Source organism: Alligator mississippiensis, chromosome 2 (genome assembly GCF_030867095.1).
Source record: "Alligator mississippiensis isolate rAllMis1 chromosome 2, rAllMis1, whole genome shotgun sequence".
In the NCBI taxonomy this organism is placed as follows: domain Eukaryota; kingdom Metazoa; phylum Chordata; order Crocodylia; family Alligatoridae; genus Alligator; species Alligator mississippiensis.
This window is the reverse complement of record NC_081825.1, coordinates 59,559,629-59,631,717: the sequence shown is the minus strand read 5'-3', so window position 1 is coordinate 59,631,717 and position 72,089 is coordinate 59,559,629. Positions and strand designations below refer to the sequence as shown.

At 43.1% G+C, this 72,089-nt stretch overlaps 1 protein-coding gene across 1 annotated transcript; it reads left to right on the top strand.

The window, feature by feature from the left end:
• The first annotated feature begins 25,668 nt into the window (after positions 1-25,668).
• Positions 25,669-66,370, top strand: CHIC2 (cysteine rich hydrophobic domain 2). The gene is made up of 6 exons (XM_006276209.4): positions 25,669-25,907; positions 35,575-35,629; positions 35,833-35,988; positions 55,206-55,262; positions 55,429-55,488; positions 58,551-66,370. Exons 1-6 carry the CDS (start codon positions 25,789-25,791, stop codon positions 58,599-58,601), a joined length of 498 nt encoding a protein of 165 aa, XP_006276271.1. The 5' UTR covers positions 25,669-25,788; the 3' UTR covers positions 58,602-66,370.
• The last annotated feature ends 5,719 nt before the right edge of the window (positions 66,371-72,089 follow it).

Here is a 72,089-nt window from a genome sequence, read left to right as displayed (position 1 = left end):
CAAGGACCGAGCCCTGCGGGACTCCACTGCCCACACCCTTCCAGGTCGAGACCGACCCATCCACCACGACTCTTTGGGTGCGACCCTCTAGCCAATTCGCCACCCACCGGACTGTGTAGTCATCCACGTCACAGCCTCTTAACTTGTTCACCAGTATGGGGTGGGATACCGTATCCAAGGCCTTCCTGAAGTCTAAGTATATGACATCCACCCCTCCTCCTGTGTCCAGGCGTTTCGTAACCTGGTCATAGAAAGAGACTAGATTGGTCAGGCACGATCTGCCCGCCACAAACCCGCGCTGGTTTCCCCTCAGCATAATTTGCCCTGCTGGGCTCTCACAAATGTGAGCCTTGATAATTTTTTCAAAGACTTTACCAAGGATGGAGGTGAGACTGACTGGCCTATAGTTGCCCGGGTCCTCCTTCCTCCCCTTTTTGAAAATGGGTACCACGTTAGCCCTTTTCCAGTCCTCCGGGACTTGGCCCGTGAGCCACGAGCGTTCGAATATTCCCACCAGTGGCTCTGCAATGATGTCGGCCAGTGCCTTCAGCACCCTCGGATGGTGCTCATCCGGGCCTGCCGACTTAAAGGCATCCAGTTCTTCCAAGTGACTCTGCACCATCTCAGGATCTACGCATGGAAGTCTGGCGCCTTGCTGCTGCCTCTCTACAACCCCAGTGAGAGACTTGTCTTGCCCCTCGCTTAGGAACACTGAGGCAAAGAACTCGTTGAGGAGTTCAGCCTTGTCCCCCCTGTCTGTCACCAATTATTTCTGCCCATTTAGCAGGGGTCCTATTCCTCCCTGGGCCTTCCTTTTACTCCCTATATATCTAAAAAACAATTTCTTATTGTCTTTTACTTGGGTTGCCATCCTCATCTCCATGGTAGCTTTGGCCCGTCTAACTGCCTCCCTACAAGCACGAGCAGAGGAGGTATATTCATCTTTAGTGATCTCACCTTGTTTCCACTTTTTATGTGCCCCCCTTTTGGCCCTTAGGCTGCCCTGGATTTCTCTGGTCAGCCATGGAAGCCTCCTGGCTCCTTTCCCTCTTTTGCCTCGCTTGGGGATCATCTTGCTTTGTGCCCGAAGGATTGTTTCCTTAAGGCACAGCCACCCTTCTTGGGCTCCCATCCCTTCAAAACTCCTACTCTGCAGTGCGTCTTTGACTAATCGCCTGAGTTCATTGAGATCAGCTTTCCTAAAGTCTAGCACTTTCACCCTACTAGTTACCTTACCCACTCGCCGTCTTATGTTGAATTCTATTATTAGGTGATCACCGTCCCCCAAATGGCTACCGATCTGGAGGTCCCCTACCATGTCATCCCCTGTTGCCAATACCAGATCCAGTATGGCATTCCCCCTAGTGGGACCATGTACCTCCTGTGTCAGGTGGAGGTCCTGTACACAGGTTAGAAACCTGCGTGAGCGGTGAGACTTTGCTGTCTGCGTCTCCCAGCAGATGTCCGGGTAGTTTAGGTCCCCCATGACTACCGTCTGTTTAGCTTTTATGGTCTCCGAGAGTTGCCTCAGGAGCCCCGCATCTATTTCTTCCCCTTGATGCTGGGGTCTGTAGCAGACCCCTACCACTAAATCCCTTTCTCCTTTCCCCTCATGTAGCCTAACCCACAATCCTTCTACTTCTTCAAACTTGGATTCTGTCTTGATGAGGGTTGATGTATATTGCTCACTGACAAAGTGCAACCCCCCCCCCCCTTTCTTCCCCACCCTGTCCTTTCTGTACAATCTATAGCCCTCAATATGTACCGCCCAGTCGTGGGATGAATTCTACCAGGTTTCTGTTAGGCCCACTAAGTCATAGGTGTTTAGTGCAAGCAGGAGCGCTAGTTCATCCTGCTTGTTCCCCATGCTCCTAGCATTAGTATATAGGCACTTGAGCCCTGCGACTGGTGCCTTTGCCGCCCCCCCGCTCCGAGTCCCAAGGGGCCCATTGTTTCTTACCTTCTTGTTTCTTACCTGTGCTGTAGTGCTGGTCTCCCCATGGCTTTCAGGTTCCCAATGCTCCCTTTCTTCAGGCTGGGCTGTCCTTGTGGGTGCCACATGGTTTGGTGGTCCACAGTTTCCCCTGCCCTCGTACTCCCCTCCCCCCGACGAGCCTAGTTTAAAGCCCACCGGAGGAGATCTGCCAACCTAGAAGAAAACACGCGCTTACCTTTGGGGGACAGGTGAAGCCCATCCCAGCTGAGCATGTCCCTCGTAGTGATGTGCGGGTCATTGTCCAGGAAGCCGAAGCCTGCCTCGAGACACCACTGCCGAAGCCGCCAGTTGGTTTCTCGGATGCAGTTCTCATGCTGTCTTCCTCGTCTGCTCACTGGTAGGATGGAAGAGAATACCACCTGTGCACCGAACTCCTTCAGCACGCCGCCCAAAGCACTGTAGTCCGCCATCAGGTGATCGGGGGTTCTCCTGGCTGCATCATTAGTACCCACATGGACTAGGACCATGGGGTAGTAATCGGTGGGCTTGATCCTGGCCTGGATTACCTCTGTCACATCCCAAATCTTTGCTCCAGGGAGGCAGTATACCTCTCGTGCTGAGGGGTCCTGGTGACAGATGGGCCCTTCCGTACCTCTCAGGATGGAGTCGCCTATGATGAGCACTCGTCGCCGCCTCCTCTGGGTCCTCGTGGATCTCTTGACCTGTTCGGAGTGTGAAGAATGTGGTGTTTCTTCTTGCCCAAGGGTTTCCTCCTCCCCTTCCATCTCCTGCAGGGTCGCCAGGGCCTTGTACCTGTTCACCAGTCAGACTGGAGAAGCTGGTACCGGTTCGCTGCGAGCTGCTCCGGTCCTGGCTGTGACCGTCTGCCACTCTGTTGTGGAGGGCACTCCCCGGGCTGCTTCTTCCTTCGGTGCCTGGGCCTGCAGGGAAAGGAAATCTCTGTCAATTTCGTCCTCCGCCTCCCTGATCCCCCTCAGCCTGCTAACCTCCTCCCGGAGCTCCCTCACCTGCGCCTCCAGAGCCTTAAGACGGGCTCCTGCTGGACAGGTGTGGGGACCCCCAATCTCTGCCCCCCCCGGCCCTGCTGGGGATCCCCCGCAGGCCAGGAGGTAGGGGGACATCAGCTCCCCCATGGGCTCGGTCTGGGTGGAGGCCTCAGACCAGCCCCGGATAGCCTTGTCCTCCTGGGCAGAGGCCCTAGCAGCACTCCTCGTAGACACCATTCCAAGCTGCTGTTTGTAGATCTGTGTGGTGTCTACGCCCTACCCCTACAGGAGTCTCTCTCCTGGCCCTTCCTGCCCGCCCGCCAGCACGAACGCCTGCGCAAATGCCGGCGTGCTCTCACAGAGAGCGCCTGTTTGCGCGCTCTGTTCGCGCCGCGCGGCTCGGGAGCGCAGCTTCCTACCGGCTCAGCTATATGGGACCCAGGGGGCTTCCCCTCCAGATCCGGCTCAGCTGCGCCGGGTCCCTCCACCCCGCTTACCTTCGGGGGATCAGCTGCTGCTGCCCCCGCTGCCGATTCCTCTGCTGCTGCCGCCGCCACTGCCGCCTCCAGTCAGTCAGTTGGTAAAGGGGCACACGTGCGTGCGGGACACACATGTGTCTGACTCCTCTCCTTCCCGCTGCTGGTTCCCGAGTGCTTGTCTACATCTTTTCTGTAGTAGGGGGTCCAAAACTAGACACAGTACTCCAGATGTGGCCTCACCAGAGCAGAATAGGGGGGAATAATTACTTCCCTTGATCTGCTGGCAACGCTTCAACTAATGCAGCCTAGTATGCTTTTAGCCTTCTTGGCAAGTCCTGGATTGGTGCCACCCCACCTGCATGCTTCTGGCCCAGCTGCACCACTGAGCAGTGGCTGGAAGTGGGGGGTGCGCTGCTCCTCCTGCTTGGGGTGGGGATTGGCCAGGGTGAGGAGGGGTAAGGGGGCAGGTGCCCGGGGCTGGGGCATCCATGTGGAGCGAGTCAGGATGCCCCCCTGCCCCCACTGCTGGTAGCCTTCTGCTCTGCTGCTGTGGATGCTGCTGAAGCCTGGGCAGTGTGTGGGAGCCCCAGGCAGTTGCTGGTGACAAGGGAGACGGCATCGCATAGAGGATGCTCCCAGCTGGGTCCAGGTTTTTCACACAAGGGATGGAGCCTGGCCACAGATCTCTGTGCTATTCTATCCCACTCCGTTCTGCCGTAAGGGCTGTTGAGAGCCGCAGGGTCAGGGCTGGACAAATTCAGTGTTTTCATGTGCAAATATGTTGGATGGGGCCCTCACTGCCATCCTCTGCAAGTGTGTGCACATATGTGCATCTGTGTGGGGAAGGGGATGCAGAGGCACAGGGGTATGTGCACGTGTGTGTATGAATGTGTGTGTGTGTACATGTGTAGTCGCCCCTGTCCTAGATTTCCTTACTCCCCATCCCAAACTTCCATAAAAATAGTATGGTTGCCCTAATGATGCTAGACAAGTTGCTTGAACCAAACTCTTTGCACTAACGATGGTGACTAAGGGCATTTTTATATGTACTCTGTAGGTGGGGGGAGGTGGCACTTTAATTAGAGTGGCTCCAAGAGCCACTCTAGTTAAAGTGTCGCAGTGTCTCATGTATCAGCATCCCCAAGCTTCAAAATGGCAGTGGGGGCCATTATTATTATTAAGGATTCTGGCTAAATGCCATGCTCCCAAAGATGATATAACACACATACAACCGTAACATAAATACATTTAAGCAAAGTAACTAAGCTACAAATATTATACTAAAACTAGTGCCCACCAACATAAAACATTATTCATATAAACATAATAGTAAATCAAGACCTGAATCTATAATATTGTTGTACATAGATCCAAAATCAAGATGAAATCAAATCTAATGTTAAAATGTATCATGCATATCAGTAATAAAAGATATTTAACTCTAATCGCCTCAGCCTTGAAAGCAAAAATTGTGAGATGCTTTACTACATTTGGATCTATTTGCTGTAGAAGCCAGATTAATTTCTCTCTATTTGAGAAATGTATCAATTTCTGCAAGTATGGTAATAAATAGGTTCTCCTTATGTCATTACATAAAGAACATTCTAATACATAGTCGATAGTATCTTCCAAAACTCCTAGACAGACTGGGCAACATCTTTTAGCCCTTGGAATGGAAAAATCTACAGCTGTGGGCATCTGTTCGATTCTGAGTCTAGTCAAAGAGGATCGCCATTTATTATTGATCCAACTGTAAATTCCTTTCTTCTCGCCCAATCAAATTTCCAAAGAGTATATAAAGGGGCAATGCGACTAGCCCTAGCCACTGTAAAATCATTCTGCCTGGCAATATCTCATATCCTCTAGAAAACCCAAGCCTTTTCTATGAAGGAGAAATATCTTTATCTTTGAGATAGTATCCCATCCCAGAAAATGCAAAAGTGAGGGAAAGAAAAGCTAACCAGGATGATTGGAGAGGAGGGGGATTATTAATATCTTCTATGTAGCATAATTTAAGCAGGCGAGATGGTAAAAGGGGCAGGATTTTAAACCAAAATCCCGCTGTTCTAATATTAATATTAGTTAAAATAGAATCCATTCCCATCTCTAATCTCAGAAAAGATGTAGGAGTTGAGGGAGGAAGAGTCAGAAGAGCCCCAAGAAATTTGTTTGGAGGTATGTCTACATCATTACTAACAGTATAACCCCATACTTCAGTGCCATATAAGTTCTGAGAGGTAACTTTGGCTCTGTATGCTGATATAGGAGCTTGGACAGATCGTCCTGCTGTGGTTTCATAAAGTTTCTTTATAGTCACAGCTGATTGGGCTGCCTTAGTTTTAACTGAGTAAATATGATGGATGCACTGTGATGGAGAAGCTGTGAATAAGACACCTAAATATCTATAGGTTTTGACAACTTCAAGTTTGGTTCTCCCCATATTCCATGGATATTTTATCAAACGACTTCCCCAATACATTATTTTGGATTTAACACAATTTTCTTTGAGTTATTTTATCTGCAAAGATGCTCAAAAGTTGTGATTGCCCTCTGTAATCCAATAGGAGTTCTTGACAGTAAGTGTCATTTGCATACATTAAAATAGAAATTGGGGTTGCTAATAGTTTTGGGCGATGAAAATGTGCATCCTGCATATTTCCAATAATGTCATTCATGTAAAGATTAAATAACAAAAGGGCCAAAATACAACTTTGTCTAACCCCTTTTTATGTGATTTTTTTTTTTTTTGAGTAAGTTCACCCTTCAAGCCCCACCTAACTTGGGCCCACGTATCTTTTTAATATTTTATCAACAAATGCAAAAGGGAAGGGTCCATCCCATCATTTATCATTTTCTCCTAAAGTTTGCTTCTATCTATACTGTCAAAAAATACGTGCTAGAATAGACTCACAGCTGCAAATAAAGTCAATGAGAGCTGTGCTTTTAATACATAAAGCGCATGTGCTACCAACCATTCAAAAAATCAAATTTCAGACATTTCAAATTGAGTGCTTAAAATTACCAGATGCTTAACCTTAACTTGTTCCTCAGCTCCCCATCTTTATAATTATGTTGTGTCTACCCCTTACCAACAGGGAAGTTGTAAAGGTTATTGTCATGAAAAAAATCAGATACTGTATTGATGTGCATCAGAGGAGTTCCTGAGGAAATGGGAAGGTTTTTCTTCAGAGCAGCGTTTGAAGAGTACAATAAAGAATGGGACCATGCAGTAAAAAAAATGGAGAAAACAAAAACCTGAAGAAATGCTTGAGTGAGCAACATCCACCCTGTGCATTGAATGAGGCAAGGGTCTTGCTATATTCCTCCCCCCACCACACACAGGAGGACAAACGATAACCATCCTCCTACTTTTGTAATCGCACCCCCTGCCAGTCAGTCCTTCCCACCACACAGCTCTGATTCCTGAACAGCTTTGCATGTAACCTGAATTTTGGGTGGTAGTTCCTGTTATTCTGGATGTCCTCTCATTAAAGTAGCTTAATTATTTTTTATACTTATCCTGAATGAAGGACAACTGTAATATGAACTAGAATCAATTTTTTTACCAAGCCTCCAGCTTAACAACATGATCAAGTATCAAAACAGAACTTGCATCATACCAAGTTTATCCTTTGGGTAGCAGTCATCTATAAACATTCATGTCAGTGAATGTTATAAATGCATGTTGAAATAGCAGGGGAAATTCATTTCTACAGGTGGCAGCCAACTCTCTCAAATAGGCCCTCCAAGGGCTGCTGCCTATTATACAAAAACTAGAAAACATCATAATTAGTTTACTGATATACGAGTGAGTAAGAACTCTTTTCTTTTGTAATTGCTCAACTTTGATCATTTTAATCTCTGAACTCTGATATCATAATTCCAGTAGCTCTCTGGTTGTCCATAGCATCAAGACCTGCATTTCTAATGGAAAAGACACACACAACTTTTTCATACTTCCTCCAGAAATTAGCTGCTTTCTGTGTGGGTCACCATTAAGATGAGCTATTATAGAAGAGCTTTAGTACAGTTGTCCTAGATACTTAGCACACAGTTTTGCATTTAGCTATGAACTGAGCTGTATGATTATTTTTATTATTCTATGTATTATAATGTAATATGCGGTTTTGTGGAAACTGTGAAATCCGAGACTGTCCGCAAACTTCACAAAATCAACAACAACAACATAAATAAATAAATAAATAAATAAATAAATAAAATAAATTAGTGGCTCCCTAGTGGGAATCAGCAGTCCTTACTCCCAGGAAGGGAAGGTGCCAGCTGGAGGGGCAGCACAAAGGGTAGCAGACAAGATGGCGGCTGCCTTCTTGTCCTTCCTACCTTTGTGAAGCAGCACTGTGACCACAGGACTCTCTCAAGGCAGCTGGGGCCTCTCTCCCAATTGGTACCAAGGGGCAACATGAAGGGCAGCCAGCAATGAAGATGGTGGCAACCCCCTCATCCCTCTTCCCCTCTGGGGCCTCTCTGTCAATTGGTGCTGAAGGGCAGGGCCACAGCAAAATGCCTGCAAAATCGGTTCTGCGAGCCATGAGTGGGCCACTGTAACAAGCGCTCTTCCCAGGGGTGGCCACAATGACCCCAGATCACTCATCCCAGGGATGGCCACTCAGCCCTTGCCTAGCCTGGGTCTCTTTGGCCACTCTCCCCTTCACTTTCCCACCATACCTTGATGTTATCCTTTTGGGAAAAAAGGGGAGGCTGCCCTACAGGCTTCCTAAGCCTGATCTCACACTCCTGAGGTTAGATGTCTCTGCTCTTGGCCTTAAGAGCTAATTAGGCTCCAACCATCCCTTATACCACATCCATGTCTTGCAGGTATTATCAATCAATCAATCATCTCAATCAACAGCCTTCTAGGGCTATGGCCTCAATCCCTGTGACTGGGACTCCCTGCCCAGACACTTCACCTACTTTGGCTACTCCTGGGTATAATTTCCAACTATGTCTTCTCCACCCAGGCACTTCGCCTCTCATGGCTGCTTCTGAGTACAGCACCTCGGCCTGTACTCCCCATCCGGGCACTTAGCCTATGCAAATACTCCCGGGCATTTTGTCCTGCCTTATCAGGCTCTTATCTCTGCCTCTTCCTGGGCTCGGCCCCCTGGCTCTGATTTCTGGGCTTCTTTGCCTGGCCTCTGCCCCTCTTTGGGCTTCAGGGTGCTTACCGTGATCTCTGGGCTTCTGTACCCTCCCTCTGTCCTTCTCTGGGCCTCAGGTCCCAAGTCCCAATCTCTGCTGTCTTCCTGGGCTCTGGCCTTGCTCCCAGACCTCTGACCCTCTCTGCTATGTTCCTGGGCTCTAGCCTTGCTCTAGGGCCTACTGGGACCTCCTCTACCCCTAAGTCCTGTCTACAAACCTCCACTGCTGCTTACTCCAGCTTAGCTCAGCTCAGCTGTTAGCCAAGAGCCTTGCTGCAGCCCTGCTGCCCAGATGCACATCTCTCTGTGGCTCTCAGGGCTAGACTGCCTGACCAACTCAGGCCTAGAGTTTATATGCTGACAGCCCAGCCCCTTGCAGGTGGCTCCCCTGATTGCCACTGCAGCCCTTAGGCAGCCTCATCTCCTCTTAAATGGAGGGAGATGATCCCAATGCAGGGGAAAAGCGGGAAAGGGGCCAAGAGGCTTCCTTGGCTGAACAGAGAAATCCAGAGCAGCCTAAGGGAAAAAAGGGGGGCATATAAGCATTGGAAACAGGGAGAGATTACTAAAGAGGAGTATGTCTCCTCAGCTCACAGTTGTAGGGAGGCAGTTAGAAAGGCCAAAGCTACCATGGAGCTGAGGATGGCATCCCAAGTTAAGGATAACAAAAAATTGTTTTTCAGATATATAGGGAGTAAAAGGAAGGCCCAGGGCGGAATAGGATCACTATTGAATGGGTAAAAGCAAATGGTGACAGACAGGGGAGACAAGGCTGAACTCCTCAATGAGTTCTTTGCCTCAGTGTTCCTAAACGAGGGGCAAGACAAGTCTCACAATGGTATTGTAGAGAGACAACAGCAGGTCACCAGACTACCAAGAGTTGACCCTGAGATGTTGCAGAGTCACTTGGAAGGACTGGATGCATTTAAGTTGGCAGGCTCGGATAAGCTCCAGCTGAGGGTACTGAAGGTACTGGCTGATGTCATTGCACAGCCACTGGTAAGAATATTTGAGCACTTGTGGTGCACGGGCCAGGTCCCGGAGGACTGGAAAAGGGCCAATGTGGTCCCTTGTTTTCAAGAAGGGGAGGAAGGAGAATTCAGGCAACTATAGGCCAGTCAGTCTCACCTCCATCCTTGGCAAAGTTTTTGAAAAGATTATTAAGGCTCATATATGTGACAGCCCAGCAGGAAAAATTATGCTGAGGGGAAACCAGCACGGGTTTGTAGCAGGTAGATCATGCCTGACTAATTTAGTCTCTTTTTATGACCAGGTTATAAAACACCTGGACGCAGGAGTAGGGGTTGACATTGTTTGACTTCAGGAAGGCCTTCGATACGGTATCCCACCCCATACTGGTGAACAAGTTAAAAGGCTGTGACTTGGATGATTACACAGTCCGGTGGGTGGCAAATTGGCTAGAAGGTTGTACCCAGAGAGTGGTAGTGGATGGATTGGTATCAACCTGGAAGGACATGGGATGTGGGGTCCCGCAGGGCTCGGTCCTTGAACCAATACTCTTCAATGTTTTCATCAGTGCCTTGGACAAGGGAGTGAAGTGTACTCTGTCCAAGTTTGTGGATGATACAAAACTGTGGGGAGAGGTGGACACACTGGAGGGCAGGGAACAACTACAGGCAGACCTGGACAGGTTGGACAAATGGGCAGAAAACAATAGAATGCAATTTAACAAGGAGAAATGCAAAGTGCTGCACCTAGGGCGGAAGAATGTCCAGCACACATGCTGCCTAGGAAATGACCTGTTCGGTAGCATGGAAGCGGAAAGGGATCAAAATGAACATGAGTCGTCAGTGTGACCAAGTCATCAGAAAAGCGAACTGCACTTTATCATATATCAGCAGATGCATGACAGACAAAACCAAGGAGGTTATAATTCCCCTCTATCGGGCGCTGGTCAGACCACAGTTGGAATACTGCATGCAGTTTTGGGCGCCACACTTCAAGAGGGATGTGGAAAACCTAGAGAGGGTCCACAGAAGGGCCACTCGTATGGTTAAGGGCTTGCAGGCCAAGCCCTACAAGGAGAGACTAGGGCACCTGGACCTCTTCAGCCTCCGCAAGAGAAGGTTGAGAGGCGACCTTGTGGCTGCCTATAAATTCATCATGGGGGCACAGAAGGGAATTGGTGAGGCTCTACTCACCAAGGTGCCCCTGGGGGTCACAAGGAATAAAGGCCATAAGCTATCAGAGAGCAGATTTAGACTTGACATTAGGAGGAACTAAAGTGACCAAAATCTGGAATGGGTTCCCAAGGGAGGTGGTACTCTACCCTACCCTGGGGGTCTTCAAGAAGAGGTTAGATGGGCATCTGGCTGGGGTTATCTGAACCCAGCACTCTTTCCTGCCTATGCAGGGGGTTGGACTCAATGATTTATTGAGGTCCCTTCTGATCCTAACATCTATGAATCTATAAACTGACACATATGCATTATGTGCCCTGTCACAGGCACAAAAAATCTTTTGTCTCACCACAATTTAAGTAGGTTCCTAATTAAAACAAAAACTAGAGACCGAATGAGACAAAGTTTCCATTGTGCTAGACAAAGACCAAATTTCTTGTCCTGATTATTTGCCATCTTTTAAATTTGATACTGTGAAATATGAATTTCTCAGTTCCCTTGTAGCTGCTTATTATTCAGCAATTACATTTAACTTGAGTTCACCAAAACCCTACATACACAAAAAAAATAAACAAGCAACAAAGAGCAACAGATTCCAAGATTAGGACTGTCAAAACAAAGGGCAGTTTCTTAAAATTATAGTGTAAACTCCACACCTGCTATTACAAAATGGACAGTTGAAAACAGACCATATATAACATGTTATTAAAATCACCTACACAGTGAGTAAGACTTAGTTTTGGGTAAGCAGGCATGGCTTTACTGAAGTCAATGGATTTCTACTTGCTTACACTAGTATTACAGTTGCTGCATTTTCTCAACTTCAAGGCCACTGGGGTAACACAATGAGTCATCAGCAGAGATCTGGGTTTTCTGTTTCCCATGGAAAAATGGAGAAACCACAGATTTCCTGGTTTTACCAGACAAAATGTGGATTTTCTCTTTTAGCAGAGAAACCCACGCATTTGTCCTTTTGCAAAGAGCTCTGCAGGCTGGCTGAGTTCCAGCCTGCAAGAGCTGATGGCAAAAAAGGCGGGAAAGCCCCAGCCCTCCCCAAGAGGGGCAGGGGCAGGGGGAGTGAGAGGGGGAAGAGCAGAGCCTGCAGCTTTTAGTCAGTCACAAGGCTTAGGTCAGGCTCACCTTCCTCCTGGAGCCTGTGAGGTGGTAAGTGGGGTTTGCAGGGGGCTGGGGGGGTTGCAGGGCAGGGCTGGGGTGGAAGCTGGCTGGGGACTGAGGAGCGGGGAGGTGCTGGGGAAATACATGGAGTCCCTGGCCAGTGCCTCCATGTGCGTCTTCCCTTAAGGGCTGCTAGAACCACTTTGGTTTCACATGCCCCCGGCCAGGTACTCTGGCGACAAGCGGGGAGATATGGAACCAGCCGGGCACTCTGGCCATGAGCGGGGAGGTGCTGGGGAAATACACAGAGTGCCTGGCCAGCTCCACATCTCTCTGCTCACAGCCGGAGTGCCTGGCTGAGTGCACGTGAAACTAAAGTGGCTCTAGCAGCCCTTAAGGGAAGCTGCACATGGAGGTGCCAGCCAGGAGCAGGGAGATGTGGAGCCAGCTGGGCACTCCGTGTTGTTCACTCTCAGGGGGCAGGGGGGACCCACGCCTCCAGATCTGTATGGGGTGGGGCAGGCTGTGGGCTCAAGCTCCTGCCCTGCTTCCTTCGCACAGGGCCACTGTAGCCCCACAGGCTCAACTCAGCACAGCTGGAAACAGCGGGCCATGCCAGGATCTCCTCGCCCTCCCACCACGCCTCCTGCACCTGCTGCTGCTTTGACTAGTGGAGACCCACACCACTTCCCTCAGTGCAACCCCACATGCAGGAGATGCATCATTGGGGCAATGCAGAGCAGGGTGGCAGACCTGGCGTGGCTGGGGACAAAGAAGCCGTGCAGGGATCTCCTAGCAGCTGCTCACTCCGTGCTGCCCCAGTGATGCGCCTCCTACACTCAGGGCTGCACTAAGGGAAGCGGTATGTGGCTCCACCATTCAAAGGAGCAGAAGGCATGGGAGGCACGGTGGGGGGGCAAGGAGAGTTTGGTGTGGCCCTGTTGTTCCCAGCCATGCTGGGTCTTTGCCTGTGGGGCTACAGTGGCCCCACAGGAGAGAAGCAGGGTGGGAGCTTGAACCCACAGCCTACCCCCCACACAGATCTGGGGGTGTGGGTCCCCCCAGGCCTCCCAGGAGTGCGTGCGGTCACCGAGGGCCAGCCCCACCCCCGCCAGAGCCGGTAGCAAGCAGGCAGCAGTGGGGGAGCCAGCTCTGTGCTCCTGCTGCAGCTGCCTTCTGTTGGGGGCAGGGACCTGTGGACCTGGGTCCCTGGTCCCATAGCCCTGGCAGCTGAGGCCTCTTCTGGCAGGATAAGTGTGTAGGGGCTGTGGGTGGGGGGCAAGGTGCATAAGCAGGGCTGGAGGGCTGTTGTGGGGGTGAAGAGAGGCACCAGCAGGGCTGGGGAGGCTGTGGGGGGAAGTGAGGGGCACCAGCAGAGTCGGGGGGGCTTTAATTTTAATAATGGATTTGGGGGGTTTTATCAGAGAATTTGCAATTCTTTATCACAGAAAACCAGGATCCCTGGTCATCAGTCTTACAGTGTCAAATGGTTGAAGGCTGATGACAGGGAGGGTGTGATAAGGGATGGATTAGTTTGAACACTGTTCATATATTCTCCCTCTAAAGCAGGTGTGGCCAGCTTAAGGCATGGATGTCACAAGTGGCACAGGCAGCCCCTGCATGGGCACACTGCAGATCCAGGAATGGGCAGGCAGTACAGCGGCAGATAAGACAGCAAGCAGAAAGCAAAACAGCAAATTGGAGCAGAGGGAAAGAAGCAGAAAGTAATGAAAATAAAGGAATTCAAGGCTATTCTATGGAGTTCGATTACCTGGAAAAGGAAGATTCCGACAGGCAGAGCCTGACATAAAATTACTTCATATTCTAGTGTGGCAGCACTAAGCAAAGGAATTGTAGGTTTCACGTGTAAAAAGCTTTTAAGTCTCTTAAGCCTCCATCTATTTGGGCCTTCAGTTAACAGTTGATGGAGCCGGTAATTTTTGTCATTGTTTGCTTCTATTGCCAGTAATGATGTTAGGGTCTGTGTAACAGAAAGCCTGAGACTCTGGGTGCATCTACATGTGCAAATGCTGCTGGATGGGTTTACTTCAGAGTAATTTGCTTTGGAGTAAACCCACCCTGGGCAGGTGTCTACATGTGCACCCATTTGGGAGAAGATTTGCTGCTCCTGGCGGCAGTCTGCTCCCACCCCCTCCAGCCCTGCACCAGTCCCCTGCTGGGAGAGGGAGGGGTGGGGGGCAGGGTGTAGGGGGCCAAGGTCCCCAGGCGCTGGCCTGGTGGGGCACACTGGCTGGAGAGGCCAGAGCGCCTCCTGTGTTTTGGTGTGTAGCCCACCTGCCCACCTGGCAGGTTGTGGGCTTCTTTTGTCATTCTGGCTGTAAATTCCAACCGCTGCCTCCCGCCCGCCCCCCCCCCCAAACTTGTGTGCTGTATTGCTAATTCTCCCACAGAAGTGCTTTGGGGCTGGAGGCAGGGCTCTGCACAGGCTGATTTGCCTTGGGGCCTGCACCCTGCTCAGATCATCGGGGACGGGGGGGGGTGCAAATCTAGGCATTTGTCCCTGGATGCCGGAGACCCACGGGACGCTACTGCCCCCTGCAGCAGCCAGAGAGCTCCCCGTGGGTGCTAGCATAGGAGCTGGGCAGGAGCACAGATCCAGAAGACAACTGTCTCCTGGTGGAGGTTGGGAGATTGCTTCTTGCCCCTGGGAGCTGCTTGTTGCTGGGGCAGGCTCTAGTGGTGAAGCCTGGGCAGGGACAATGTCCCACTGCCCCAGCAGCAGGGAACTTCCAGCTCCAGCTCCCTGATTGGAGTCAGGGGGCTTGGAAAGAGCTGTGGGGGAGGGGCAGGGGGAGACATTTATATGCGGGGGGGAAGAAGGGGAAGAGCTGTGGGGGGAGGAGCAGATCCCAGCCCCCTTCCCCAATCGGCTGGTGGGGCAGCTAGTAGCAAGCCCCCAACTATCTCCCAGCCCCCTGTCCACGACCACAATTGCAGAGCAGGAGCTGGGAGCTCCCTGCTGCCAGGGCAGGGAAACATTATCCCCACCTGGGCTCCAGAGGCAGAGCCTGCCCCAGCACTAGGCAGCTCCCGGGGCCAGGGAGCAATCTCCTGCTTCCTGCTGTCTGACTGGCTGGGAGCAAATTTGCATTTGCAGGTAGCAAATTAACTGCCGATTACAGCAAATTACTGTGCTGTACGGGTCTGTATGTGTAGACATGGATGCTTACTATGCAGTAATTTGCTCTACTGCACAGTAAAGTGTCCCATATGTAGATGCGTCCTCTGTCACTTTAAGAGAGGATGAACCCAGGGAGAATGCTGCAGGGAAGACAGGGCACAGCTGCAGCCTGGCTGCCATGGAGCCCAGGTAATGAACCTGCAGATAACCCTGGGGAATCACCTGACTGGAAAGGGGCAGGGTCTGGGAGAGGTATAAGCCAGGGCCAGAGCCAGGACAGGCAGTTTGGCCCTTGAGGTTGAAGAGGGAAGAGCTTGGTTGTGAGGTGGACTGTGAACATGCTATACCTGGAGACAGCAGGTGAAGTGGTGGAGGGCTAGTAGCAAACTAAGGCCCAGATTGGGTAGGAGTTGTGATATATAGCCACAAGGCTAGAAGTTTAGTTATAGACAAAAGGGCTTATGTTTTGTTTTCAGTTTTTTCTGGTGGTTTGGGTGGGACTGTGAAGGATGTTTTTTTTGAAGCCCCATTAGCGCCTGAGAGGGACACAACTGCCTTGAGCCCTGCCCAAGGCAGACTTAAGGTGCAGACTGGAAGCCAGAGGGTCTGGAGCCTGAGAAGGGCAAAGCTTGGGGCCAGGGGCCCTGTGCCCAAGCGGGGGCAGAGACAAGGGACCCAGAGGGCAAGATATGAAGCAGGGATCCAGAAGCTTGGTTTGGTACAGTGAACGGGAGCTAGAGGCCCCAGCAAGTGAAGAAGGGAGAAGGCTGAGGCCCAACACGGGAAACGATTGCACATAGGCTAACTCTAGGATCCTTAGGTAGCCTCCCCCCCGCCAATAAAACAATACAGGATTACAACATTTCGCACTAACAACATTTATAAATTGACACCGTTTCAACTTTGACATCAGTTTCAACTTTACAATGCTTGATCCGATGCTACACCATGCCAGTGAACAATTTTGCTGCATCGTCCATTTCCCTGGAGTACATCTGTCCAAACTTCCTTGGACACTTTCTTTAAGAAAGCAGGCCAGACTCCAGAAAAACCTGCATCCAAGACTCCTGAGAAGATTCCAGCCAAGAACCAGTCAAAAAATCCAACCAAGAGCCCTTCAAAAAGTCCAGGAAAGTTACCTCAAAGAAGTCCTTCCAAATCAATATGATTGCTATTTATAATATAAATACATTAAGATAGCTATATTACTCACCTATAATTGATTGAGTACAAAATTCTGGGTTATTTTTTTATGAAAATAGGGTATCGGGCCTTGATTCAGGAACCAATTCCCCATTTATAACATTGTTTCCTATGGCAAAATCGGTTCCGAGTTGCAAAGTTTCAGGAACCAATTGTGTCATAAGTCCGAGGACTGCCTGTAACGTCAAAGGTATGACAGGGAAGTGAGGAGGGGAGGGCACCCTAGAGCTAGATCTAGGGGTAGGGATTGCATGGCCACCAGAGTATGTCACAGCCTCCCCTGGAGCCTGAATTAGCTACAATTTGTAGCAAATCACTTGATTTGATGTCCAGGAGTACAGGGAGTACATCTCTGTATGTATAGGTTGTATAGCCTGTTATGAGTCCTAGCACACTGTTAAGTACAATGTCAAGCTTTTTAGTGTGACAGCTTCTGGACCATTCAGAAGCACAATGTGGCCTCACCAGTGCTGAATGTAGGGGAATAATCACTTCCTTTGACCTACTGGCAACACACCTACCAATTCAGCCCAGTATGCCATTAGCCTTTGGCAAGTAGGGCACACTGCTGGCTCATATTCAGTTTATTGTCAACTGTAACCCCCAGATGCTTTTCTGCAGCACTGCTGCCCAGCCACTTAGCCCCCTGCCTGTACTGGTGCATGGGATTGTTCCATCCTAAGTGCAGGACTTTGCCTTTGTCCTTGTTGAACCTCATGAAATTTCTTCTGGCCCAATCCTCCAATTTGTCTAGATCTCTCTGAATCCTAGCCCTACCTTCCAGCATATCTACTACTTCCCCCAGCTTGGTGCCATCTGCAAATGTGCTGATGGTGCACTCTATGCCATCTTCCAGGTCATTGATGAAGATATTGAACAAAACCAGCCCCAGGATTGACCCCTGGGACACTCCACTTGATACTGGCTACCAACTAGACATCAAGCTATTGATTACTACCCTCTGAGCCCAATGCTCCAGCCCATTTTCTATGCACCTTACTGTCCATTCATCCAACCCATACTTCCTTAGCTTACCCACCTTGCTAAAAGCAAGGTACACCACATTCACCAGTCTCTCTGAATCCACAGAGCCAGTCATCTCATACAAGGCAATCAGGTTGGTCAGGGATGACTTGCCCTTGGTGAATCCATGTTGACTGTTCCTAATCACCTTCTTCTCCAAGTGCTTAGAAATGGATTCCTTGAGGATCTGCTGCATGATTTTTCCAGGGACTGAGGTAAAGCTGACTGGTCTGTAGTTCCCTGGATCCTCCTTTTTCCCTTTCATAAATATGGGTATTTTGTTTGCCCTTTTCCAATCATCTGGGACCTCTCCTGATTGCCATGACTTTTCAAAGATGATGGTCAGTGGCTCTGCAATCACATCAGCCAACTCCCTCAGCACCCTTGGCTGCATCTCATCCGGCCCCATGGACTTGTACACATCCAGCTTTTCTAAGTAGTCTCTAACCTGTTCTTTCACCACTGAGGGCTACTCACTTCCTCCCCAAACTGTGCTGCCCAGTGCAGTAGTTTGGGAGCTGACTCTACCTGTGAAGATGGAGGCAAAAAGTTATTGAGCACTTCAGCCTTTTCTGAATCCTGTCACAAGATTGCCTCCCCCATTCAGTAAGGGACCCACACTTTTCCTGATCCTCCTCTTGCTACTTCTCTCTATCCTTCATGCAAAAAGCCAATGTGCCAGGGTAACCCAGGACTTTTATTTTCTAGTTCTCATTGTGCAGCAGCTCCAAGACATCACCTTGGCTGCAATACCATATTGACTCAAATTCAACATGACTCTGAATGCAACATGACCCCCACCCAATAATAAGGTTCTGTACATGGAAAATTTATAAATCTGTTCTAATTTTCCATGTATGGAGCCTAATTATTGGAGAGTCATTTTAAATTCATTCTTATGGCTACATTGGGGAAGGCAGTGGCAGGCAGGAGGTGGTAGGGGAAGTGGTACAGGGGCCAGGCAGTCAGGGGGAGTGAAGTGGGGGAGGTCAAGCAGATTGACCCTTTGCCTCTCCACACCTTGCCCCTTGCAGTTTGTGCCCCCCCACCAGCTTGCCCCTCCCATTCCTGTCTCCCCCATCACCTCTGCATCACTGCTGCTTACCCTGGCTCTAACTGGCAAGCTCTGGCTCTGCTCCAGCCCAGGGCATAAAGCAGTGGTTCTCAACCTTTTTTGTACCAGGACCCACTTGTAAACTTTGATGGATGGTCCCAACCCAGTACAGTCCCAACCCACAGCCCTCCACCCCTCTCCCTGCCACCAGCCCTGCTGATGCCCCACACTCCTGACCTGCTGCCTCTCCCCCCCTAGTCCCACAGTGTATGGGGCAAAGGGTGGGTGTGGGGGGCATGGGGATGTGGGGCATAGGGGAGGGCACATAACCCCCCAGATTTGTGCACCCACGGTGGGTACAGGGCTGCAGCCTGGCTGCACTGGCACAGGTGGGAGCTGCCTCTGTGGCCCAGTGGGCAGGACTTGGTACAGGAGGACAGAGTGGGGTGGTGAGACTCATTGCTGCCACTGTCACCAGAACTCCTCCACCAGTCACACTGCCAGCAATGTGAGGAGTAACAGATCGGGGGGAGGGCTGTGCTGCCCTCACCTTTTTTCCTGGCGTGTGCTGGGCTGTGGCTCTACCCCACCACCATGGCCTGGCCACTGCTGCCGCTCCCCATAGGCCACAGCTCTACTCAGGAGAGAAGGTGGGGTGGCAGGCAGTGTTGCCTGTGCCCCACCCCCTTGACATGTCGTTTATGCCCCCCTCTCCCTGCCTGCCCCATAGACTTACTTGCGGGGAGCTGCTTTCCATGCTGCCTGGCTGCCATGTCCATGCATGTGGCCCACCCTGTCTGACTGCCCTCAACCCACTTCCCCCAGCCTCAAGCAGCTCCTTGCAGGCTGGAACTCTGCCAGCAAGGGGAAACTCGCTAGTTGTGGCTCCAGCCCGTCCCCCCATAGCCTCATACTCCAATCCAAATGAGGGGCTTCTTTTCTCCATGTTAAATGAGGGGGGCAACTCATCTTGGATTTGAGAAAATACAGTACAGAAGATCCTCGCCATTTGTGGGGATATGTTCTTGTATCCCATGCGAATGGGGAAATCCGCGAATAAGGTACTGTGTTTATGAACGCCGTCTACGTTCATGAATGCAGTGTCCCTGGTGGCTGGTGTGGGGGTGGGGGCATGGCTACGCCGGCAGTGGTGAGAGCTCGGCAGTGGCGGTGGGAGCATGGTGGCGGCAGCAAGTGCAGAGCTCCCAAGGAGCTCCTTTAAATGTTTTTAAAATGTGGGTTCGGCTTTCACGAATATTTGAAACTGCGAAGGCCGAACCCACAGATAGCGAGGGTTTCCTGTATAAAATCACTCTCACGCAAGTCTTAGTCCTTGATATGTATGCAATGAAAATCTGCTTAAATAATGAAACCCAAAATACCTGGACTTTTAGAAAATCATTTACTATACTCATAATGTATAGCAAGTGAAAAAAAAAGGTGTTGTAACTTGTATAATAATACACTTAACTGTAACAAGTAATGTTTTTAAACAAAAAGCATCTGTAGTAATTAACAATAAACAAACAGAAGTAGATTCATAGATGTTAGGGTCAGAAGGGACCTCAATAGATCATCGAGTCCAACCCCCAAGTATGAGCAACCCCCACCCCCAAATTAAAGACAATATATGTCTTACCACAGTGGAATTATAGCACTAAAGTAACTCACACAAGCAACAATGCCTTCACATAATGCAGATTTGAAAAATATCAAAGTAAGCATCTTAGCATCTAAGACTTAGCATCTAAGAGATGCATGCTTGATCATCTGCCAGTTTAGTCTGCCTAAACCAAAGATAAATTCTCCTTTATGTAATGTCACCCTGCTGTCACTAAATCCCGCATGTTAGCAGTCTACAACAGTGATTCTCAGCTTGGGTGCCTTGAGATTCTTTCAAAGGTGTCACAGGATGTCATGCAATGTTAGCAGTGTTGTTAGGTGTATAAACATGATTCACAAGATAAACTCAGATTTCACATAGGAATCCATATTGTTCAAAACATTCTGTACAAAACACGTGGTGTTTCTGAGTGTTCTGCTACAGAAGAATTGGTCTATTATTTTTCTGTAGTCAAATAAAGTGAAAACTAAGAGCCAGCATTTTCCAAGGGGTGTCTTGGGTCTAAACAAGGGGCACTTCCAGGCTAAAAGGACCGAGAACCACTGGTGCATTGTCCCAACAGCCAGCATAATATATATTCATTAACCATCACTGGTATTTTGCCCCCTTTTAACTTCCAGTTCTGACAAGACTACAAAGACACAAATTGCAAAGAGAAAACAGAAACCTTTGCTGGTTGTTTTTACCTATAAAGTCCTGGCAGTTGGGGGTGGAAGCACAAGTTTCTGCGTGACTTTTTGTGTGTATGTTCATTTTATTAAAAAATTTGATAACTAGGGATTTTGTCACGTAGGAGATACTATAGGTTACTGTTTGGATTATGACAGTGCCCAAGACCAAGGGAAACTTGGGGGAGGCATTCTTTTAAACAGCAGGTGGGCGGCTTTCCTAGCACCTACTTTATTCAAACTCTTGAGAACCAGTACAGGAAAACAACCCTCCTTGTGGAAGAGCACAGGAGCCCCAAACCTCCAGCACTGCCCTTGGCTCCTCCTCGACCCAAACCCCAAAGACAAAGCATACTACTGAGATGTTATCTGTATTAGTCTGAAATCAAGTAGAAGGCAAGGTAAACTTGCACCTTATAGACCAGGGGTGCTCAACCCCCAGCCTGCAAATCCAGCTCAGGGGTCTGGAAATTTAGAGGCAGTGAGGAGCGGCAATTAATACTACCATCCTTCTCCTGCTGCCAAATTACCAAGGTCCCTTTCACCCCATCAGGTAGAGGCAGTGCCACATCCCCTTCCCACACCCCAGAACAGCCAGAAGGGGCAGTACTAAGGCTGCGCAAAATTTCACTGGCTGTTTTGTTTCGACGCTGTTTTGAGCTCGAAACAACGAAATCAAAATGAAATGAAGGGCTTCAAAACAGCCTTGAAATAAGACGAGGGCAGTCAAAACATTTTTATAGTTTTGAAACGTTTTGAGTTTCAAAGCTGAAGTTGGGTTTGCTTGCAGGGAAACAGAAAGCAAGGAAAGGGAGGGGGAAGAGGGGGAAAGGACTGCTCCAATATTGACTGTGTAGCTGGCCAGTGACTGTGATCCTTCCCTGAGGTTCCTTCCAATCCCAGCGCTCTGGGGGAGGGATGGAAAAACAGCATAAAAAGCAGCATTGTTTGAACTGGGCTGCTTTCTGTCTTGGAGTCAGTTACTGAGCTATCTTCCAGAAGCTCATCAGCGTTAGACAACAAAGGCTACTACCATTCATTTCCTACTTGCTAGCCTAGTAGGAACTTTATTGGCATCCGCTGTGTGGCACACAAGTTCCATCTTGTAGTCAGGGATGCCTTGGAGGCGGACAGGGCTGCCAGTGACATTGTCAGTACCACTGGCAAGCTCATTTCCATATGCAAGAAGGTGGCAGGCTACTTCCTACCATCTGACTTGCAGGCTACTTCCTGCCAAGGGGGGCAAGATGCTGCAGGACAAACAAGCAGAGCTGAACATCCTACACCACAAAATCATGCAGGATGTGGAGACTCAGTGGAACTCCACGTGCCTGTTGGTCCAGAGGCCAGATGTGGCCACAGTTGCCTGTGAACACCTGTTCTGTCCACTGACCAGTGTTTCAAGTGAGAGGGTGTTCAGCATTGCTGAGGATGTAGTGACACCGCACCGCACCTGCTTGGATCCTGGTTTGGCGGAGCAGCTGGTGATCCTGAAGGTGAACCTCCCACTGGTGGGTTCCCCAAGCTCCAGATGCAGACGGAGTGAATGCCACCCTCTTCACTCTGTCCGCACCTATTTCCTTTTTTCATTTGTTTAAAAACCATTTAATACCCCGCTCTCAGAGCTGGAGGGGACACTAACTGCATCACCAGCCAGCACGGGAAGAACATGTCCCTGCTGAGCTCTCATGCCAGGATGAACTTGGAGATATGGGCTGGGGCTATGGGGAAGGAAGAGACCCCAGAGATCCTGGGCATAACCACTAAAATTACACTCTGCCAGTTGGGAGGCCTGGTAGGACTGCTGGCAGGACGGCAACCCCAGGAAATGCCAGGACCGAGGACCGCCTGGTGAAAGGCAGGTAGGAGGCACCATAACCTCCAGCTATCACACTCACATGGCACAGTCCTGGCTGGGGAAAGCCCAGACCCATCACATCTAATGGCCATAACTTGACTGAGAGTAGATTCAGGCTAGATATTAGGAGGCATTACTTCACAGTCAGGGAGGCTAGGATTTGGAACCAACTTCCAAGGGAAGTGGTGCTCGCTCCTACCTTGGGGGTCTTCAAAAGGAGGCTGGGTAATCACCTAGCCAGGGTCATTTGACCCCAGCATCCTTTCCTGCCCATGGCAGGGGGTCAGACTTGATGATCTACTTAGGTTCCTTCTGACCCTACCAACTATGAAATTATCTTTGACAGGCCTGAGGCTTGCTGGTTGCAGTTGAGATGTGAGGCTCCATGTGAGCTCAGCTTAGCTGCCTGGGATGCCAACTTTCAGGTTGAAAAACTGTCAGGCTGAGGAAGTACCTGCAGGAGGTGGTGTGGGTGTGTGTGTGTCTGCACGCTGTTCTGGGATGGAAGGAATAGTAAAAAAGCTAGAGGCTGGCATGCAATGCAGGCAAGAAAGCCAATCAGTGACAATAGAAATGGAGGCATCAGGGGTGAGGGACAGACTGTGGTGGGGGAGGGGGAAGAGGGGATGTAGCAGCGCAGGTAAAAGTGGAGAGGTACCTGGGGAAATCAGATGTCTGGCAGGTTCTAGTGTGTCAGAATTCCAATATCATCCAAGTCTGTCAAAAAATGACAGTTATAGGCATTTCGTTTCATTATAGCCTATGGGTGAAATGTCAAAAAAGCAAAACAGTTTTGACTAAATGAAAGGGATCAGTACTTTGAAACAGTTTCGATGAAACAAAACAAAATTTGAAATGAAATACTGTCCCATTGAAACAGCAAAACAGAAGTCGAAATGAAACAGTGCTGTTTTGCACAGCCCTAGGCAGTGCCACGACCCTTCTTCCTAGGCTACACCCCCCCCATGCAGCTGGATCAGGCTCTTCTGGGCCCACTGGATCTGGACTGAGGATGCAGCAGACACAGGACTCTGGCCTGTGGGGCAAGAGTTGAGCACCAAGGTTAGAATAAGCAAAGTGTGTGTGTGTGTGTGTGTGTGTGTGTGTGTGTGTGTGTGTGTGTGTGTGTGTGTGTGTGTGTGTTGTAGCCGTGTTGGTCTAAGGACATAGGCAGACAAGGTTCCTTGGGTGAATCTGATATCTTTTATTAGACCAACTTAAGAAGTTGGAAAATAATTATTAAGCAAGCTTTCGGGTTCAAAAACACTTTGTCAGGCTAAGGAAGTTTTAGCAGTTGGTGTGTGCTCTTCCTGGATGGAGTGAAAAGTAAAGAAGCCAGAGGCTGGGCTGGTATGCATACAAGACAGGCAGTCAGTGCAACTGTAGATTGAGGAGTCAATGGGTGAGAGACAGGGGGGAGGGGGGAGGAGAAGGGGGATGAAAGTGGTGAGATACCTGGGGAGTCAGATGTCAGGCAGGTTATAATGTGTCATAAATCCAATGTCTATATTTAGTCCATGATTTTTAGTATCCAGGAGGTCGATGAAGTGGAGTTCATAGGCTCATCTCTGGGAAGTGTTTTGTAAATTTCCTTTGAGGATCAGGACTGAGAGATTCCCCATACCGGTATGTGGGTATTCCTGTCTTTGATAGATTTCTGGTGTGCATTCATTCTGGTGATAGACTGCACGTTTGAAAGAGCCACCCGGATACCATGTGAAGAACTGCTGCAGTACAGAAGAAACCCCCCCACAAATCGCACACCACTGGTTATGACATATCACCCCTCCCTTGAACCTGTACAGAAAATCCTCAAAAAATTGCAACCCATACTAGAAAGAGACCCTATTCTTAAAAAGATCTTCCCAGAGCCACCCATCCTAGCCTTCAAACAAGCACTGAACCTCGCCAACCTCATCACCAGAAGCAAACTTCCTCAAGCCCAGAACACACCAAAAGGATCCAGACCGTGCCATGACAAGAAATGCAAAACCTGCCAACACATCTCCACCACCCCCACTATTACTACACCCCACAACAGAGCCATCAGCATTCCCACATCTTACAGCTGCACCTCCAGAAATGTAATATATCTCATCCAATGCACCAAATGCCCTGATGGAAAATATGTAGGAGAGACCAAACAACAACTGCGCACCAGAATGAACACACACTGGAAATCTATCAAAGACAGGAATACCCAATTACCGGTGGGGGGGGTTTCTCACAAAAAACAAACAAAAAAAAAACCAAACACTCCGTCTCCAATCTCTCAGTCCTGATCCTCAAAGGAAACTTACAGAACACTTCCCAGAGACGAGCCTATGAACTCCACTTCATCGACCTCCTAGATACTAAAAATCACGGACTAACTATAGACATTGGATTTATGACACATTATAACCTGCCTGACATCTGACTCCCCAGGTATCTCACCACTTTCATCCCCCTTCTCTCTCTTCCCCCCTTCCTCAGCTTGTCTCTCACCCATTGACTCCTCAATCTACATTTTCACTGACTGCCTGTCTTGCATGCATACCAGCCCAGCTGCTGCCTTTACTTTTCACTCCATCCAGGAAGAACACACACCAACTGCTAAAACTTCCTTAGCCTGACAAAGCATTTTTGAACCCAAAAGCTTGCTTAATAATTTTTTCCCAACTTCTTAAGTTGGTCTAATAAAAGATATCAGATTCACCCAAGGAACCTTGTCTGTGTGTGTGTAATACATATATATTACACAGAATACATGTAATATGTATATATTATGTATTACACACACATATGCATACACACCCCCACCCCCTACTTTAGTCAATCTGTAACGGTGGTGGTGCTGCGCGCGCGCACCCCCGCCAACCTGTAGCAGTGCATGTGTGTGTGTGTAACACAAGCTTTCCTGGACTGAGGCTCGTTTCGGATACTGAGCTTCACTTTCACCCCCACCAAAGCTTCCCAGGGGGGCCACGGACCAGCCCGTGGGCCCGCGCCCCGCTCCTAGCAGCCTGGCACATGCGGCGCCGCTTGTCGCCCCGCGCTCGGGGTGGGCGGACATCGGCCCTGGCCGGCCGCCAGAGCTGAAGCGCCGCGCCCCACGACGCCTTGCAGCCGAGAAGGGTCGACCGGGACCGGACGACTCTCCCACCCCGCCGCGCGGCCGGATGTGTCGTGGCCCAAAACGGAACTGCAGCAAGGGCACCCCAGCAGCTGCCGGGACCGGATGTTGTTGTTGCGGCCGCCCCGCCCCCTCCCTGCCCTCCAGCCCCGCCCCGCCCCGCCCGGGGCCCTGACGGGCGCTTCCGCCCCGGAGCCGCAGCGACGCCGGCTCGGCCTTGCTGCTTCACTCGCCTAGCCGCTCTGTGCCGGCGCGGCGCGGCCATGGCGGACTTCGACGAGATCTACGAGGAGGAGGAGGACGAGGAGCGCGCGCTGGAGGAGCAGCTGCTCAAGTACTCGCCCGACCCCGTGGTGGTGCGCGGCTCCGGCCATGTCACCGTGTAAGGGCTGCGCCCGGGGCCGGGGCTGGGGCCGTTCCCGTGCGGGACTCTCCCGAGACGGCGGCCGCTGGGGCGGGGTGAAGTCGGCGACGGAAGTGGGGCAGCGGCCCAGCGCCCCACTGCTTGCCCGGGACGGGGCTCGAGGGGAGGCGGCTCTGGGATCGGGCCGGGCCGGGCCGGGCCGGGCCGTGCTGGAGGCGGCGGCGGCAGCGGAGCCGAGGGCCTCCCGCACCTATTGTGACGCCGGTGCTGGCGCTCGCGGCAGCTTGGGAGGTGCCACCGCCACCGCCCCGAGCCCTGGAGCTGCCTTGGGAGAGCCCTGCGGTCGCGGTGCTGCTTTCATGTGGTTAATGGCATTTAAAGGCGGAGGTGGGGGAGAGTTTTGGTGGCAAGAGGCAGGGGGACGGCAGAAGGCGCAGGCGTTGTTTGAGAGCGAGCGGACGGGGCTGGGAGGTGTTGAAGGGAGGGGATCCTGTCGAGAGGGAGGGCAGGCTCTCCTGGTAGGGCAGCTTCTAGTCGCTTGCATCTTGTGGCAGTTATCAGAAGTCCTTACCGTTTGGTAGCGGTTGGGCCTGTATGAAATCAGTCAGTGGTTCTAGCTCGTTTCTAGTGGGGAAGTGGCCGTTGTGGAAAACCATACCCACGATTACACTTCTCGCAGTGTTTTGTATTTGGAAGGCAAAGCACTAAATGAAGGTAAAGGCTTGAACTCCTTTGTCTAATCCCTTGAGGGTGGGTCCTACACAACCAAATCCAAACCTGTTAGTGGGAAGCATGAGGAAGTTTGCATCACCTGTGCTGTGGCTAATGAAAGAGCTGTGGGTTGGGGCTGACGGGCCTTCCAGGTGGTCAGGATGGTGTTCAGGTATGTGTTCATGAAAACACCTGGACTCAAACTTTTGGGCATGCCAATGAAATATCAGTCTGTCCTTCAAAAAAGTATTTGATTTACATCAATCTGTGTCGCATTCAATATTAGACATGTTCTGAGGTCTTTCAATTGAGTCCTTTCCTTTTGCTCCACCCCCTGCCAGAAAATTATACTGACTGCAGCTCCATAAAATCAGAGAAGATTAAAAAAAATCCTGTTGCAAGTCTTTTCCCTATTTCTGACTAATTGCAACCCACTTGCAGTTCATTCTTCTTATCATCATCATGTTTTCCTAAATGAAAACATTCACGGGGAGAAAAGTTTGAGAAATATAAAGAAGTTTTCTTATAGCTGATATAACTTATGTACATACAGTTTTATTTAAGCTGGATCTTTTTCAAAGATACAGGTTGATTATTACATCCAGTGAACTTACAGATGGATCAAATACTGTACATGGTATTTATTTTTTCTTAATTGGCAAATAGATTGTATAATTTGGAGATCTGGGTAGCTTCATGATTTCTATGATTGCAGATTCATGTCAGAAAGGCAAAAGTGCTATCTGACTTCATCCAATGGGAAAAGGATATAGGATATATGTAAGAGTCCTTTTAAATATTGGGGACATAGTTTTAAATGACCAAGGAAAAACAGAAGAATACGGTACAAATAAAAAGCTTGAGGTATGAAGACCTTTACCCTTCTGTACTGAGTTGAGAGAGAAAAAAGAAAATGTAGGAGGTGAAATAGTCTTGCTATTTAAAACTTCTGTTTTGAGGTCTATGACTTTTGGATCATAGTGCTTGCTGTGGTACTTTGTTTCATGCTACTACTAAGCTGTTCAGTACTGATGTCCCTCTTCTAAATAGTGTTAATACTTAGAGGTTCTCAAAGGTACTTTAGATCTTAAGAAGTTAAACAAAATCATTAAATACATGAATTTGAAAACAAGGTCCTTATTTTTACACCTGTATATTGAAGCACATTTCTAGATGTGGGCAACTGGTAGGTGGAATGTTGTCAGCAAAATGCATTTGCTACAGTGTCTGACCAAGCAGGAACTGATCTTTTTTATTGCGTTTGAAAACTATATGCCTGAGAGAAGGAAGAAAAGAACCTTTGTGTTCAGTGACAGGTTTCCTTGGTGTTCCTATTGATTGCTCAAAGCATTCGGCACATCATTATCTGTCTGATTCATTTTTCTTTTTCAGTTAATATATTTAATTTTGTCATTCTACATAGCTTGATATACTGGGTGTATAGTCTTATTGATAGCCTGCAGCATTACATGTTAAAATATAGGCCTTCAGTATTGTATGCTAAAATAAAGACAGGTAAGTAGCAGATACATTTCCAGAATATGAAGCTATTAAGCTGTGAAAGATGGAGATAGTGTGAGCAGTAAGGGGATGAGAACAGGCGACAACAGGACATAGTGGGAATTAGAGGTGAGAGTGGTAGGGGGTGATGAAGGAAAGTGTGGTGTGAAAGGTATGGGTGGGTGTGCAGGATGAGAGGCTTCAGTAGCAATACTGAGTAGTTCACAGTGGCCAGGTATGTACATGGAAAGTGTGAGAAAGGTAAGAAGGTTATGTGTACAAAGATCCTGTGTGAAGACTCAGGAGTTAGCTTAGTCTCTCTGTACCTAAGACACTTTTTTGAAAGGAAGCGCACGGTAATATTTTTTTCAGCTCCCCTGTGCTCTGAGATTGGAGCTCAGGAAACTGTTTAACACACATACATACACAGATACTTGAGAACCATTTCTCTGAGGTTCCAGGAGAATGAAGGGGACTACAGAAGTACTTGTATGTAAGAAGCATGATAGTGATCAAGACCTTAGTGTTTAAAAGAGTAGAGTGGAAAAGAGCACAGGGGAAGTAGGATGTGTATGTACTTCTGCAGATTAAGTATTCTATGAAAGGTGACTATGAGAAGAGGAACTGCTTTGAGGGAGCCCAAATCCCACTGTTCCTATGCTATAAGGACTCTCCTGTACTCTTTATTTTTGTTCTTGATGATGCCCTGTACACAATGGACTGAAAAAGAAAATAATGTCATGGGGAGCCTTTCAGCTATTGATGTCTGATCTGTAGCATGCTACCAGATGGAGTGACATTGGGGGTGAGTCGTCTACCAATCAAAACTCTTGATGTGCGGATCCATTCTTTTACATCACTGACTCATCACAGCCAGTAGAATAGTAACATAGAAAATACTTCAGAGAAAGTGGTTATTGGTTGGGTGAGTTGGTTATTAGAATGGCCACAGTTTAGAGATGACCCGAGATGATGACGTGGAGCTGATAACATTGTTTGTTTTTAATGTTGTGGATACTTCCATGCTACTATCGGTTGCTTAAAGTTTACCTGTGTTGAAATTTTCCATGCTGTCTGTCTGCCTTAGCCTTATAATCTTTGGCAATTTTCAGCCAATAGGATGCAATTGTTTTGAAAAATACATAGTTTTTTCCATGTTCCATTCTGGTGACCTTTCATTAGAAAAGGTTTAGTAGTTATGTGTTTGGAGCAGGAACTTGAAATTTGATAATGGTTAGGCATCTGCCAGCTGCATGCCCTTTTGATATCCTTATTGAAATTTGCTCAGTTCATTAAACTTTGAAAAATCATAGTTTAGGCACAGTGCAGGTAGATATTTTAGGCGCAGCAAACTTCCTTGTGCATTCCATCTGCCCTGGGCATGCTTCAGTGCTATGCAGAACAAGACTTTTTTTGTAGGTTAGTTCACAGTATCTATGGGCATCTGAATAGAGAGCAGGGTAAAGGTCAGTCTTGCTCTCTCCATGCCTTGCCTGCTGTGCCTGGGTAGTCCAAAGAAAGAAGCTGCTGATTCAAATACCAGTGGGAACAAGGTTGGCACCTTGGGGAATAGAAGTAGAGGCAGTAGCTAAGAGGAAGGAAAACAGGAACTGCAAGTTGGGGACAAAACTAAGATTACTTTTTTATCAACTTTTATCTGTGTAAACTGGACAGCAAAATGTGTCTCAACCCTCTATTATCATCCCACATTAAGGATGTTAGTTTGCTAATGCTATCAGTTACTTTGTTAGCTCAAGTGGCAGAGGTCAGCGCCACTGGATCTAAACATTCCAGCCCCGATGATGATGCATGTGGCTTTTTCTGATAACGAGTGATGGAATATGGAGGAGTTTTTAACAAATACATGAATTTGTGTCTTTGCACAAAAAAATGCACATATACACAGATGTTAAATATCGTTATGGTTTTATGGCAAGTACTCAAAAGATAAAAAAATGCCTCTAAAACTTTAATAGGGTCCCTTGTGCATATGTTTTGATTGTTTCTAAGTATAGTACTATTGTGATACCTCTTACTGTTTTGGTGGAATTTTTTTTGTTTCTTTCTTCACGCCCCCTTGGGACCATTGCATCATTTAGAGCCTAGAATGCACTGTGTTAATTTAACAAGCACCTGTTCAGTATTCTATTTTCCATAATCCTGTTTATAATCCCATGTCTCATTTAGAATATACCATTCAGACCCTGCTCTGAAGGCCAGTTATGAATTTCTTCTTGAACTTTTTCTATGCTGATTATTACTGATGTGTCTGACTTTCAAAAACAGTAGTAAATTCTTCTCAGCAGTCATGTGAAGTAAGGGACTTGTGTCATTCACAAGAGTTAATTCAGTTTTAACTATATGGAAGCTTTGCATAATTTAGGACATAAAAGGTCTACTACTACTAGGTGCTGCATTTCCCAGAGGGCCAAATACTAAACATTCATAAACTAATAAATAAATGTACTTAATGTAAACTCAGAGAATATACTCTATAGATCATAAGTGGCAAATGTTTTGAATACATGCTATTAAGTGTTACAGGTTGTAGCCATATTGGTTTATAAGCAAAATGGAATCAGAACTCTGGTTAGAGGGGATATCTTTTATTAGACCAACTAGATATTTGCAAAAAAAAATCTTTATTTGCAAGCTTTTGGGCGCACACACCCTTCCTCAGGCATAGGAGAATGCAAAGATTGTAACATTTCTTCTAGGTGGAAATGAAATTCATAATTCACAGATCTGAAGGTGTTGTAAGGTCTCCTGGTTAGAAAAGTTCATTTTGTGCAAATTAGGCTCAGATAAAAGTTAGAGCAGTCTATTTACCTCAAAGTTGTCTGATGGTAAGCAGGATGTTGGATTATGTGGTGTTTTTTTTTCTGGTTATGATGTTTCATATTTTGCAGGAGGGTGGGTAGATGCAAGGAATTTCTCTTGCATTGAGGCAACTCCAAGCTCTGTGAACATGCAAATTTAGCTTGGAACAAAAGGCTGGAGCAAGGGTGTCAGCTTTCAGGTTTTAAGGTGTTGAATTTTGCCTTCTTGTAAAACTATCAAGTTTTCATATAACAAATGGCTAAACTGATATCTTCCATGTTTCAGGGATACAGGTTGTAACCTTATTGGTTTACAGGCAAATGGAATCAGAACTCTGGGGAGAGGTGATATCTTTTATTAGACCAAGCTGGCACCCTTGCTCCTGCCTTTTGTTCTGAGCTAAATTTGCATGCTCACAGAGCTCAGAGCTGCCTGAACACAAGAGAAATTCCTTTCCCAGGAAAGCATTCCACCTATTCATCCTCCTGCAAAATATGAAACATCATAACCAGAAGGAAACTTAAACTTAATTACAGTTAACTGCGTAAATGGTATTTCAGGTCAGTTATATGGCTTTTGGATCTGACCCTTCCTTGATGGGTATGCAACACTATTTACTTTACGAAATGGGAAGAGAAGGCTTCTCCCACCTCTCAGTCCAACAGCTTAATGGGTAGAAGAGAGCTGTCCAATTGGTGGCTAGTGGACTCCCTCCCAGCTGCCCCTCCAACCCCACCCCCCCTCCCCAATTGCTCCTGCTGGCGCAGCTGGGTTCTTCAGGCTCTTCCACTGTCCTCCAGCTTTTACCTGCCCCTGCTTTTGCCCCTGTAGTGGGAGGGGGACAGGGGATCTGAGCTGCACACATGGCAGGGGAGAGGGCTGTATTGCTTGCACTGCACTTGGGAGGCAGAAGCTGGGCTGACCACACTGCTGGGAGGAGAGAGGAGAAGAGGGGTAGACTGCTGGATATGTGGCCGAGGGAGGCAGGCTACCTGTGCTGTGGGGGGGTGGAGAAGAGGCCAGGTGAGTGACACGTAGCCAGGAGGGGAGAGGAGAGCCAGGCTGCCTGTGCTGCTTGGAGGTGCCTGGTAGTTGGACTGTGTGTGTGGTGTGGAGGTGGTATGTTAGGCTGCCCATGGGGCTGTAGCCTATATGGCATGTGGCTCCCAGCTGCCTGGAATTTTTATGTCTTTGGATTAGGGGCACTTGTTCAGGCACTGGAAGACTCAGGTTCTAGGCCTCCCTCAGTGAGCTTGACCCCACATTTCTCATTTTGCTGGCAAGTGCCCTAGCAACCAGGTTACGGGCTAGGCTGGGGTAAGCAATGTTTTTTGGCCGGAGTGCTGAAAAAACCACAGTGTCTACCTTGGAAGGTGCCAGAGTACCGACACACCAGAGCCCAGAGCAGCTGTTTTCAGCCTCCCAGCTGCAGCCGGCCCATGGAGCCTGGTTTGCTTGCATCAGAACTTGCAGCCTCCCAGCCTTCTGCTGGGAGCAGCCTGGGCTCTGTGCCTAGCAGCAGCTGCTTAGAACCCGGGCTGGCGGTGGTGTGCTTAGCAAAATGGCCTTGCGTGCCATGCTTGGCATGCCTGGGGGTTGCTGACGCCTGGGCTATGCATTGCCAAGAACAGCTTCCACTTTTATTGAAGCTGACCTACTGACTGGCCAACACATCAAGGTATGTGGGGCCAAGCAGAGAATAGGCCAGAAGCACTGTCTTAGTGCTACAGACACAGTCTGGGAATTTAGTGTGCTCTGAATTCTGGCTTCTGCTCCTTCCCCAATAGAGTTTCTGCATTTTGCATTTAATAGTCATTCAATAAAATTGGGCTGACAGCAGTAGGATAGTTTGTCCCACTAGTAGCAGCAGGGGCTGGAACTTAAGGACCCTCACTTATCAGGCAACCTGTCTGTCTCTGAGTCGCACCCCTTTTGGCTGGGTTGCTTCCTGGCCTAGTGCATCTTTCCCTCCTGGCTGCTACTGATAGCCAGAACAAGTCCTTGCTGTGTGTGTGCGTGCGCGCACGCATGTGCACAGGGGCACTATGATCTAAAAAGCTGTATTAATGACTCAAAATGGCATTTATACAGCTGAAGATAAGTGCTAGTTCTTCACCGAAAGAGGAGTTGGGTTTGGCCCCATAGCTTTAAAAGCACGTCTTGTTTTGGTGCCACCTTGCTCTTCAGGATGTGCATTTGTCCTTCAATTTTTCAAGTGTAAAAATGGGTTACTTCAACTATAGACCATTGAAAAAGATGGCCCTTTCAAGTTTAAATCAGTGCTGAAGCTTAAGAATCTTCTGCCCAACCTTTTTCTAGGAACTATGCTGAGAATTGATTTTTACCCTAAAATTTAAATACAGTAAGCATTCATGATGCAATTGTTACTTGAAGTGCTTTAATACAAGTACACAAATCAAAGCAATACCTAATGGGATACATTTTTTATTTATTTTGAAAAATAACTTGCATGGGGAAAGGAGAACAGTAATTTTCATTGCCCTTAATGGTGATTTGAAGCTACATTAGGTAAAGGACATATTTGAATAGGGAACATGAACTTGATTTGTCTAGCAAAGGTAACTCTCATTTTCATTCATTTCAAACAATCAAGGTATATTAGGTGAATGGGTTGTAACTTAACATAAGTTGTTTGAATCCTAACCAGTACCATATCAGAGCAAGGGTATAGTGTAGAGAGCAACAGACCCAGCAGGGGTTTTGATATGCTTTCCCAGTTCAGTAATAAGTGATAAGACTTAGTCATGGTCAAGGTACAAACTTTTTTTTGGTCACTGTATTTTTAGATTTTGATTTTTTTTCCTGTAAAATGTATTTTTTTATTTTACTCTGGCCAGGTCATCTCACCTTGGAGGGATACAAATGATGAAGTAGCATCCACGGAACAAATATATTATTATAGAAACCTTTAACTTTATTTCTTAGCTTCCTTTGCTGATGCTTCAGAGAAACTTTTCTGCACTTACTTTTAACTGTTGGTCTGTGCCTTGGGACCAATATTTGCTGACAATTAAACCTCTACTTCAGGCTCTCTGTGGATTGAGTTCATTAAGACTGTATTGGTTAATGTTTTGAAGATTCCTGTAGTATAAAAGTTAGATGTGTAATTCTGTAAAAGTACAAAATTAAATTCTGTACAAGTCAGTGGAAAACAAGCATTGTTGTGTCAGCCATTGGTGAGCGCTTTGGTACATTACGTATTAGAATTTCTTCCACAATATTGCAGTGCATTCAGATTTGTCTTGAGTTTTGGGCATTAATAAGATCTGCACAGATGGCAAAGTTTTAAAACCATATAGGAGTTAAAATTAGCAAGTTAAAATTTTCCTCACCTATTTTTTTAATGTTTGAAAGGTAGAACATCTTACAGTTCCATACTACCTTAGTCTCTTAGCTGTTATCATTTAACATCTTAAATGGAAAATTGTCTAAGAAGTTTTTTTTTAGGGTTGTTTTGTTTTATGCATCTCAATGAGAATTAATATTCAACCCAAGGAGGAAGACTTCTAGGTCTTGACTGAGTTGTCCTGGGTGGACCAGACAAAGACTCTTGTTGAAGGTTATGGTGTTCTAAGCAAGCATAGGCCTCATGTTAAAAACTGCACAACTTGAGCTTTATCTACTTTTATATTTTCCTACAATACAGGAAAGTAGCATGTTGCAAGTATAGCTGAATTTAATTGAATCAGTTTTGTAATTATTATGTTTACATTTTGTTTGTAGACTATGACTCTGTTATCATTGCAAAATTGTTGTAGCTAGCGCTGCTATAATAATAGTCCATAAGGCTCTTTACTTGGTATGATTCATGCATCTTGGGCTGTAATGTTTGAGAGCTTAGTTTGATTACATATTTTGTAGTTGTTTAAAACTTGTTTAAGCTATGATGATATTAATTAAAGAAATACTGTCAACTTGATCTTTTTGATCAGCTCAAAGCAGGAGCGTCATACTCATCAGATGGCATGGAACTGGCCTGAAGGCTAAATTTAAGCTCACAGATTGATCCTGTGTGCTGAATCCAGCATGCAGGGCTAGTTCAATGTGAGCACCCCGGACAAGCACCATGTGATGAATGCCATGTAGAGCCCATGGAATCTGGCTACCCTTAGCTTCAAGAAATACTTTGTTACAATGCCTCTTAAATATGTCCGGAAATTTAAAAAAATAATTTATAACATTTTTTTTAATATAACTGGGTTTGGATCCCTCTCCCTTTTTGTGTCTTGAATAGTCATTTGACCAAGTCTTAATGCAACATCAAATGCATCCTTTTTCTTTCATGTTTAAGTGTATCTACACTTAAAAGGCCTTTTCACCAGCACCAAAGCCTTCAGGAAAACACCCTCTTAGAGGGCTTGAGGAAGAGTAGCTAGTGTTAACAAAATCAAAAAATAAACTATATATAATGTCTTTTTCAGCTTGGCACACACCACTTATTGTTTTCTTTAAACTTTCAGTTATAATAATTTGAGGGATTTCCTATGATTATAGATATAACATTTTTGGAAGTTGTTTTCCCCCCAAGTTAGCAGTGTCCTTTTTAGATGAGCTTTGATGTATGTTTTGAGGCATTCATGATGTGTGCGCTGAATTACCATTTTCCTGGTATGTTTTTGTGTTGTTTTTGCAGGTTTGGACTGAGCAATAGATTTGAATCTGAATTCCCTTCATCATTAACTGGAAAGGTTAGTATCCTTTGGGTAAGTTAGAAATGTAAGGCTAAGTTAGAAATGTATACAAGCTTATAAAACTCAGAATTTAGTAAACTAGACAAGTTTGATATTTGGATTTCTATATATACTCAAGCTTTACAAGAAAACTTACAAAGTTATAATGCAGTGGTATTAGAGTTATTTTCCTTTTCTTTTTCTTTTTTAATTCTTCTTAGGTTGCACCAGAGGAATTTAAAGCCAGCATCAGCAGAGTTAACAGTTGTCTTAAGAAGAACCTTCCTGTTAATGTCCGATGGTTACTTTGTGGCTGCCTTTGTTGCTGCTGTACCTTAGGTTGTAGTATGTGGCCAGTTATTTGCCTCAGTAAAAGAGTAAGTTGGATTATATTTATTATTGTTTGCTTATGTGTTTGTGAATTGGGAAATAATTCCTATCTGTGCACCCAGTTTTCAAAATGAACAAAATGGTTTTAAACCAAAATGACTTAATCAGGATTAATCGTACCTTTTGTTATTTTTGGTGCAAGTTGTCATTAGACTAGCTCTTCAGGTTATAATGGAAACTAGACAGACCCATGGTGATTTTATTTCAGAGAGCAACTTTCAACATCGCAGGTGAAGTAATCTTTTCCATCCGCTTTCCTTTCCATAATACCCAGTATGGACCTTTTAGAGATTTAGATGGTGGTTACTTAGATGTCTGAAAAACTTGGGACTCCTTGTATCTCACTATTTTGCACCCTGTTTCCATCACCCTCCCTTCATACTTTCCTCCTATCTCCTCTGTTTTCATGGCAAACATACCTTCTCTCTTCATCTCCTGGCAGGGGCTTTATGTACTCTCATGTTAGCAGTATTGTAACCCTTGCCTCAGCAATTTAAATATACCCCATATGTTTAAAATGCCAGGTTATGGTGAGCTGGCAGTTCAGTTCTTAGAAGTCTCAGAAACAAAATAAGGGAGGCTAATTCCTTTGTCTAGAGACCAGATTTTTTTTTTAAGAAAGGAAAAATAATCAAAGTGATACTCTGATAACCATGACAAGCAGTAATTTTTTTTTTTTTTTTTTTTGGTGTGGGGGGGACAGGGTTGTCTTGCATAAATTTCTGAAATGAGCCCTTGGAGTACTTGAATTTCGAGGGTTGCCAGTCTGGTAGCATTCATGAGCTTTACAGAATGAACTGTTTTGCTGAAATACAGTAATTTTCAATCAGAGCTGTAGTATGAATAGAAGTGATTTTTTTTTTTTTAATACTGGTACCCTTGCTAATTCTGGTCTGTGGATAAAAAGATGAAGGGCATGCTGATCTGCAGTCTTATTGTGATTCAGTTCTTCTCCCTTCTGGATCTGTGCTGGTTCAGACACTATCAACATTTAAGAGGATGATAAACTCTGCAAAAGAATACAGAGCACCTTTGATTATTTTGATTTGCATCAATCTTGTGCAAAGGTGCTGATAATTAAAGAAGTCATGCTGTGAGGACATCTTAACTCCAGTTAGAATATGAGAGGTCAGAATATTTGAGAGAGGTGGAGCCAAGGCTCTGGGGTAGGGGAGAAGGTTCTGCATAGAAACTAGGAACTGGCAAGTTACAGGAGGGTTTCAGCTGAAGTTTGTTACTCAGGTGACCCATAAAGCTGTGACAAGGAGGTTAAGTTTTTGGGATGGTTGTGTGTACATGCATATTCTGTTTTGAGGAGGATGGAAACTGTTCTAGTGGTGGTCTTGGGTTATATACACCTTTTATATATGAAGGAAAAACAACATACATTCTGAAATTGATGAAAAGCAGAAAAAATGGCAGCAGGTCAGGGCTGCTGTCCATGAGCTACGGCAGCTGCAATTCATGAGATAACCCAGATGAGCAGCTCAAGGCTGACAGTAAATCCCAGATTTCTCCTAGTCAGGCTGGAACCAGAAAGCAGAAGGTCCTGACCTTTTATCTAACAGCTTGGATGCCTCTGATCTGAAGCTTGAGGCTCAGAAAGTAGGGAAACTGGAAGATTAAAGATCAGTTAAGTCTGTCTTAAGAGTACAAATGTTGGTGTAGTAGTATATGTAACCATGGTGGCAGGGGCTGCCCATCAAACAGGGTTGTTACAAGGGTGATGCAAAGGGAAACCATGGCCACCACCTGGAAAGGATCACTGTTGGAGGAAAATAAAAAATGACTTTGAAGAGAGAAACCAGAAGGGACAAAGATGAGTACCCAAATGAAATGCCCAAACCTGTAATCTGGCTGGGGAAGAATTCTAGCATATTAATTCTGTCTCTCCAGTGACTTCTTTGAAAACCCATGGCCTAGCCATTGTCCAGAAAGGGGTGGTTTGGAGCATACTAGGAGTGAGAACATTTGTGGTTAGCATATAGCACTGCATAGATTGTGGACAGTGCTGCTACCCAAGGAAACTGATAGTAGGTTACCATAATTTAAACAGTCTCAGGTCAGGGAGGCCTAAAGGTAATTTAAAATGATGTTATCCCCTTTCCCCTTAGGTGCAGCATAGAACTTGGGACTTTTTAAAAGTTGCAGTACCATTTGATCCCCAAAATCTTCTTATAAAAATATTGGTATATTTTATACAGCTTTTTTGCATCAATAGTATCAAGATCCTTTTAACAAATGAGGTTGTTGTCATTATCTCTGCATGTAGGGAAAGGCACAGAGAAGTTAAATGACTTTTCCAGTAAACTAGTTGAGAATAGAACCTATTCCTTCTGGTTTTGTTCTGTTCCTTAGATTGCAGAGTCTTTTCTGTTTGATTTTACTTGTATTCAAAATTTATTTTTTCCACTGATAAAGTAAGACTATGAGATCGTGATATGGTCTGGAATCTTCTAGTGAATGTACTGTACCTACATATACCTTAAGATAAGGGAAATGTTATTCTAACAAACTTGGACTGTGCCCAAATAGTAGTGAGGGAGGGTTTCATCATTACTGAGCTTTTGCAGGTAGCAGAACTTGTTGAGGCCATCCATTTTATTCATTTGGACTCTATTATGTAATTCTGCTACAGGAAGGGGGGGTAAAATGGGTCTACTTCAGAGTGAGGGATTCTGCTCACTCCCCTGGCTGGCTGCTTTGCATGGGATGGGGAATATAAGAAGTCACAGAACTTATTGGTGGCTGGAAAGAAAAATGCTGCAAGAAGTGAAGAGACTAGATTATCTGCATTGGTTAGGGGAGAAAAGTTTGGCTTGGGGGTTTCCTTAAAAGTAGTTCTCGTATATTGGGAAGACTCAAAACAGCCATGTATCCATTTAATGTCTCATACTAGATTCTAGTATAAACATGCAGAGTGATTGCAGTTAAATCGCAGTAGCAGATGTAGCTTGCTAACCTTAATATAGAGTACATGAGGTGATTGGAGTATATCTTGAAGAGTTGCATTACATTAGTGATTTGGATGCAGTAATTTTATGCAAGAGTTTTATACAATGAACCCCAAAATTATTTAAGCTTGGGAAAATTTTAAGCCAAAATTTATTGTCTTGTATGTTACCAGAATCTAGTTTTATTAGAAACTCATCATATTTGGGTTATAGTTTCATAGTGCTTAGGGTCGAAAGGGACCTAAACAGATCATCAGGTCCGGCCCTACGCTCCGGGCAGGAATGGGTGCCGTGGTCATATCACCCCAGCCAAATCATATCATGTTATGTTTTGTTTGTGCCCTCCTAGGCAAAGGAGGAGTGCCAACTCAGATGAGAAGCACAGCGAACTTTCTAATCCCTATGTAAAGGAGAAACAAGATCTTCTAGGGCAGGAGACTTCTAATTCTCTTAATCCTCTCCTACCCTAAAGGAAGCAAATATTCTTACTAGTGTGGGCTTGGAGACAACCCAGGAATACAGTAGATGTTAACATAGTACAGAATAATACAGTTAAAAGAGGAGAAAGACCTCAGTCAGTCAATACAAGACAGTGCAGCCTCGTGAAGTCTGTTCAGTTCTTTGGAAGTGGCAGGAACAAAAGATGAGGGTTAACTCACCTGTTTAGAAGCAGGGTTTGTTTGTTTGTTTTTTTAAAGGAAAAAAAATAAAGTCCTCCAAAACTTGTTTACTGCTTTTCAAAAAAATTTTTTTTGTTTCACACAGCCTTCTGAAATGAGCCCTTGGAGCCCTTAAATTTCAAGGGTTGTTGTCACTTTAGCACAGGGGTGGGCAAAATACAGCCCGTGGGCCGGCTGGACTGCCAGGCCATTTTATCCAGCCTGCAGGGCCCCTCCAGAAGGCAATTATTACCAGCCCACAGCTGCCCCTTTGAAAGTCAGAGTGAGGTGTGGGTTTTCAGAGGTTGCATGCCATCAGACTGAGCCAGCTCTGTGCCTTAGCCTCCATGGGGCTTCCAGTAATCCAGCTGGGAGCCCCACATAGAGGCACAGAGCCAGCCCAGCCCAACGGCACATGACTCCCCACAGCAACCGGAACTTTAGCTGGGAGTTGCGGAGAGCCATGTATGAATGGGCTGGGTGGGCTCCATGCTGCCACATGCAGCTCCTGGCACATCTGGGAGCTGCATGCCATCAGGTTGGGCTGGGCTGGCTCCATGCCAGCATGTGGGGTTCCCAGTACTGCAACTGGGAGTGCATGTCTTCAAGCTGGGCCAGTCTGGCTCCTTTCCTCCACGTGTGGATCCCCACTGCAGTGTTGGGAAGCCCCATGAGGAGACATGGAGCTGGCCTGGCCTAGCCCGAGGGGTGTGTGTTTAACTTTGTATGACTTAGAGTAAGCCCTTCTGGGAATATAGAGCGTACAAATGTGATATCCTATGAGACAATTTGCTTGAGTTGCTGTAGCTTCACCCAGACTATCTACTGGGATATCACACTCTGTTCCTAGGAGGATTTACTCTGAGTTGCATAATCAGCCACGACTCTGGAAAAGTCTTATTTTCTGCATTCTGGCTTCCAAAAAGCAAGGTGTGCATTTTATTTGAGGGCATGTAGTATGTGAGAAAATATAGCAATAAAAATGTTAAAGATACAGCAGTGTTCTCAGACTAAAATTGAGAAAAATGATCCCAGCAGCCAGAATGTAATCTAGATTATAGAATTTCAATTAATTATACTGTGTATTATGTTGCAGTTTTGGATGATGTAATAAATATTTTGCGAGACAAAATATTTTGGATAAATGACTCATTGCATTAACAAAATATATTGCTGTAGAACTGGTTCACTTTGTGATGGTTTACAGTTCAGGTGACTGCATATATTCTATTATTGGGAGTTTAGTACTTGAGAACATAAGAATATGAGGGAGGCCATACTGAATCAGACCATAGGTCCATCTAGCCCATTGTTTTGTGTGGATGATCTGTCCCATGCCTGTCTTGCCTTAGTGCTCCCAGAATTCAGAGGCCTAATTTGTAGGTTGTACCCATAAATATAATAAGTAGTATCCTCTGATAGACCTATTCTGTCCAGTCTTCTTCTGAACCTTGGGAATCATCAGCCTCTACAACATTTGTGGTAATGACGTCTACCTGTTAATTACATGCCAAGTGTAAAAGAATTTCCTGTTTGTTTTAAACCTGCTTTCTAATGATTGCAGTATGTACCTCAGTTCTAGTATTGTGAGATATGGTAAATAGGACATTGTTGTGTACTTCATGCTATTCATTTTTTCATCTCTCTTCAGTTGTTTCTCAAAGGTGAAATGTCCTGCAATTGGATTCCCTATTATGGGACAGACACTACCTTTGTAGCAAAAAAGGAGTAACAGAAAGAACCGAAATACAGCAGATCAGCATACTGGCAGCATGGTGCTCCAAATAGTACTTGATATAGCAGACATAGTGGCTAGGACCATAGCTACATCTGTTACAGGAGGCATGGTCATCCTTATTGCAGGTGTCTGGTATTCTTCCTGAGGTTCAAGTTGACCACAGACGATTTAACCTTTCAAGACAACAATATCAGTAACAACACCATGCTCTGTTTGTAAAGATTCAAGAGCTTCCTCTGCTCATTGTACATTCTTCCACAACAATAAAACAGCGTTTTGCATAGGCCACGGCTACAACACTTTTTCTGAACCCCAAAGTAAAATACACTGACTCCATCTGTGGCATTCCCTTGGCTGCTTCTGATGTGCCACACCAAGAGTGGTTTCCCAGAAAAGAAATATAACGAGAATGTTGAGAGCTTTGCCAGGCCACTTACTAATCTATTTCCTTTTGCTTAGTTTGGCAGCTACTTTATTTCAGAGAAATTTGGACTGGGATTACCTCAGAACAGCTAGTCCCTGAGATAACGAACAAGGGCTATTCCAATTCAATGAAAGTTTTTCTAACCCTTTCTTCTCATTCTTGAGAGGTCCCTCACAATTTCTAAGACATTTGACCCACTATAACAAATGGGAACAGTGGAAGAAGTTCCTTAAGAATTTGGAAGGAAATGTTTCTGCTCCCACAATTTACCTCCTGAAAATAAGGGGTGGGATGGGAAAATTGGATCTTCTGATATGTCAGCATTATGATTCATCATTTTAAATTCTGGATGGCCAACATAGCACCTCTTATCTGTTTCTTGATGTCATGGATTAGATCAGGGGTTTCTAGATACAGTCCATAGACCCTACCATCTGGCCTACGATACTGCCAATGGATCTTGGACTGGACTTTCATGTGATGCACACTGGACTGGTTCCACATACGGGGGTGTGGGGCCAGTCTGCAAACCTGATCCACCCTGTGGACTGGCCCCATGCCTCTCATCTGAGTTCTGGAGCCAAGTGTGTTTGACACCACAAGGTTAGATCATGATTCTTGATCTATAAAATGCTTGCCTCCATGTGGCAATACTTCTAGCATACAGAAAATATTTACAATTTGTGGTAAGAACATCATGTTACCAGAACAGATTATTTCAGTTTGCTGTCAGCACCAGTGTTATTCACCAAAGTTCTAGCTACAGTGGTAGCATAACTGATGAGGTAAGGGGTCCAGGAATGGCCTTGTCTGGGCAACTGACTAATAATCAGTTCATCCTTTTAGGAAGCCACTGGCCCAATACTAAAGACTAGTTTTCTTTGCCTCACTGGTCACAAGGGTTAACAGATGCAAGTCCACACCAGCCCCATCTCAAACATTGAGTTGGCAACAGTTTACCAGCTTCATCAGAAATTCCAGGCAATGAGGAAGAACATGCCAGAAGCTTTATGTGCATCAGAATGACACAAGTAATAATCTATCTAAAATTTACAGTGCATGACACAGCATGCCAGATTTCATCCTAGCCCAGGGATGGTTGAGATTTACTGTGTTGTGTTACCAGGCAACATGGATAAAGGTTTCATTTTCCACGTAAGTCCTGTAACTTCTGGCAGGTGGATGCAACAAAACTAGGTATGTAGTGGAGTTCTGTTTTCTGTGTCCGTCGTATCAGAGATTCTGGTTACAGATACTTTGCCCACAGATGTGGAATACACCTTGATCATCTACAGATTCAGGGGGAATGGTCAGCTCACAAATCTGCCTTCTACGTGAGTATGTTAGAAATTATGCCAAACAACTGAGCTTGGACTTTTCCTTCACGATCTCTCAATTCAAGTGTTATATTGCTGTGGTGTTGTCAAGTAGTCACGTGAACAGGCAGAGACAAGCAAGGCCATCTACTCTGTCTCAGGAAGCCATGCATAGTTTTGGAGTATCTGAGATCCTCTCAGTCTAGTGGCTACTTCAGGGACTGAATAGCACCACAGCAAAGCTGTTTCCATACAAATTTTGAAACCAGCCTGCAATAGTCTTCACCTGTCAAAATAGATACATGCTGCTCTACTTTTTGAGATTCTAATAACCTTTATTCCCTTATGTCTTATGTGTAGTATCTGTCAGGTTACAGTGAAAAAAATTGCAAGAGGAAATGCAGTCTCTAGTTTGTAGGTCCCACTCCTCAGTATTCACAGCAGATTCTGTGACAGTGTTCTCTCTTGAGGCAATTTGCAGATTTCACAAATGTGTTAGACCTTAATCCAAAGGGCAATCATTTTAAAAGGATGATATATTTGATATAATGCAAAAAGCCCTTCAGGCCAAGGTGTCCATCCAAAGACACTTTCTGAAAAGACTGTGTAATCAATTTTTATGTAAGCTGATACCTGCAGTCCTCAATGAATAAAATGGGACAAATGATATCAAAGTGGAACAGAAATGATAACAGCTATGTTGTGATTAGAACCTCCAAATCCCCCCAAAACAGCTGATACATGTGTAAAATGCATATTTTTATTGAACATTTTTAAGTAGCTTCATGTGAAAGCTATCTAAGTTGAGTAAAAAATTATTTAAGAGCTGCCTCTACTGACATTTTTAAAAGCTGCTTGTTACTTGCAACTTCACATAAAGCTGAAGCAAATCCAAAATGCTGCTGAAACCACTAGAGAAACTTTGGCCTTGAAATCAACATTTAGATAGCGGTTTAGATCTTCAATTTGCTGTATACACATCAGCTTTTGGTTGAACTAAAATTATGAAGGGGAATGCATTTTTATGAGCAGTAACCTTGTTTGCCCATAATATCATTTTGACATTTAAAATCAATTTCTGAAGAGTATCCAGAATTTCAAATTGGGGATGGACTAGTATTTTGGTGAATCAGTTGATAAAATAATACACTAGATGCTAGTAGATGTATGAGCCTACAAACAAACATAATACAGGGTAAGTTCTAGTTGCTCATAAATTTAATTTTAGTGTTTCATTTTGATTTTCGTGTTTTCTTGATTCCACAGTAATAAAACAAGTACAAGAGTGGAAAAAGACTGGAAAACTGCTTTAAATAACACTCTTGTATGCTCTTGTTTATTTTTGTCTGTTCAGTAAAACTCATTTACAGTAGAACTCATGTACCAGAATACAGGTTTACTATTATCTACTTAGAGCATCTCTCACTCTCCATTTCCAGTCCTATCCACCATATAAGGATAAGGATGCTTATCTTGCTGGAGTCCTTTGACCCTATCTGACTTCCTGCTCCTGGGGCATGGAGCTGACCTTGATGATCCTCAAGTTTGCTTCCAGCCCCTAACATCTATGAAATCTATGATTTGTTTCCCCGCTCCAACCCCCTTTCAATGTAGGCTTTCCTATAAAGCCCTTAATATCTGGAGTCTGAAATATTCTCTATTTTATGACAATTTAGTAACTGTGGTTAAACAATCACAAAATTAAGAGTCTTTGTTTTGTTTTGTTTTGTTCTTAAGAGAGTAAAGCTGATGATTCTTGGTCTGGGATTACTGAATCTAGAACTTGCTACCCCATCCTCCTGCTATCAAAGCTCAGTTTTGATTACCTTCAGGATATTCAGTACAGGTCTCTTCCTAGGTTTTTGTGGGAAAGTAAGTGGGTGTTGAATAAGATGTTGGGAGAGAGCTGGTAATTGTTTTTAATTTGTTGATATTTTTGTTATTTTTGGAATGAAGGGCAGTATACAAGACTCTGAAGCATTTTACAGGACACTCAGTGGTATCTTACTTTTTTGTATGTAAAATCCTTATCCTGTTTTAAAAAAGTTGTTTTGGTCTATTATAAGGAGTACTACTTTATATGAATAGAAGATTGTAGTTTTATCTATTCTGAATAAAGAATTATATTTTTGCATTTCAATTTAGGTGCTGGATATACGTTTTCAATAGCACAGAGTAATTCTTTCTTTGAAATTCCATAGTGAATATTTTAAATGCTAATTTAATTCAGCAAGATCTTTAAAAAGTAATTGCATCTGCATATTGAAATTATACCCTTGAATGCTTAATGTTACTCCAAAAAAGTTTATGTGTGGAAAGGAGCTGAATTTTAAAAAAGGAGAGCAGTACTGATCATTTGCATGCCTAAAAGTAAGGCCACCCAACGCTTGAGTGGAATTAATAAACTAGTTAGGCATGTAATTCTCTCCTATTTAAAATAGAGTGAACTTAAGCTCTTAGGAAGCATGAGGGTGCCAAAACCAGCTGATGAAAAATGCCAGAGAGAGAGGTGTTCATGAAATCGTCTTCTCACCTACCTGTAGCTACATGTAAGGGAATTTATTGACACTGGGATTTGCAGCCTGAAACCTGTGCCCAGATATAGGTACACAAGTCATCCTTTTGTGGCTCTTACTCTTCATTTAAGGCTGGGGTGTCAAAGATGCCTACTAAGCCAGTGGAAGTTGAGAGGGGGGTTGGTTTGCTGCTGTATCTGTGGCTTTTGGGCCCTAGTGGACATTGTGATCTGCAGTAAGAGGGCAAATGGTTACCCTCCAGCTGCTTCCACCTGTCAGCACTGCTGCAGCCCGCCAGCTCCTTGGATGTTGGCTCTGCTGCTGCTGTTGCTGCCACCACCGCTGCTGCCACATCCTCCATGCTGTGTGCTAGAGCTTAAGTCATCACCACTATGTATTCTGTGCAGTATTGCCAACCCCACCCTGTCAAAAATCTTGAGACAAGATCTTAAAAATCAAGAGATTTGGAATGTAAATCATGAGATGCTATTTTTGAAGTGTATGTGGGAGGGTTATTTGTGAAGGTGTGGGGGGCTGTGGGTGTGTGAGGGGTGGGGGTGGAGGCTGTGGAGGGGGGTCCCTGCACAGTCTGGCAGGATGCAGGGTACTGTGGGTCAGAAGTGAGGGGCTGCAGCCTGGGAGTGAGGGGCAGGTGGGTGGGGTTGTGGGTCATGTAACAGCCACGGGTGGCTCGTCCAGAGGCGTGGGGGGGTGAGGAGGCAGGTCCCTGCCACCCCTGGGAGAGGTATGGGGGCACATGCCCCCCAGATTTGTGTACAGGGCAGAGGCAGGCTGCCGGATGGGGCTGTGCCCCCTGCTGCCTTTGCCTCAGGAGTTGTATGACACCACAGGGAGGGGCAGGGGATGCATGGCCAGGGCGCAGCTCCCAGGGCAAAGGCAGCAGGGTACGGAGCCCCAGCCTACAGCAGGCAGCCTGCCTCTGCCCCATGTACAGATCCGGGGGGCACATGCCCACCATGCTTCCCCCAGGGGTGAATGCAGCGGCAAGGAGCTGTGCTCTCTGCACCTCTGGACGAGCCTCCCATGGCTCTTTCACATGACCCACCCTGGCCCTGGGACCCCATTCACCCCAGCCCCTGCCCTAACTCCCTCGCTCACTGTGGGGGCCTCTATCTGCATCCCCCCTCTTCTTTCTCTCCCTGTCCCCTCCCCTCCACAAAAGGCACATGCAAAGAGCATCCAGACTTAGCAACTGGGTGCTTTCTGCATGCACCAGAAGAAAAAAATCCCAAGATTTGAAGGTTCTGTTCTGAGATCTTGAGTCAGAGTTAACTTGACTTGGAAATCGCGACTTTTTATGTAATAAATAAATATTTTACATACTTTTCAGGCAATGGGAGACCTGAGTTTTATGCACCTCAGTTTGAAGGACACAAATCTACAAACCCCCTAGCTTTATTAAGTGTCCTCACCAGAAGCCAGAGGCTAGGATTGGCTGAGGTGCACTCTCCCCTCCTTTGAAACCTAGTCCATTGGGTAGAAATGAATGCAAGAGAGTAAGCAAACACAAGGGAGCCTGATGTTATAGCACTGAACTCCCCTGAGAGAGAGGAGCCCTGAATTCTGGTTGCTGTTCTTGAGGGACTTTGCGTTACTTTCTCATTGGATAACAAAATGCACAAACTACAGGACCCAGGAGCTGAGTTCCCCCAGCCTGCATTCATGGCTTAGCAACTGAGTCCCATTCCCCCTCCTCTGCTAAGGGAGTTGCACTTTGTGAATCCTAAATGGCTTCAGGTGTGGTGGCTAAATTCTTGGCTGAGCTAAAATGTCAGTGCTTCTGGGCACATACAGTTGCTGACCTTTAGGTACTTCAGATTTTTTTTTTTCCCTGGAAAAAACTTAAGAAAAATCTATATTGGGCAAGGGTGCATCATGCTTTAGATGTTAGACTAGTTCCCAAACCAGAAATAGCGTAGCATGCCTATATTGCTATATTATGGCATGTTTCAAGCACTACAGTGCTTTGCGCTGTATAGTCATAGGCACTTTGGGGGGTTTTGGTATCTAAGGTTAGGTGAAGTATCTGTTAATAACTCTTATTGGTAATCTGATATTGCCTTTGAGAAGCTAATTAGATAAGGAGAACAGACAGATGGTATCAACATGAAGTGGGTGCACAACTGGTTTAAATACTTCACTGTCATATGGGGGAAGACGTTTCACATGGGACCTGTTCCAGTCAATATGAACATGGATGACTTGTATCATGGAAGAGAAATTACATTTATAAAATTAGTGCATGATAAGAAGCTGGAAGGAGGTGGCAGGCACATTTAAGGATTTGAGGTCAAAGTGGTCAAATAAAGAATGTGAGGGAGGGAGTTATAATTAATCATAAATTGCATATGAGTCAGTAGTGATGTGCTTGGGGCAGGGAAGAGACAAGTCTTGCCCTGGGACATTAACACAAGTGTTATTTGTAAACACAGGAGAATATAGAGGGGGAGACATAAGTGTTCCAGTAAATAAAAAGTGATTGTAAAAGAGAGGTTGATCAGTTATCCTACCTGGAGCAATCTGGCTTACTAGCAGCAAAGGCGACTTACTTCAGATATTAGGGAAACTATATAATATTTATAGCATGAACTATAAAAACTAGGGACATACTTCTTGTCCCAGGACAAGTTGTGCCTGCATTTGTCCTGGAATGCAAAAGGCACAAGGTTGGCATGTACACACACTGCCCTTCCAGTCGAGGTTTAGCGAGCAACTGAATGCACTACTGTTTTTCTGCCACTGATCCAGTGATAAAACTGGGGGACAACAGTTCAGATGCACTTTATCATGTCTCAGAACAAACTTTTAGGACAAACTTTGCTGGTTGCCACGTGGGGCTGGGAAGGGAATTCCACCCTCTCTCCCTGCTGCTGTGTGTCATAATTTGGGTTGTTTTTTTAAGCCTTCCTCAGAAGCATTGGATGTTGGCTGAAGCCAAGACTGTATTTTGACTGGGATGTGCCAGTTATCCTTCTGAGACTTAAACCTGGATGTTCCTGAATAAAGGGTATTTCCCCTCCAATCAGGGTCATACCAGGTTCCTTCCTAATCCCCAAATCACCATATTTGAGGCCAGGAAGGAATTTTACCCTATGATCAGATTGGTATGGTGTTGTGGAGGTTTTTGCCTTCTTCTGTAGCAGGGGGTATGGCCCTCTTCCTGGGATCCCTTGAGCGTATATGAAGCAGTAGCGTATATACAGCAGTAGGACTTTGGCTGCCGTGGTCCCCTTGCTTTAACTATGGTTGTTTAAGTTGTTAAGTCTTGTGATGTGTCAGGGTCAACTGGGTAGTTTTGCTAAGAGGTTAGACGATGGATTTGTGTAGGATGGGAATGATCCTGCCTCAGGCAGGGGCTTGGTCTAGATGACTTACGGAACTCCCTTCCAGCCTTACTTATCTATGATTCTATGATTTTTAGCAGCTCTTATCCCACTGACCTTTTCAGGGTTTGTCACAGGACAGTGGACATCTGAGCGACTGCACTTTGTGCAGGGAAAAAATGGCTTCTCCTGGGACAAATACAGCATCTGTTCATAGCCAAAGACAGTGAAAGCCTGGAAGAAGCTACCTAGGGAGGTTGTATAATCTACTTCATTGGATGCTCTTTAAATTCAGGTTAGACAATGGGCTGTCAGGAATGGATGAATATATGTCCTGTCTCAGAGTTGGGGGTAGACTAGATGGTTGCTTGAGGTCTTTCTAGCTCTATGTTTCTAAGATATAAAAAAAATTGCAGAATACAGCAAGTATATATTGAACAAGCTCAATCTAACAGTAACAGGATGGACTTTTGTTTATTGTTATGATGGCATGTATCAACACATACCATTCCCACATAGTACAATGAACTAATCTCAAAGAACAAAAACAGAACAAATACAATAGTACAGAAGAGTAGACACTATAAAACTGCAACCTTTATAAATCTTATTTCTTTAGATTGCTAACTGATGACCTACAGCCTCAAGAAATTATAAACATGATGAATGATTTTTTTTTTAATTATGAACTTTATCTTCTCCAGAGCAAGTTAGGTAGCTAGCATAAACTGACTATTTCTTTTTGTTATATATTGTGCCTATCTTATCACAGAGAGCCTGGAAAGCAAGGCAAGTAATTTAAGCAGGTAGCAAAGAGAAGCAAAGTGTGAAGGGGGAAACATAAGTAGAGATCAATATATGGAGGTCAGGTCTTGGCATTAATGACCCAGCTTCCCTGAGGCCCCAGGAAGCAGAATGTGGTTGGAAAGAGTTTTTAATTTTTTGTTTTACTTGTTTTTCCTTTGTGGGAAGAGGATCAGAGAGTGAAGATGTACAGAAGCCAGTAATACCCCACCCCATCCAAATGCAAACACCAGCCCTCCCTAGCTTTAAACCTGCCTTATAGTACATGGAGGTTGCTGAGGGAGTGGAATATTATGAATGTATATCCCTGGTGCCCTCCCACTCCTGTCAGTACATTTTTAGGGGACAATAAACTAAGCAAGTCCAAACACCTGTGCCATTCCCATTCTTCCCTTTAACTTCACACATCCTTGCTCACTTCCTTCAGGGAGCCAGGAGTAACACCTTGGCTGTGAAGTATGGAGACCTTGGTCTTATTGAGAGAATAAGAAGAGGTAGTGCTTGAGCATGGGGGAAGGATGTAATTAAGGAGGTTATTTCAAATGGAGTAAGCAAAGCAAGAGGAAGGTATGCTTTGTTGAATGTGGGATCCTCTGCATTCTATTTCTCACCCCAGCCTTCTAGATCAAGCCTAGCATGCCTTGTTTCTTGAGTACATTGAGGTTTTAAGTGTTCCCAGGTTACCTTGATAATAGAGAAGAGATGAATGGCAGGAATTCTGGAAAGCACATGCTGAGGATTGGAACTACTGGATAATGACCTATGTGGATGTTCATAAGAATATAAGAATTGCCATTTACTGGGTCAGTCCATAGGTCCATTTTGCCCAGTATCCCAAATCAGACTGCCAGAGAGTGGATGCTGAAAGGGAGAGTAAACTGTATAAGACCAGAATTCCTTCTGCCCCCCCCCCCCCCCCTCCGGGGCGCCCTTCCTCTTTCACTTGCAGCCTCCAGCATTTAAGGTCTAGGAAGTATCATAGGGAGGCAAGTAGGAGAACTGTAGCTGGGAGGATATAGAGAAGATTAGTGCATATCTGTCACATTACTACATAGTACATATCTGGTAGCAATTCCTGTAAATTCTTGACAACTGTGATACTAGAAAACATGCAAAACTTTTCCCAGTAAGTATGTGTGCGCTTTCTAATATAAAGTGTTCAGGTAAGCAGCCTAGCAATACAAATAGCTAAAACCAAAGGAATCAGAAGTAAACACTTCAAGTGTGAAGCCTTGATTTATCTTTTGGGCCAGTCGTGCCCCCAAATTTCACAGACCTCCCTTACTCGGTACACTACACAAACCTGGAGATGGCCTCCTCCAGAGCTAAATGCTGACTGCTAATTCCCTGCAATGATGCATGTGCATGGTCACAAAATCAAGTCAAACTACAGCATTCTTGTGCATTTCCTTCTTGCATGATTGATTTCTGGCTACAGCATTTTCTATACTTGCATGATTAGCTTTTTTAGAATGAAAGTAAGTGGCATAGTTCAGTGATATCAATAAGATATGGCGCCTTTCTCAGGATTTAGTACAAATCCATCGATTTGTCCGTATGAGCAGCAGCAACTGCCACAGTTCTGTAAAGTCCTAATTACATTGTGTAACTTGCATATTTGAAGTGAAGCATATGCAGAAATTTCTGCAGGATCCAGACCAAAATCATTATCACTTAACTGGGGAAAAAGCTTTAAAATAAGTGGTGTGGGAACAGTCCTTGTTGGGCATGTGCTACATTACAACTTGCACCTGTATTAGAAATTTCAGAAGAAAGTGAGACTGAACTTCCCTATCACTGCTTGACGAGTGAGAACAAAACTAATGATTAATGGTAAAATTGTATTATTGCTGCCATTGCCATTGTTCAAATTTTATACAGTGTATTGAGGTACTTGAATAGTCGGTGTTAGAATCTATATAATACTCAAATGTGCTAATACTTGGAGGCTCCAGCTAGGATTTGAAACCAGTTTGGTTGAATGCTGTAAGCATATAACAATCTTAAAATGACAACATAATTTAAATTTTATAAAAGTATATAGCACAATTGTACAATTAGATAATCTTTTGTTGAAGATTGCTGCTGCCTTGACATGCATGTACATGAGACTTACAAAGTATGAAACTTAAGAAAAAAGTATAATTTTACACATTCTGGTTAAAGGGCTTTGCCTTTGTTCCCATTATTGAATGGTGAAACACCCATTGACCTAAATGGGAGCAGCGTCAAATTGTTACTTGTATATTTGGATTGGGCATTTCCTGAGGGTTGAAGGTGGAACATTGCAAAGGATGCTATCAAAGAGGAATGTTTTACCAGTCAGACCAGTCACAAAAATGTCTCATGTGCTCCAGTCTGATAATTAATTGAAGATGAACTTAAATTATGCCACAAAATATTCTCTGGTGGGGACAGTAAAGGGCATTTTGTTGCTCACAGTTGTGCATTATAAAACATAAATGTTTTATCTTCAGCAGTTTACAAAAAAGTCATTGTCTGCTTGAAATAGTATTTTAGTTTTGTTCAAATATTGTTTAAAAAGTAACTTAAGAAACTGCCAGTATTAAATCTTCCTAATAACGAAAGCTTTCTTCCACTTAATTTGTGCTTTTGTTGTTGCTAACAAATAATTTGCTGTATAGGTTTTTCTGTACACCATTGATAGAGTCTATATGCTTGTCATCCCAGTGTGCTGAAAATGTTACATTCAAATCAAGGGCTCCTTTCTGGTTTTGTATGTCCTCACCTGCTCCTCACTGTAAATCATTGAGATGTCAAGTGCAATGATTAATTAAGCTGCACGTGCAAGTGCTTTTTTTCACCTGTCAAGTAGGAAAGAAAACTTACTATAGAGAATTGTGTGTTGCTGTTTAATTCACTTTTACTCCAAGTGGCAAAGTTTGCAGAAATGCTTTACATCTAAATTTCATTTACATTTATATAGTTATAATTTGGTGTTGGTCTAGGAATTTAAAATATCACAAGGCATAATTTCAAGAATGTGAAGTTTACGGGAGGAATATATTAAGGGCTGAGGAATGTAATGGCTTATGGGGCACTTTTGCATAGGTGTACAGGAGGGTCTCAGCAATATTGTAATTTATTGTATGCAAAATGTTAGCATTAGAATAATTTTAAATCAGGTGCAGAGTCGCTTACAGATTACTGTTTCAAATAAACTGATTAATTCTGCATTACTAACCTATCAGTTTGTTTGTATGCATGTGCGTATAAAATAAGTAATTTCATTCATTTGCAATGCTTGAATTGTTTTTCTCACTCTTTTTTTTTCCAGGCAAGTGGTAACATCAAATTGTATACTGATCTTAATCTGTTATTAAAAGGTCCTAGAAAGGCAGATTACAAGGTAGATTCAGGTTTTGAATCAGTTTTGCCATTGGTTTAGCAGCGGGTGGGCAGGCAGATGCCTACTCAGAGTAGAACCTATTGCCATTTTTCACCATTGATAGAGTAGCCTTTCAGAGTCAATGAGCTCTGTCAATGTGAGCTTGTCAAGGCTACAACTTCATAGACCTGAGAGGCGGTTTGAGAGGTCAGCCCTTTTCAGGTTTGCTGTGATGCAAATGAACTTTAATGCTTAAACAACTATTGGAATTTTTATGTCTGCTCCTTGTTCTTTTTTCTTCACAAAGTCATTGACGAGACATTCAGTGCTTTTTAAATTGGAAGTTGCATTGTGCTAAAGACCTAGTACAGATTTACGGAGGGCTGAAAGCAGTTAGATCATGTTCTTTTCATGGTGCGATTAGAATCAAATCGATTTCCCTACAGCCTTCAGCATTCAGATGGCAATTTTAACAAAGCTTGGGGGCTAGACAAGGGACAAAACGACTGAACTGAATGTTAATTACACTCTGCAGCCTTATTTTCTTTTGATTTGGAGCTGACTGGCAACTAAATTAACAAAAGTGTGACCATAACTGCTGCCCTATTTTCATTTAAAAGGAGAGCAGACTCTAAAAGGCTATCTTTACAAAGAAACAAGTGAGGTCTGCTGATCATTGTTAAAGGGCACTGTTTTTAAAAAAGGTAGTAATAACTCCCAAAACCTTAATTCCAAAAATTAATGCAATAAATTAGTCACTGACAGCCTATTTTTAGAGCTCTTTTGACTCCCACTTTTAATATATAATGTAGTAAAAACACATGTTGATAATGATTATTCATAGATAACAATAATTTTTTAAATCATGTGACCATAGCTCAGGCTTAATCATTTTGTTTAATATTGAAAGACTGCATGATAACTAGAGAGCCAATAATAAATTTTTATATGAACATTTTTTTTTCTTTTGAAATACTAAACCAGTGAAAGCTGTTGTTAGTTTTGATTTGGTTCACAGAATTCCTGCGTGACAGATTTTCAGTTTGATTGTTAGTGTTTGTTTACAATGTCTCTCTTTGGGAGCAGTAACAGCAAGATGCTCCCCTAAACCCCCCCTTTGCCTTGTAAGGAGGCTGCAGCTGCACTAAGTTGCATTTGATCCTTGTCATTGCTCCGTTCTTTTGCACCTGCAGTTCTGTCCATCTCATCTTTAACACCTGGCATCATGAATTATCCTTCTTTATTCATACTGCTAGTAAATCCCATTTAGGGCTGAGTAGCATATATTGTGGCTGCCAAATGACCATAAATGTCAGAGAACATTTCTAAAATGTAAATATACACAAGATACTGTGAAGTTTTACTGCAAAAGTGTCACCTACTTTCCATTAATATTTTTGCATACATGCAAATTTCAACTTTAAAAGATTTCAAGGTTTAGATTTTAAAATATTTTGGAATTCTTTGCCAAAAATGTCACGTGTGAAAGCTTAGGTGATCAAAGATTTAGAGCTTTGGGATCTTCACTGTTGGTTTTAAGTGTTTATAGGTTATCAGAACTTTCTGTATTTGCATTTCCAGGATTATCTGGTGTTCAGAGCTAGAGTTACAAGGATAATTTCTTTTATGTATTGCTCATAGAATATTAGGTATTTATACTTGACCTCTTATTGCAAAATAGAGTTTAAAGCAGCTGTCACATCCAAATGATGACCTTTTTAGAAGCAACATAGTCAAATTAATGGGATTGGGTAACTTTATTTTTATGCTTAACAATTGTTTGAAAATTGCTGTGAAGTACACTTATAAGAGGTTAAGGCCAAATTGATCTTCATGTAATTAAAATGTATTTATGAGCAGTTCTGCTTAAAAGTTGGAACACTTTTTTTTCCACAATCCCATAGTTAGTTGCTTTTGTTTCTTAAAAAGGTCATCTCTGTTCTAGTTACTGTTTAATACTGAGAAGCTTTGATAGTGCTGCAGACCACCCTGTACTTAGTCACTGTCCTGTACCTCTCTCCTTTTCACACAAAAGCAGCTGCAAAACAAAGTTTTTCTAAAACCAGTCAAGAGTAAAATTCTTTCTCATTTGTCTTCCAGACACGAAGATCGATTGAGAAGTTATTAGAATGGGAAAACAATAGGTTATACCACAAGGTGAGTGCCGCAGGGAGCAGCTTCGTACTGTTGGAGTCTGAATTGCACAGTATGGAAACAGATGCTTTTGTTGAACGAAAAATATGAAAGGTGGACAAATGGGCTAGTCTGTGTGCTGCAATAAAATACAGCTCATTTTTCTTCTTTTTCTTTCCTCCTTGTCTAGCTGTGCTTGCATTGGAGACTGAGCAAAAGGAAATGTGAAACGAATAACATGATGGAATATGTAAGTTAAAGGGCTGTTTTGTGAGTTTCTCTATTAAATGATCATTTATTTTGCTTCTGATCTTATTCTTTTCATGATTATTAATCAGTAAAGGTGTCAAGAGCTTAATCGCCTGAGTGCAAGGATTTTCTACGGTTCACAGATGCATGGTTTCATGTGCAGGGCTGATTTATAAAGTTATGAATGACTTGAAAACAAGGCTTCACTGTGTTCTGAAAAATAATAAATTAATTGCCAAGATAAAATAGCTTGAACATGTGCTGATGGAGTGTGAAATTTTAGATGCTGTATAAAGAATAACTGCAACTTTGGTTACGCAGCAAGTCAGATATGGCTGTTTTATATAATGCTAATCAAGTCTAAAAGTATGGAAGAAGACCTTTCAACTAAGCTGTTGGAGCTTAAGAAACCTTTACCCTTTTTAGGTTTTAACTACCCCATATCTCAAGTGTCTTGAAAGTATCTTTATCTTTTAATAGCATCACTAAAATATTTTTTTAAAGTCATCTTAATAGTCAGCTGTAACAGACTCCCCAGTTCCTTTATTCTCTAAAAAGTGTATATATTAAAAAGTTCTGTGCCACTTAATGGCATAGAATTTTTCATGACTGTTTTAACCATTTTATAGGTAGTTGGAGGAAAATGCTTGGGGTGGATTAATTTGCTAAAACTATATCATTAGAACAGCTAAGGTTTTTTTTTTTTTTTTTAATTGTGGAAAGTGAGAGCAGGAAAGGGTTAACTCTTTAAAGTAAAGACTAACCTTGGAGAGATACCTTGTTTGCATTTCTAACTTATCTATGGTGTTTTATTATATGATATTTTATCTATTCTTTGAAACAATGCAGCCATCATAAGCAGCCGCATATAAAAAGATTGATTAAAACAGTGATTAAATAGTTAGAAATTATCTTAAAATCATCTTATCTCTGTTAGCCTTTCCCCTTTCTTCCATTTCAAACTAAGTCCTATTTCTAACCTGAAATATAAAAGATTTTTAAAATGCCTCTTTTCATAGAATAGCTCTATTCAGTGAACTGAATAAGTACATTTTTATATTATTATCTTTTATATAAAGCATGTTAATTTATGATGAGACATGAGATACTTCGCTATAACCAGAAAAAGGCAAATTTTAATATCCCGTTTTGATCTTGACCTATATGAACACGCTCCTGTTTTTTCATCGCTGAAGACTACCTTCTTTCTACAGCAAGTACTTGTCATAGTCCCCTCCCCCAAGTCTTTTGCCAGTTAAACTGGAAGCATAAGAGACTATTTTTTAAAATTCACTTTGGAATATGGCTTACCATATCTGAAACCTAATGTTTTTAAGATGAACTTGTAAGAAAGTAATGTTATTCTTCATATAGTGAACATTGTGTTGATTTGGGTATAAAACCATTTGGTCTATATAAGTTGAGCATAAGTGTTCACAAGATCAGGGACTAAGGGTGAAGAAAAACAATTTCTAAAACTTCTAACAAGTTTTCTGCAGATGTATTTAGTGTGAATTAAATTTCTCAGGCCTAATTTTTCACAGAATTCCTTTGCTCCACTCTTTAGTTAGCAGCTAGTAATATACTGATCTCAAAGTAATTAATTGTATTAAAAAATAACGGGGGAAAATGAACCTACTATTTCATTACTCTCCTGACTTCATGTTTAGGCATCTCAGTTGACCTTGATCACATAAGGGGTTTTATCCAAATGTATAATACTAAACAATGAGCAAGGTGCTTTCCATATACCCATGTAAACAATGACTTGCACTTTTGTAGGTTGCTGGAGTTTGAAATGTAGGGGTGAATTTCAAAATGTGGAACACATATCCATCACTTAGTCAGTGGAGATGCTGGGAGTTTGGCATTTTTGATACAAAGCCACCTTTATATAATAATATAGATTCAGAAACCAAACTTTAAAGCACCTAATTTAAAAAAGTCTTAACTTCATTGATCAAATTAGAGCTTTCTTGGCATTTCATGAACTAAAAAAAAAGGAAATATCCTCTAAACTGCCAGTTGTACATTTCCCCCCATGCTCTCATATCTCTCTGTTATGTATTTCAGGTAATAGGCTTTTTATATGAATGTTTAACAGTAAAAATGTGTATCTTTAAAATTAAATGTCTTAAATATATTTCATATAAGAAATAAACTTAGATGAAAGGCAAGCAGTGTGTGTTTAAATTCATAGTTAAGTTATTCTGGAAATATCAGTCCAAGAAGAATGTTAGGAATCCCAGTTTATTGTGTCTGTATATTTATAGACATCTCTTTGCAAAAGGAACATTTTCATGAAAGGCTGTTTCCTTAAGATGCTCTTCCAATATTTTCAAATATTCCTTAAGATGCTCTTCCAAATATTTCACCTATATTTTATTTGAGGTGTCTCATCTCAAAGTGTCAACATGGCATACAAAATACTCCATGGAATTTCGATAGAATCCTGCCCTGTATTTTCATGCTGAAACATGAACCAAGTTTCTTATTACCTACAAGAGCTTGTCTGAGATAGAGGTGGACAGTCTTGAAATGCATAAGGAGATAGGAGATTAGTGGAACAGTAATCAGACTTTTTATGGAAAATGATCAAAACTGTAAGCATAGCTTTATAATAATGAATACATTGCTAAATTAATTTGAACTGAGAGAATATTTATAATGTGGTTGCAGAGTTATTCTCATGTATTCATCTTCTCTCTCAACAAAATATAGACGTTAGTTTTTTACGGAAAACTTATGAGCCAGATAACTGAGTCTGTTAAAGATTAATTGGCTGGTGGCATACTTTAATGTGTCTAGTGACCTGTGAGCCATGTTCCTCTCCCCCATTATTATATTTTGGGTATTATAGTTTACTGCTCTTAGATAGGCACATGCTGTGTGCATCACTTACTAATGACTCCCTACCCAAGGAGGGTGGCATGGGCCTTGATTGTTCCTTTCCCCATAGTTTTTGATAAACTTGAACAAATTTTGATTGGATGCTGTATTACATTTCAGCTAGTTGATAGGATTCATTCCAAGTCTATTTAATTTTTTTTTCTTTTTACACAGGTCATCCTTATAGAATTTTTACCAAAGACTCCAATTTTTCGACCAGATTAGCATTTATTTATAGAGACTTACTCAAGTATGTTGTCTTTTCCAATGGTGCCTTGCTTGGTGCTCTCCTGGTGGTGACATAGCATTGGTTCTACAGAATCTTGTGGTGTTTTTGTTCTTCATTTTGGTTTTTAATAACAGCATGTTCTAAGTGCATTTTGTCAAACTTTGCAAAAGTCATTTCATGCAAATGTTAAATACTACTTAAGTTATTACTTGTACTTTTTCTGTTTGTTCACGTATCTTGGTTTTTTTCAGGCGTGTGTGTGTATGTATGTGTGTGTGTGTGTGTGTGTGTATGTGTGTGTGTATATATATATATATGTGTGTGTGTGTGTGTGTGTGTGTATATGTGTGTGTGTGTGTGTGTGTATATGTGTGTGTGTGTGTGTGTGTGTGTGTGTGTATATGTATATATATGTATATATATATATATATATATATATATATATATATAAATAAAAATACAGCTGAAATAGTCTACAAGTCAGCAGGTATTTTTCCCCCTGAAAATAATTTAATCATTTGATTGTAAATTGTATAAGTTTTAATGATGTACCTCAGTAAAACTTCTATAAACCTCCCCAAATTTTGCCAGTGACATTCCAGTCATAATTTTTATTTCTTTTGGGATATCAGTCAGCCACCTCCAGTTTGTATAGTGAGATGCATTTGCTTTTGAAACTATATTTTTTGGAACCCAGATGTCACTGCACCATTACAAGTCTCTTTACTGTTTAATGAAGAGATCCTGTCAGCTGGTTCTGAGGAAGATCTACTTTAATAGTTAATAAACCAGAAGTATAATTATTTTACTTAGACTAGAAGAAACACTGAAGGATTTGCATGCATCTTGTGATTTGTAGAGCTCAGGATCACAAAAATACACTAGTATTGCAACTTAATGTATATATTATACGACAGGCTAATGCCATATAACAGCTTTACTCTTATTGTTTACCAGCTATTGTACACAGGGGTGCAAAATAATTGTTTCAGTAAATTTATTATCCAGGAAAGTCTCTTTCAGTAGCTCAGAAAAAGTTACCTGGTAGGCAAGTGGGTTTGAGAGAAATCTTGAACATTACAGTTCAGGTCAAAATGCAGATACAAACAGATGCTATGTAGCTCAAAGTCAAGTCAGGTATGCTGGACAATAATGAAGACTTTATTTACTGCACCCTGGTTTCTGCTCATTCTGGTTTACAGAGTTTTTTCTGCACAGGTATGTTTTTTTAACTGAATACATGATGTAATGCTTGGGTCAGGTCAGTTGTATTTAATTCCTTTAACTTATCTCTCTTGGTTGTACATATCTTAACACACATTTTTCTTTTAATAGCTACTCAATCTTTAAGTATATATTTGAAAGTACTGTACATGAACTGTGCTGTACAGTACTGTACATGAACTGTGCTGTACAGTACTGTACATGAACTGTGCTGTACAGTACTGTACATGAACTGTGCTGTACAGTACTGTACATGAACTGTGCTGTACAGTACTGTACATGAACTGTGCTGTACAGTACTGTACATGAACTGTGCTGTACAGTACTGTACATGAACTGTGCTGTACAGTGTATTCTAATAATTTGCTCCTCTAATGGCTGTGGTAGCAAGCAATAATGTGAATAACTATGAAAAACAAATTATACCCTGCTTAATATTTGTATGAATGGAAAGTTGACACCACTAGAAGAATAACATCCTCTTTTTAATCTTTTAAATATAAGTTTCATTTTTTGCAGTAATATACATATCTTCATGTTGCAAACTATTTTTATATGCTTCTTCAAAATAATTATTCTATATATATCTTCCAGTCAGTGTTATAGTCTCCATTATTTGATATCAGAAGCTGTCTAGAAGGTGTTAAGAGCTCTCTTAATCTGTGTTCTCCATACATGCCTCAAACTTGAGATCTTCCATTACTCAACTTCTGTCTTATTTCAGACTTTGAAAATAGCTCTGCCTCTATTTCTTGTGTTATGTTTTATTGTACCAAAGTTCTCAGTTGACTATGTAAAATAAATTATGACCTAATTATAATGAAACCCCATGGGATTGTAAGACAAGTTCATTGGAAGAGGGTGTTTGCTATAATAGGGTTAGTCAGTTCACTATATTGTAACAATTGCAACAGCAGGAACTGCATTTTTTCATTATGACAAGTGGGGGTTGTTATAATGAGGCTGTAGATGTTTCTCAGAGGTAGTGTTGTACATTTATAATCTTTTCCAGTTCTGGGTGATATGTCATCTGTATGGAGAAATACCTGTGGGTATGCCTACACTGTAGTCACTGCTGCACCTGTAGCTCGTGGAGATCTACTCAAGTTAGCTTTAAATTAGCTAGGTCAGGTACTGCTAATAATGCAGCTGCATAGTATGCAGTTCACACAGACTGGCCACTTGGTTATTTTCCCAGGTTCTCTAGGTTTTGCAGCTGTGTTGAGTTCTGTACTAGCTCAAGTGTACTGTCAATACTACTAGGGTTACCATATTTCTAGGTCCAAAAAAGAGGACACCTGTCACTGGGGGTGGGGGGGGGCAGGAGGGGGGTAGAATATGATGATGGGGGGAGGGGTGCCCTGTCCATTCTTTTGCCCCTCACTGACAAGCCACCTACCCCCGCTCCCATCCCTGCTGTTGCCCCTCACTCTGGACCCACTGACCCCAGCACTGCCAGTGCCCCTCCCTCCCAAACAGCAGTACCCTGGCCCCTACCTCTTGGCGCCCTTTACTCTGAACCCGCAGCCCCTGGTGCTTCCAGTGCCTGGCTCACCCAACCCACAATCACCCATCCCATCCCCTGTGCCCCTCTCCCTACCTGCAGCCCCTGCCCCCCTACCAGTGCCCCTCACTCCTGACCTGTAATCCCTTGCTCCTCAGCCCTGCTAGTGCCCCTCACCCCCGACCTGCAGCCCCCCAGTAGCTCAGGCAGTGCCTCTCACCCCCGATCTGCGGCTCCTGCCCCCCCAAACCCTGCTGGTGCCCCTCACTCCCCACCCACAGGCCCCCCTACCTAGTGATGCCCCTCACTCCCAACCCTGCTGCCCAAGCAGCTCCTGCATTGCTATCTCACTCTCCATCCCTCCCTCCCTCCCCCTGGCTGTTTTTTGCTGTTCCTCTGCTCTGTTCCTCTGTAAGCAGCTGGCGTGGAAAGGCAGAAGAACAGCAAAAAACCTGGACATTTTGCTCTTATTTTAAAAACCCACCTGGACGCAGCACGGGGCCAAAAAAGAGGACATGTCTGGGGAAACCCGGATGTATGGTAACCCTAAGTACTACCCAAGCTCACTAGATTGAAGCTAGCAGTGACTGCAATATACATGTATCCTGACTGGTTTAAAGGCTTACAAGGGACGTATACCAAGTGAAAACTTCATATGTGGTACTGTCCTGTCTCAAGAATGTGACTGGTCAGGTGTGGAATTTGAATTAAAATTACTGTAATCCAGTTGGTTAACAGACTTTGTGGCTAATTTTTTTCTTAAATCTCTGGGTTGCCCCTTGAAATTTCCATTGTAAAGTAAAGGTCCAAAAGAAGCTCTTATCCTTTTGTAGGTCACTGACTCTGGAATTTCATCATATAAAGGATGTGTTAAAATATCTGAAATCATGCTTTAAGAATCAATTCTCATCAAACTCAAGGTCTCTGACTGGGGGTGGCATATAGGGAAATAGGCATTTGGGATCATATAGGCCGTTATGCTTGACCAGGATTCTCAAATGCTTGTAGTTTTCTTGACAGGCAAGCCCATTCGTCTAGTTATAAAATTTCTTTACACAAGTCCTTAAGCCTCTGAGCAAGAATCATAGAAATTGGAGATGACCAAGACAGCAAGTCATTGAGTTAATCTCTGTAGTGCACTGTAGAGAATTTTTAAAATAAATTTTAATCTCCAAAATTCTGTTTGAGCTATAGTTACTTTACATGTTTCTAACAATGGGGTTTATGCTACCTTCCATGCCCTAATTTGGGCAGACCAGAAAACAATGGTAAAGGGAAACAAAGTATTAAAGAGACTATTTGCTTTTAATGGGGGTGTGGGGTGTGTAAGCCTTTTGCTTTTCTGAAGGATATATTTGTGCTATTGTTTATAGAAGAAGTGCTCAACCCCCAGCCTGTTGTCCAGGTCCAGCCCATGAAGACATGTCATCCAGCCTGCGATGATCCCCACAGTTCCAACAGTTTGGGGGTGGGGGAACAGTGCAGTGTTAATTGCCACTCCCCAACTGTCAGATTTCTGGACCTATGGAAATCCCAGTGGGCTGGATAGTGTGGCTCTGTGTACTAGATTGGACAAACAGAATGGCCCCGTGCCTGTCACAAGGCCGAAAGGTCTGAGCACCACTGCTTTATATAAATGTAAAGCATTTAACACACTAGGATCGGATTTGTTAGACTTCTAGCAATGCTAATAATTAGTTAACAGTGCTGCTCATCTATACCATTCATCAATATTTGCTTGATCAGTGAAGACTGGCTACCCTCTTGGTATATTTCATCTTTAATTTACATATGTATCTACTTATGCCTATTTCATCCTTAGGAGAAAACACCTGGTGATAAAAGCATCAATGGCTATCTGTGATAGTTGATTATAAGCATAGTTGCCTTTGACTGTTTGGCCAAGACTTCCCTTCCTTTTTTTGTAAACACTGACATTTGGTAAGCCCCTTAGTGAGGGTATTTTAACTATATTTATGCATATAAATAAATTAAAACCTTTCAGAATATCCATTAGAATAACAGTTTTTCATAACTGTATTGGATTCTGAGAACTTGTAGTTGGCTACTAAATGACATGTGAAAGGGTTCAAAATTATTTTGATTTTTTCCCCCCTCAAAATTTACCAATTAAATGTTGTCAGCTCATAATTTTATAGCAAGTTGCATAATATTTAGGGCTTTTTCATAATGCTTCAACTCCTGAAAACACATGAATAGGTGTAAAGGTCAGCTTCTATTTTTTTAGGTTAATGTGACAGCTCTCATTGCTGCAGACAAGGTTTTAAGCACTAAAGGCTCAGAAACCAGAAGGCAAAGAAAAAGCACTCCGAATTTATTCTTTTTAACACTCATAATTTTCACACTAGTCACATGACTTTTGTAGCCTGATTTATGATTTTTGAACATTTGGGGTTGGCAATCCTGAAAATTACCACATTTTTCAAATACAGGTTTCCTTTGCTTTATGCTGTACATGCATTCCTGGAAAATGGTGCATAACTCAAATTCGCATAAAGGGAATCCACTTTACAATGTAATAAATATCGGAGACGTTTCAAGACGTCGACTGTACTGACCCCCAGACCCATTTCTACCCCTTTTTACAGGACAGTTTTGGTACTTCCCAACAGCAGACAATACACACAAGCACAAGGCACTATCATAATGGGGATAGCAACTACAGAAACACGTGTCGCAGACAACAAGCGAGGAGCACAGATCCACACAGAAGACTATATTTGGGTGTGCATCACTCCCACAATGCACAGCACAAAGCAGCTTTCACCACATGGATTGTATAAGAGTGAATTTACCTCACATATAATGATTTTTTGGTATAAAAAGGGTCATCACATAAGAGCAAATTCACACATACAGAACCTGCATGAATCAAGGGAAACCTGTACTGAGCAATTTAAACAAGTTCCTTAACTAAAGTGTTTATATCTGAAGCAAACAGTCTAAGATTACTAAAATCCCTGCCCTTTTTCTGCAAAGACCTGTCAGTATACTCAGAAGTAGATATAGTATATTCAAAGTACTTCATTTGGATAAATAAAAGAAATACGATGTTATGTTAAGGGCCTTTTAATTCCTATATGAGATCAAAACCCAGAAGTTTCTAAAGTAAAATTGTTTATAATTAATAATGGATGCACCTTAGTCCCAGAAGTTGTTTTGGATTCCTTGTAGGAATTCAGTCAGTATGAGAGGTGCTTTCAGTCTGGCTGGCTTTGGATCCACGACTAAAACCACTTATGCTTCTGCTTGAATAATTTGCTAATGAAAAGACAGTATTTCAGAAGTAAAATCTGTATTCATTGCCACTAATTTGCTGTAATTTCTGTGATTTTCTTCCCCAGACCCACATGGCATTGCCATCCCACGCAGCTTTCTAAGTATAGTGTTTAATTTCTGTGTTAGCCATACCTCTGAAGAAAAAACTAATTCCCCAAAACTCTTAGGAAAAATTAAAACAAAAGTAGTAGGCTGTTCATATGAAGTTTTATGAAATTGCATCTGAAAAGATGATGTGGACTTAAGTGTGTATGACTGTTTCAGAATGTTGTTGAACTATGGCCACAAGAGCCTACATCACACAGGATGTTAGACCGACATAAGCATTTTAGAACTTCAGAATAAGAGAAATAAATCTATTTGCTTTATTTGAGCCCTTAAACATGGAACTAAGAAATTCCAATGACTTTCTCCCTGGAAAGCATTTCCTATCAATTCTCTTTCTATGAAAGGTGTAGCATAGTGAGGAGATTCTGGAGGTGGTGAAAATGGTTGTTTTTTGTCACAGATACAACAGGGAGAAGTATAGAAGCAAACATTCTCCTTAATGCATGAAGTAGCTCATGTGCTGTTCCCATTAGTGCAGTGCTGTAGATCTCAGGCCAAATTAATGTGTTCTGATTTATGGATAACAGTTCTTGGTAGCATGTCTAGCTTCACACTTTACTGTATTGTATACTGACAGTCAACATTCAGCATGGTTTGGTGCATCTTAAAACTACTTAAAAGGCCTTTTAAAACTGGAATGGAGCTTTAAAGCTACCTTTGCTTTTAGCCCATCACATCTGGATGCAACCAGTTTTCATAATAAGAGGCTTTTTTTTGTTTGGTAGAAGAAGCCCTTTTAAACATTTAATCCAGGCATGTGTCCTTTGATACTGCTTCATTAAAATCAGTTTGTCTCAGAGTATTTGTGAAAGCTACACAAATAAGGCAGGGGTGCAATCAAGATAATTATAGTAAGTTTTAGTGGGAAGGCAAGGTGCAAGATACCAAAACTGTCTTGAGTTTGTCTATATAAAATGGTATTGAGGGATGATAGTTATATTGAAGTTAGTAGAATCCTTTGTAGGAATTTGCGTAGACTTTTAATTCCTGCTACTACATTCTAGGTTTTGGGCGAGTGCAACATTGACCTCTTGGCTGTACTCTAATGAATGGTAATTTCTTACATTGTATTTCTTATAAAGAAAGTTTCCCTCTTAAAGACAGAATCTTCTAGTGTTCTGAAAACTGGTCCCCCTTAGCTTAAATTTTTTAAGTGTCCATATAAAAAGGAGTTATTCAGGAAAGCTGCCAGCTTTAAATATTTACCACTCTCTTCCAAGGCTGAAGACTATAATGCATGGCTAATTGTTTCCAAAAAAATTTCCTAACTTGTCACATGACAGGAGCTGTCTGGACTATGTAACGACCCAAGAGCAGGGTCTGGTGGGAATTAACTTAAGTTCAGATAAGTTAGGAAGATTTAGTAGTCAGCTATCTTGAACTGCTGTCAGATGTTCACCTTCGAAGGACAGAAACTACGTTTTAAAGTATTCCTTGCGATTTACTTTCATTTCCATATGTTATTTTGAATGTTATTTTGCCTTGTGTTAAATTCTAAAACCAGTGATTGTAACCCAAAATTTTCTTTCAGTTTCTATGAAATGTATTTTAAATTTCTTAAACCATTTTATAGACCATATTATAGATCAGATATACTGGTACAATGAAAGAATAAAGTATTTTCAGGTGGGTCGTTGTTTCTATTAATTTTATTATACCAACAGAAAGACTTTCTTAAGTTTTTAAAAGTTTATTTTTCATCTCTAATTTCAGCATGCTTCATAATTCATGAAGATATATTATGCATTTCAAAATTTACTCGAACACACCAATAGGGAAGACGGAGTATTTCCTTAGTGAAAAGTGTAACACTTTCTTTTTGCCTAATACTGAAGTATTCGGAGAAAATGCTAACCTCAGGACTGTTTCCAGCTGAAACTAAATTAAGAATAATTTTCTGCAAAGCAGTGTCCTTAGAACTTGTCGCCTAAATTAACTCCTGTGTATTTCAGTTCATAAAATTGAAGTTAAGCAGAGTTGCTTTGGGCTCCCTCTGTACATTAAAATCAAATGTTAAAATCACATGGACCATCACTGCTATGACATCATTCTTAACACTACAGTCATGTTAAATGCATTATAAAGCAGTAATCCTAAAAATGATTTATGAGATTGAGACTGACATTTGTCAAACCAGCCAAATCAACTTGTTAATATAACTACATTACACCAGTCTAGTAAAATACAAAATATAATTTGGGAAGGAGTGTAATAGCAAAACAATGAATTCATTTTAAATCTAGATGCTTAGGAGGCTGCTATTCCATGTAAACTCAGCAGTAGTTATGTCAATTAAGGATCTGATGATAAATGTTTGAGAAAGATTTGATTGCTGCTAGTTGACCATTGGAAGATTCCACTTCAAATATTTTAAATCCAGGATGAGTGCCTAAAAGCTTAGGGGCCAGTTCCATATTCATAGGGCATTGGGTGGTTGAAAGCCACATAATTGTAAATACACAAATTTAAGAGTATTTAACTGCATCTGTACAATTACAGAAGTTAATCTGTTGCTGAATTATGTGACTTTATTTAACACATCAACATTCTGTTAGTTTTTCCTGACCTGACCCAGGATTGGAATGGATTCCAATACAAAACCTTTTTAAAGCATTTCTTAAGTTGTATGTATTACAAATTAATAAAAGGCTTATGAAACTATTTCTAAGGCCTGCTCTTTTCATTTTTGCAACGTGTGAAAGGTGTTTTATAGCATAACAATGTCTCAAATAATTTTAAATTTAATATTTTTTAATTTAATTTGAGAGAGAATGAAAAATGTATGTTGAATGATTATAGATGTTCCTGAAAACTCCAGCACTACAGTTTTCAGAGTTGGTGGCATTACCTTTACCAAGTTTTTTAAACTGGGCTTAAGTATATTCTTGTTATGGCTGTTCTTCTGTCCTTTTTAAACATGTAATACTTCCATATAGTTAACATATCATTTCCACAGACTTGACAGAAAATCACCACTTTATTCACAAAATAATCATTGTAATTTATTTGCTTCAATTTCAATCTTTGCTTATAAAATCTAGTAATGTTGGTCAACCTAAATTTTAATAAGCAATACAAATCTAACCCTATTGGTGCTATAAGGACAGTATTGAATTTAATCAACCGGCTTCTTATTTCTTTATGTGTGAAACATTTTACACTTTGGTTGCTTTACTAAAGAAATTCTAACAGCTTCTTTTTATATATATGAAAAAACCCTGGAGCTACTCTGAAGCATGCAGGGTGTTGTAATTTCAGCTTGCAAAGCGGTATGATACAATGTTGCTGAGCAGAAAAGCGCACGATAGATTTAATGTAGCCAATTGTGTACTTTTCAAAAAAAGAGTAACTGTTCAGTGTGAGTTAATTTTGGATTTTTTCAGCATCTCTCTTTTAGGCTTTGTGCTGCATTCTTCTAGACAAATGCGTATTCCATGTGGGCCACTGTTCTGCTAAATGCTCTCAGTTCTCCTTTTGCAATCAAGATTATGTTGCTAAGGAGATTTTGCTTTTATTGGTGCCATTGATTTGTGTTAATACGTTTTGAATACCTCTCGGTATTCTTCCGTAGACAAGGCCAAAAGAAAAACTTCCCTGAGTTTCCCAATTTACATTACAAATGGAGCGGTGGTGTAATGAAGCCAATATAAAGTGGGCAGTTGAAAGGGAACTAAAGAAGGGCACTCAAGTGAGAAATGAAGAAATGTGCCGAGAGCAGCCTGCAGGCCGCCTTCAGTCCAGCTGCAGGAACTGGCTCAGGCCAGAAGGAGAGGCAGAGGGAGAAGAGAGAGCGCCTCCATCCGCAAAGACCACCCACTTTCTGTAGCCCAGCTCTCCATGGATTACCTCATTGATTAACATGGGGCAATCACAAAGCACTGCTCTGGCTGCAAGAGGAGACTCTCTCCCTTGGGAGCGATGGGGGAGGTTATTCCACCTCTTAGCACAGTAGCTTCCTCTATGAATCCCACAGAGAGTCCTAGTAAGGCTTCTCTGTTCTTCCTAAATGCTTCTCATGCTTTAATTTTAAATACTTGATAGTGTTTCTTTAGAGTGCTTTCTTTTCTGGGTACAGTGTGCATGGAGTGAATTTGACTTTTGCATCTTTTGCCTTCATACTAAGGAATAGAGGGGACCTTCCTGAACCCCAGAAAACTATACTTCTTGCTTATTCAATTTTATCTACTATATAAAATTCATACCTGAGTGAGGAATTAAGTGAGCAGCTACGTGGTGTTACTGTTGTGAGGGCAGGTTCACTGGTAAAAAATAATAGGGTAAAATGCAAATAGAGTAGTTACCACACTTGTCACAATGCTTAGAAAATCTTTCCTATGGAGAATGTTTTCCCATTCCCTTTTAAACCAGTCTGTGTCCCCTGAAAATGATGAATTGACTCAATTTTCAGTTAATTGTATTTGGTATCTGGCCAGACAGAACTTTTAGTAGGAGTCATATGGAATTATAATGCAAAATATGTTTTCTGACTCCTGCAAGATCTGCTTTAACTGGAAACACATAGGGGTCTCTGCCTGCTCCCAGTCAAACTCATAGGAGATTTACTTGCAACTTTATTGATGCTTCCTTCTCCCATTGTTCTTGAATAATATTAAAGTCAAGCATACTTCCAAAAATGTCAAATTGCCACAAGGTTACTGATAGTAATGTAATCACATTACCAAAACATGAAATGCAGTTTTCAACTCAGTTGTTTTGGGAATGAGAGCATTGCACAGTGGTAGTACTACATTTGTTCAGTAGTTTGTCAAGTGAAAGTCAAAGGAGTTTTTTGCCCTTCCTTGCAATGTTACATTTAAAATAGAAGCTGAAAGAACAGGGAGTTGGTTTAGTTAATGTGGGCTTGGGGACTTACTGGAAAGGGTGGCTAAAAGAGGGTCTTGTAATTATGAAAGAGTTTTACCAGACTAAGTATGGTGTATTGGTTTGGGGAACAGGTGTTATGAGATTTGCTTTTGGAACTCTTCCTGTGACACCTGGCTTCAGTCTGTAAGATATTATCAGAGCTTCTACCAATTTGCAATTATGGGATTTTGAGGCTGGATACTTAGGTTTGATGAGACTTATGTTGGTCCAGCCAAGACTATAGCCAGTGCTTAAGATCACTTTCCTTGGGTCACACCAAAGTAGGTATACTATTGGAAAAAATTTGACCCTTTGAATATTTGGCCATTGTGCTTTTGTCACATTTGGCTTGGCTATCAGCAGTAAGTGTCCTATGGCCTTTGGGCCTGTCATGGAATAGGCTAGTTCTTCATTACAATTTTTGCGATCAGTTCATTTTGCAAATATGTAGTACATGAAATCTTTTTGCTAAATTATCTGAAGCCTCCTGGTTTGGAGCTCACTTGTTTTGTGGGATGAGGGAACAGGAAGAATTTGTATTCAGAGGAAGCATACAAAACTTAACCCATTAATGATCCATGCTAACTTCTAACCTTCATGACATGAGATTAATGCAGACTCATGGGAAAACCAAAGACAGTACAATGTGAGGAGTTGCAATCAAACTAGGCTAGAGAAAATTATCTATATATTCTTAGTTCTATCCCAACATGTCAGGCAACTTAGTAGCCAGAAAAGGGAAATCTGGGAATCTCTTTTTTTAGAATTCAAAACTATTTAAAATAATATGAATTAATAGATGGTATTAACCTGTGGTAAGTTTACAGCTAGGCAAGTATATTACACTATAAACCAAAAACAATTGTTCTCATTGGCCAGTGAAAGTAATAGTTATCACAAGTGTAGACTTAAATTCCACTAAATATTTTTGTTTCTACACAAGAATTTATGTAAGGAGCTGTGTACCCTTGTAAACATTTAGTAAGTCTTGCCTCCCTCTTTTGGGTGGATACGTATTATTCTTATTTTACAAATTAATAGACTGTGGAACGGTGTGTCCAATGTCTGTATTCTGTATAGGAACTTTCCAAAGGAGCTTCTATAATTCATTCCTAGTATGTCTTGATCTCAGGCAAAATATTAACATATATTGTGCATATTCTAATTAAAAAACAACAAACAATGCCCCCCTACCCCTCCAAAGTCTAGTGGAATGTATTAAAGCAGGTAATCTTTTGGTATCCAGTTTGTAGTCATATTGGTCTAGAGGAAAACGCAATCAGGACTCATAGTAGAGATGATACCTTTTATTAGATCAACAAGATTTTTGCAAAAAAAAATATTCTTTAATTGCAATTTACATGCCCGAAAGCTTGCAATTAAAGAATTTTTTTTCCAAAAATGTTGTTGATCTAATAAAAGATATCTCTCCTATGAGTCCTGATTGTGATAATCTTTTGGTACATGCATTGTTGAACAAGCGCAAAGCAAGTTCAGAAAAACCGAGGATGTCATTAGTGGGACACTCCAACCTATGAAATTGCTTTTTTTTTTTTTTTTTTTCCTATCAAAGAGATTTAAATCTCATTTTCTCTCTCACCCCGGTGTAATCTTCAAGATTAAGAATTCTCTCCAAAATGAGGCATATATATAGCAGGCTTTGGCATCTACATTATACTGTGTGGAACTGACAGGCCATGTACAGGGATGGCATGTATTGCTGAGTAGTGGAAAAATTGTTTATTAAGGAACTTGCAATAAAATTCTGTGTTTTTAAAGAGTTATCCACATAAATAAGAATGACTTCATCACAACTTATTAATGTGTATAGTAGTCTTAGGACTTTCAGAGAATATCAGTATTTTACACACACCATTATACAACATCATTGTGAGACAGATGAATGTTGTCGTAACCAAGTTACCCATGAATGAGTAAACTAAAGTTTTCTCACTCTCAGCCCAAGATCACAGAGTGAGTCACAGTTAGAACTGGTGGGAAAGCCAAAATACATCCTGGATCCCCACTCCAGAGGACCATGTATTGTCTTACAAGTATGCTGCTTACCTTTTGCAGCCTGGATAACAGTAGTGTATATTTTCCTTACACTTCTCATGGATATAACTTCACTAGCACTTTTTTATCTAAAATTGAAATCTGTCGTCCAAACCTCCCTATAACCACCACCTGTGGCAGTTGGCAGAGAGTCTGCAGCTCTAGGCTCAGCCGCCTTAGCCATCAGCAGACACTCATCTACAACCCTTTACTTGACCTGTGGGAGTGATCATCCTTGACCATGAGGGATCGCCACTGCCAATCTAAAATTAAACTTACTTTCATTTTCAGTCATGCTTTATATTTCCAGGCAGTTACATTTCCACTCTACTGAGACATGGATATACTACTACCTTTCCCTTCTCTTACTACTTGCTACAGCATACATTCTCATGAATGCTAGCAGTAACAAGTGCCGTTCCTTGGAGGG

Coding starts and splice junctions, on each gene's coding strand:
- CHIC2 (XM_006276209.4), top strand. CDS start 25,789: ATGGCGGACTTCGACGAGATCTACGAGGAGGAGGAGGACGAGGAGCGC. Junction 35,630..35,832: donor CTTCATCATTAACTGGAAAG/GTTAGTATCCTT, acceptor AATTCTTCTTAG/GTTGCACCAGAGGAATTTAA. Junction 55,263..55,428: donor ACAATAGGTTATACCACAAG/GTGAGTGCCGCA, acceptor CTCCTTGTCTAG/CTGTGCTTGCATTGGAGACT.